At 42.5% G+C, this 61,476-nt stretch overlaps 1 protein-coding gene across 3 annotated transcripts; it reads right to left on the bottom strand.

The window, feature by feature from the left end:
* Positions 1–814: 814 nt before the first annotated feature.
* pde9aa (phosphodiesterase 9aa) lies at positions 815–51,520 on the bottom strand. Of its 3 annotated transcripts, none has more exons than XM_079170798.1 (18): positions 51,504–51,520; positions 43,938–44,015; positions 41,141–41,184; positions 39,129–39,183; positions 38,005–38,075; positions 28,650–28,734; positions 26,232–26,292; positions 24,962–25,036; positions 20,127–20,213; positions 19,890–19,994; positions 18,189–18,271; positions 17,916–18,072; positions 5,307–5,420; positions 2,992–3,096; positions 2,431–2,559; positions 1,461–1,556; positions 1,312–1,375; positions 815–1,224 (listed from the first exon to the last, which is right to left on the bottom strand). In XM_079170798.1, exons 2-17 carry the CDS (start codon positions 43,976–43,978, stop codon positions 1,325–1,327), a joined length of 1,359 nt encoding a protein of 452 aa, XP_079026924.1. In that variant the 5' UTR covers positions 43,979–44,015; positions 51,504–51,520; the 3' UTR covers positions 815–1,224; positions 1,312–1,324. The 3 variants fall into 3 exon arrangements, with proteins under 3 accessions (XP_079026924.1, XP_079026925.1, XP_079026926.1); XM_079170799.1 differs by lacking the exon at positions 24,962–25,036 and adding an exon at positions 24,752–24,826; XM_079170800.1 differs by lacking the exons at positions 41,141–41,184; positions 43,938–44,015; positions 51,504–51,520 and adding an exon at positions 39,756–39,774.
* Between the last annotated feature and the right edge of the window lie 9,956 nt (positions 51,521–61,476).

The following is a 61,476-nucleotide window of genomic DNA, read 5'->3' as shown; positions in this document are numbered from 1 at the left end:
CTGGTTTTTTAGAACAGTTTGACCCTCTTCCCCTGTCCCTCATCCGTGTGATACAGAGGTGAAGACCAACTCTACCAAAGGAACTTAAAGGTGAGTACCCTGGGTGAAGACTTGGCAGTGTTAGTCATAAACAGTGAGAATGTTCACAATAGGCAATAGTAAAGTACAGACGTTCTACATAACTATTCATACTGAGTGTTAGGGTTACATCCTACTGAGAACGCCTAGGACGTAGCCATACAAGACTCTCAGGAAGACAATTAATCCGAAATCCTAACGATTCAGCTACAGGGTGAGATAAAAGGCCTACGGTATTGTTCTGATACCTCCGTGAGGAGACTAACTCACACGGGAAGGACAGCCGTCAGGAGTAACCACCGTGTTAGGTGTGTAAGCCTGTCCCCCTTTCCCCGGGGCGGGATCCGTTCACGCTACAGTAGTAAAGATAATTCTCTATGGATTCATCACTATGAATGATTCTTTCACACTAAATATAGCCCATTGACCCATTAGTCAGTATTGATTGTTGCAGCCAATATTGTGCTTAGGGGAGCATATTTCTGAACAAATGTGCAGTTTATCAAATCACCAAAAACTAAGGGGAAAAGTAGGGCTCTAGGGCAGTTGCTGACTTTGCTGGTTCGGTAATCCATCCTTGTGAAGTAGCAGACCATTATACATAAGCATTGCATGTTCATACAGTGTGTAGAACGAAGTATAGAAAAGGTTTAGATAACTGAAACCATTTTCAAGAGGCTGTGTTGCAGATAAGAAATTAAGCAGACATTAATTAACAGTCCAGACAGGATTTTGTAATGAGAGTAATCCTTTTATTTTTTGTACGAAAGAACAAAGGTCACTAAAAATCTGTACAATCTGTAAAAAACAACACATTTAAATAAAAAACATTGCAAGATATGTATCTAAATATTGTTCACTGAAGTAGTCAAAGTTGACATTTGCTGAAAAAGGCTTTGGATTGTCCGTCTGGTCCTTGAGTCCATCAGTAGTTTGTAACGCTGTCTCAGAGCTGCTGTCTTAAATCCACTTCATCACATTTCTGTGACTGACTGGAAATCCAGCTGATTTTCCCAGATCACACATCCTGCTGGTCCTCTGCTCTTCAACAAGAAGAAGTGAGTGATGGAAAGGACCGATGTGGCTGACAACTCCAGTTTACTTTACGTCTCAGTGCTTCACTCTCGTGCTCTACGCTCACTGGTGCTGAAACAGACAGATTTGATTTGTCTAAGTTAGAAACCAGGCCATACACTGACACAAAACACTTCAGCAAGTTCTGTTCTTTCCTACCTTTCAAAACGTCTTACTTCTTCTTCCCTCCCATGGGCAAGTTCTCACTTTTATTTTTCTGCACCTGAAGGGACCATTACTTGTTGTCAGTCACAATCTGCACCAAGGACAAAGTACCTGCATCCACACACTTATAGAAAACCTCCAACCTCATTCATGGCATCATCAATCTGTTTGAGTTCTTCGTATCGGTCTCTTGACTCTCTGAGTGGCTGCACCATCGCCTCCTCAATCTGTGGGAACAGCTTGTACACACACACAGATACACTCAGTGCAAACGCCTCATTACTTTGTATCATAGAACTGTATAACTGTAACAGGCACTTTAAAGCAGCAGTGTGTTTGTTTAAAGGTGCACTGTGTAAGATCTGGCCACATGCTCCAAAGAAATGGAGGGCAGCATTTTACCTCTACTACTGGGTCCATTCAATCTGAATCTACAGTCTTCAGTTATCATTAAAAAAAGAACTAACATTTGACCAAACTGCTGAGCCAGTAAACACAACACTTTTATAGTCTCCAGTTTGTGTTAGCCATGTGTGTTTACTGTGACACTATGCGGGGCTGTACGTTTGTTTATTGGCTTAAATCCTAAGTGGCACAAACGAGGGAACGACTCATCTTCAGGTTTCTCATCTCCGGACACAATCCAAATCAACACCCCCCACTTTATTACAAGTGAAGAATATCTATCCAAATGTACTCATCATTTCAATGACAATGTGAGGTGACAGAGAATCTGAGCTTTTCCAAGGTGGACATGAAACTCAATCATCCGTACGAAAGGTGAATGACTGTGCGAAAGGAGCATTGTGGTTTTACATAACATTAATTTAGTGTGGCAACCGTCAATCAGCCCCACTTAGCATATTTGTGCAACTTGATGTCATAGCCAAAGGCTTTGGGTATGCTCATTGTCGCTTACTTGAAATACTTGATCCCAAAAAGCCAAACCCTATCAAAAGAGTAGGGTTAAAAGATCCACAAGACACACATGCTGCAAAGCTGATTAACAGTTATTCAAATGCTACTTCACATCAATACCTCCATAACCAGTGGCACCTCCCACTTTGCAACTATATTACTTTGATCTTCATAATCAGTGTGCTGCATATTCACCTTCATCACAGTCTCAAACATGGGGATGAGGACAAACTTGATGAAGCCAATCTGAGCTGTCGGCTTGGTAACCTTTTCTCTGTCCATGAACGGAGCCACGGGAAGCCCTTCAGTCTTCTCCCTGTCGCTCTGAGCAGCACGCACGCGCGCACACGCGCACACACACACACACACACACACACACACACACACACACACACACACACACACACACACACACACACACACACACACACACACACACACACACACACACACACACACACACCATCAACATGCTTTTCAAGAATAGGAGGGAGAAATTTATTCTTTGCTCATTCATATACAGCTTTAAGGGGAAGTTCATGGCTTGAAAATTATTCTTGATTATGATTCCTTAATCCCATTGATTTCCTTCTCTCTTTTTACATTGATCTTTTATCATATATTTAACAGAAAGTTAGTCTCATCATTGCTAACATGATGATGATGTCTGACCATTGTTGCAAAAAAAGATGACACTGTCTAAAAGAACTGCGAACTCCAAAAATCATTTGAATGTGTTGTGAGTTCTGGTCCCACCTGCATGAAGTACTCCTCCAGCAGGCAGTCGACCCAGGGCTCAGCCACCTCCATGGGCCGCACCTCGTTGGAGATGTCGCAGCACTTGATGAGCACCATCTTCAGCTGCACAGAGCAGAGGGTCAGAGGGCAAAGGTCACCATGAATAGAGGGTTATTAATAGAGGGTTATCACTTGCAGCGGTGGGCCGTCAGGGCCAGCAAAGCCTTCTCTGCTGGCCTTGACAGAATCACAAAATTATAGCTATTTTATCATTTATTCAAAATATTTTTCCCATTAGCTTATTATCTCATTGCACAGCTACTGTCTTCCTCTGTTGCTCTGCTTCTAGCACAGCTTGTTTTAAGTAGAGCTTTTATCCAATCAGATTTCACCCCTATTCTGTCTCTAAGTAAAAGAAATCTGCCCGAGGACTGCAGAATTACAAGTGAATCCATGTGCAGTTTAAGTAAATGGGGACAATATTGTTGATTGTCATAGTCTCCAACCAATCAGATTTTTTGTTTCACATGTTGGATGTATTCTTTGACGTGCCAGACCTTCTGGATGGCCTAGCCGTGTACGTCATCATTAACGTGCGGCTTGATTGGTCAGTAGGCTAGCGTGACTGTTGTGAAACTAGCTTGTAGAACTTTGTAGTAGTAAGAGTTTTTTTTACCTAGCTTTGTTTTTTTAACACTCAATGGCTGAAGGAGGAGGAGAAACGGATTTCTCGAGAAGGACATTTACAGAAAATCTTGACATCAGCCCTGACCCAGCCAGGAAAAGGATTTGTGCGCCACTTCTAGTCCAGTCACTACGAACGGTATTCCTGGCTGAGAGCGTCGGAGAAGTGTTGCAAATTTTACTGCTGGGAATGCGTTTTATTTGCGACTTTGCGTCTTGGTGTTTGGAGCTACGCTAGATTTGCTAACCAAGGCAGCAACACGACACCATAGCACGACAGGACACTTACAAGCTATGGTGCTTTTGAAAACGTTTTCAACCCGAGTGGATCTACAACTCAACGAACACGTTCGCAGGAGGACCTCTGGCTGGAACTGAACTGCACCGATGTTCTGTACAACTGTTTTAAACTCTTCATTAACAAAGAAAGGAGGATGGACTTTGTCTTTTAAGTGAACAGCAGCTTTGGTAAGTGAACTGCGTTTGTTTTACATCTGCAGTAGCGTTACTACTGTGTTAATTTGTCTCTGGTGTCATTTTTATGATATGGTTAATATTGTTCCCTCTGATGTGAATAATATTTTAATGGACCGTGTTCTTCAGTGTGTGGTGGAATGCGTGTTTTAGTGCTGCAGGTTTGATGGATTGTTTTGTCATGCTTTGTTGTCATATAAATATATGTGATTGGTTCTTGTGAGTTTGTTGTTTTCATTGTGTTAATTACGTTGATTTTGACTATATGCATTGTCCGTTAATGACGAAGCATCCCGTCAGGCCCGTATTCATGTATCTGCACTCTGCAGTTAGTGTATTTGTAGGTGTTGAGCTTCATGTAACATTTCATTTCACTTGTCAAATGTTGCAGTGTTATGTGAATATGAGGTGTTTACACGAAACAAATAATAACCTGTAGTTGTGGCGTCATAATGAGGCTAATAATTAGGAGGTGGTTCAACTGTAGTAAGACAGCACTGAAGGTCCAGGTATAAAACAAAGAAAAGAGGTGATATAAAAAGAGGCAACACAGGATTAAACATTGGATGTTTTGAATTAACTGATGACTATAAATTTAGATTGTATGAACCCAGCAATAGTGAAAGGCTGCTCCTTATTTCTTACACAGTGCACCTTTAAAGTAACAAAATTAAAAGTACTCATGTAGAATGTCAGCTTTCAGAGTTTTATATTACTAAATACCTCAACAGTAAGCAGCTCTACTAGCATAGAGTATAAAGGAACATAAAATGGAAACAAGTACCTTTAAAATGTACTTCAATACAGAACCGGGTAAATGTTACTTTCCACCACCTGCACACAGTGCATCAAACCTTCACACACTGAAATACAGCCTCATCTCCAACTCTTGCGACATTAAAGGAGGAAAAACAAACAGGATCAGGATCAGGACACATTCACATCTGTAGTTCGGTTCATTTGGTCCGGATAACATCACCAAAACTGTCCAATGAATGAGTTTCCTGGTAGTGTGAATAACTTCATGCTAAATCTTCTTGGTTCAATTCGAATAGGACAAATGAACATGAAATAGAACAGAACTAAAAGGATATGTATCTTTTTTTTGTTGGTCCAGACCAGCTGAACCGAACGGCAGGTGTGAGAGACGACCAAAGGCTTGTTTGTGTTCTTACACAGGTGATGTGCTCCTCATCTGCGTAGTCAAATTTGTCGACTTGCTGCTTGAAGGAGTCCAGGATCTCACCGTGTCGTGCCATGTCTGTAGCCAGGATCAGTGTGATGGTTCCCTGAAAAAAAGCACAAAGCGAAATAACTCATCAATAGATATAGCCCAATTCATGCTGGACTTTTGAGGCCAATACTTATATTAATATTTGGGAGCTTAAAAATACTGATAGCTATAATCAACAGAAACACACCACATAAACAAACAATCTTGATTAAGATTTAAAGAATTGTGACCAAGATACATACTGAGCAGAACATTTTACAGTTGAAAACTCAATTAGAATCAGCTTTATTTGGCCAAATAGAGGTAAAGAGTAATCAAAAATAGCAGTAAATATAAGCATTACATGAATATATATATATATATATATATATATATAAAAAGCTCCAATGACCAACAATATAATAAGAACTAAAACATCTTAATACAAATCAAGTTGTAAACAAAACACACGCAAAGAAATAAATCCTGAATGGATACACACTGTTGGGACTTCACCATGTGGTTGGAATATACATGGTTCAACAGCCTGATTTGGGTTAAAATCACACCAAGCCCCATGAGACGTTAAATCTCACATTCATGTGATTTTTAGTCCAAACTCAACACTGCGGTCTTATTGGACGAGGGCCACTGGCACCACAGGGGGTTCCCTGTGCTACGGCCCTGCTGTCACTGAGACTATAAAAATCTGCATCACCTCCAGCCATCCCACGCAATTCGATTTGCATGAAAGAGGGTGCGCATAACGTTGTTGCTTTTAAGAAAACCTAGTAATAGTTCTACATTCGTTGGTCAAACAATAGATTGTTTTGGATCCCGAAGGAGAAGCGGACAACTTGCCTGCAGAAGGAAGAAGAACATTCTTTAGAGGAAGAGAAGGACAAATTCACTTCCCATTTGTAGCAAGGTATTCCTTTGTCCATCTATGCCAGAAAAGGTTTCCAGCGACGCCTGGCATTAAGGTCAGATTCCTGAAAGGTTCCAGGGTGTAGGATTGGTTGTGTTTTTAGCAGGAGGATGGGATTTAGAGTCAGCGGCTCTAGATCATGTGGATCAGAGGACACAGTAGAGAGGGGACGGTTATTGAGGATTGCATCTACCTCGCAGAAGATGGTTTGTAGGCCTTCATCGTCGATGGTTTGCAGACGGAGAGTGGAGTTCAGCACCTGACGGACAGATCTTATGAGTCTTTACCAGAGCCGCCGTGGAGTGATGCTGCTGGTGGATTGAAACTCCACTGAATACCATCAGGAAGCAGAGAGGATTCTTTCCTGTGGCAAATCTGCCATCTTCTGCTCACCCGTTTTGCCTCTCACACGCCGACACACAACACACTTTGAGATTACCTTCCTTGTGACTGAATTTGCCTTTACAACCCAGTATTTCTTACGGAGGTCTGAAAGCATATGGTTTCAACTACTGTGTCCAGAGCATTTGTGGGAGTGTCTTAGTATGAGAACTGAAATGTGAGCATCTTTGGGCAAGATACAAGGGTGCTTGGTCTCATCAGGCATTGCAGATCTACTTAGTTGGCCACCTACTCTTATGATTCCCTCATCTAGGATATGATTGAGCCTACAGATCTTACTGTTCTTTTGCACTCTAGATGGGGTCGTTTCCAGTCTTGCCATTTCAGCTGGGAATAATTGTCTCTGGACGTAGGTGATGACTGACCTTTCTGCCTGTGAGAGATCTTCCACTGTGAGGAACTGTCCACCAACTTTGGTTCTGAAAGTTCTGAACTACAGAATTCAGTGCTCACCTTTTGGTTGCATGAGCAGGTCGCCATGTGACCTAAGCAAAGCTCCTTTTTTCCTTTTTGTGACCAACATCAAAGCATTCTTGAGTTTCAGATACCATGCCACTGCTTTAAGTAGCCTCATCCAATCTAAAAAGAATGAAATAAGCTGGTCTGTGGGAGTTCCAACGCTCTTCACCACTGTATACAGCAGTGTTTTTCCTGACCTCTGGATCATCTTGTAACACTGACTTGGAGCCCATTGCTTCCTCCACAGGTCAACTTTCCTCAGGCTTCCATACAAACTCAGGGGCATGTATCCATCTCCTTTGCTGCATGAATTTAACTGCACTCAGTCCTCTTGAGGCATCATCAGCCTGATTGTCTTTACTGCTTACATATCTCCATTGAGACCGGTCTGTGTTGTCCCGAATCAATGACACCCTGTTGGCTACATAGGTCTTGAATCTAGTTTTGTCATTTCCAATGTACTTTAGCACTGTCTGGCAATCAGTCCAGAAGACAGAAGGTGTAATTCTTTCCTCAGCATTTTGTTTGTCTTCACCAATAGTGCTGCAGCCGCCAGCTCCAATCGATACTGCGGTGTGGTTTCAAGGAAGGACTTTGGACTTTTATTGGACAAAAGTAACATGCACCACATCCTGAACATCAACCTGCCGAGTGTAGCTCACTGAGCCATAGCCACTTTCACTAGTATCAGCAAAGTGATGCAGTTGTGCACAATTTGGTGTTCCGTAGGGTATAGGCTTCATACAACGTGCAACAGTGAAGCTGTTTTTTGTAATGCAAAGCTTGCACAGCTTGTGGAGGACACAGCGCCAAATATGTGGCGGTATTCTAGGGGATTGACTGCTATCACCTTGTGGCCACCACAAGAAGTGCAGGTAGTTCACATCACACTTTTTCACTCTAACCTGATGGAACATTGACTTAATTTCAGCCATAATTCCAATGGGCTCTTTGTGAAATCTTAAAATAACTTCTACAAAAGAGTTAGCTAGATCAGGACCCTGCAGTAGCTTGTTGTTGAGGTATACGCCTTGGTAAGAGGCTGCACAGTCAAAAAACACTCAAAGTTTTCTCTTCTTGGGGTGGTACACCCCATGGTGTGGTATGTACCAAACCTTTTCTGGTGGCTGTGTTAGTTCTTCCTGCGGGACCTCTTCTGCATAATTGTTCTCAAAGATATCATGCAGGAATGCAACATATTCCTGCTTGTACTTCTGGTCTTTGATTATTTAGCTTTTTAGGCTCTGCAGGCTCTGCAATTTGCCGATTATTAGGCAAGCTAACATTGGCTTCCCTGAAAGGTATCTTTAGACTGTAATGTCCATCTTGTTGGAGAGCCTAACCGGCTATTTCCAAAAACCTTTTGTCTTCGATAGACATTTCAGTCTTTTCCTCAGATGCTACTTCATTAAAATCTTGATTGTACTTTGGGATTAGATGCTCCTCCAGCCTTGCGACTGATATCCTATTCACAGTCACACTCACTGCCATCACTATCTCTTCTCACTGGCCCACCCCAATAAGGTTCTTACTGCATAGGGGGCCTTCATTTTGGCTATTTATAACCTCCCATGGTTTCAATAATTTTGGAGCATTTGTTCCAATCAACAATTCCACCTTAGCACTGATACTGGGAAGTTTGACGGTTCTTAGATATGCTCATTGCGCCAAGTCATTTTACTTGAGGTTGGTTGTAACTGGCATTTCTCTCAGAGAAAAGACTTCAGGAAGAGGTAAGAAGTTGTCGCTGTCCAGTGCTAAAACTTCTATTCCAGATACAACACGAGTCGGAACAAGTTCTCTCTGATTCATTGTGCTTAGTAGAATGTGTATTTTTCTACCTTTCAGATTGAGCGGAGAAATGAGCGTCTCGGAGCGGAAGGAAGCTGTGGACTCAGGATCCAGGAGAGCATACACTTAAGATCTGGCTGCCTTGTGCTGCCTTAACTTGAACTGGGACAATGGACAGCACAGTCTCCTAGTCTCCAGCCCCTATATGACCACATAACTGTGCTGATGCACCACCTATTACACCAGAGAGCTGTCTCTCCCGTGGAGAGAGACAGCCAAAGCATATGCCAAGCTGAGCTTGTTTCTATGTGTTTTCTTTAAGAATTGTTTACATGACTCCAATGCGTGTTTACAGCTGCAAAGGGGGCAAAGGGGTTCAGGCTCCTTTTCTTTTTGGGCAACAGCAACACTTGTGGCTAAACTACTGCCAGACAACCTTGAGACCTTTGACTTGACAGGGGATCTAGGCTTCCCTCTACTGGCTCATTGATCTTGAAGGTCACCAAAAAGTGGGTCTGCTGCTATGCAAGCTTGTTTTACAATAGAACATATAAGGTCTACAATTCTAACTGCACTTTTCTCACAGCTCATAAGCCTTGTTGCACCACTTTTCTCTGAGCTTGTATGGTAACTTAAGTACAATGCTTCTCATGTTGGATATTGTGTCCAGTTCCTCCATATATTCCATTTCCTCAATAGCATAATCCTGTAGGGATCTTGAATCCTCCGATTTAATGTACACTTATGAACCATCTGGACCATATGGAACATCCATATAAGGATAAAGCAAACTCTCCGGCTCTTCATCCATTTGTGCACCTGTAGCTGCTGATCCACCAGTTATGACTTCAGCTGCCTCTGCAACAAATACAGGTTTCTGAACTGGGGCTGCATCAGACTGTACATGGTTAAGCATTGACATTTCAGCCTTTTTTAGATTTTTGCCAGTAGTAGCTGCTATTTCTGTAAGTAATCCAGAAAGTTTCAGTAGAGTTTCTCTTCTACGTCTTAGCATTTGTTGCTGCTCTTCAATGGCATGCTTTTCTTGCAACTTTACAGCTTTGGTCATTAAAGCTGCTCGCTCTGCCAAGGATGAGGAGGATGAGGCGGACTTGACAGATTGCCTATCAACATCATTCAAACCACCGTTTGCGTATGGGATCTCACCCTCCTCAAGAGGTAATTCTCTGACTTGAGTGACAGAAGAGGAGACCTCAGCTAAGCTGAATGAACTGGGGTTTACTGTGGCTGAAATCCATTTTGTTACGTTGACAGGAAAGTTACGATTTGTTCATATCTAGGCAGTGGTGGGCTGTCAGGGCCTTCAAGGCCTTCTCTCCTGGCCTAAACAGAATCACAAAGTTATAGCTATTTTATAATTTAATAATTTTTCTTAAATACACTACATGTATTATAATTTATACAAATATTTTTCCCATTATCTTATTTTCTCATTGCACAGCTACTGCCTTCCTCAGTTGCTCTGCTTCCAGTGCAGCTTGTTTTAAGTAGAGCTTTTATCCAATCAGATTTCACCTCTGTGTCTCTAGGTAAGAAGAGAGGCCCCAGGCCTGCAGACTCACAAGTGAATCCCTTTGCAGTTTAAGTGAATGGGGACGATATTGTTGATTGTCATAGTGTTCAACCAATCAGATCTTTAGTTTGACATGTTGGGCGTCCTCTTTGACGTGCCAGAGCTGCTAGCTGGCCTACAAGTATGTCAGCATTAACACACAGCTCCGTTTTTAGGAGCAGCGCTGCAGTTTGGTGCAGGGTGCGCTGTGATTGGTCAGTGGGCGAGCACGTGACTATTGTGAAACGAAACTTAACTTGCCAGCAGAGCTTAGTTGGAGGAGTAAGAGTTCAAATTGAAAGATATGGAAGAAATTATGATATTTTTAGGGTTTTGCTTGGTGTAGTTTATTTTAATTTTTTTACCTAGCTTTGTTTTTTCAACACTCAACGGCGGAATAAGGAGGAGAAACGGATTTAGTGGCGGAGTGACTGACAACGCCTTTTCAGGAAAAGCTGGACATCGTAAGAAATGGTCAGTCAATGCCACAACTGGCAGCCCTGACTCAGCAGGAAAAGGATTTGTATGAACGGTATTTCTTGCTGCCAGCGTCGGAGAAGCGTTGCACATTTTATGGCTGGGTTTGGAGCTATGCTACGCTAACCTGAGGACACCATAGTATTTCAAAACTTTTGGAGAGACTCGAGTGGATCTACAACTCAACCAACACGTTCGCAGGGAAACAGCTCCACAACCGTTGCACGGCGTGCAGTCTGCCCTGACGTGCGGTCTGCGCCGGCCGGCGGGCGTCCCGGCGGAGGTGGGATCACGGCCCCGCTGCGAACCTGCCACAGCAGACCGGCGAAATACAACTGGGGAGGCTCGACTGTCATCACTGGCGTCGATGAATTGAGAAGGACTACTTACTGGAACTGAAACGATGTACTGGGATTAAACTCTTTAAGTTTCGGTAAGTGACAAACTGCATTAGTTTTTTTACATAGTAACGTTACGACTGTTCATTTGTCTATCGTGTCATTTTTATGAATGGTATTTGAATGGCTCTGCTCTTATGTGGTGGAATGCGTGGATCCTTTGCTGGATTGATGAGTCATAATGAAGTCATTAGGAGGTAATTCAACTGTAGTAGGACAGCACAGAAGGCCCAGGTATAAAATGCACGGCCCGCCACTGTATCTAGACTGATACCATTTTCCAGTGTCTTCCTTTCTTGTATCCTCATCCAATAGTTCGCTGTAGGATACCAGCAAACCTTTAAAATCCTCAAGAAGTTCATTAAACTTAATCATGTTTCCTTGAACTTTATCAAGATAGTCTTTATCTAGATTGTTCACAATGTTCATTCTCCGTGTTAAATGTGACATTTATCTGCTCATGATGAGCATAGTTATTTCTGCTTCGTCAGAACTTGCCATTTTACTCAAAGATAAACTTTCCAAAACATTCAAGATATTGTTATTTCTTCAATCAAGCCAAACAGTCTTCATGGTACAGAAACAAATCTTATTTTTCCAATTCCTTTTAAATTCCTGATTTTTTTTAATTCACCGCTTTCATTATTTGGCCATGTCGCAGTAAAGTTACAAAATAAAAGATCACAGTCCATGAACACAAAAATCTGCGGTGAAATTCATTTCTGCCGATTTCAATTAATATGTTCAAACCAATAATCCTTGAAAAATGTTTGTGTTGAGAGCACATACCTGCTCTGAAGTGTTTCTTTATTCAATCCACCACGAGACAGGCCGGCATTTAATTTGTCTTTTCTCTGCGTACTGCTCCAAAAAATCCTTCAATATCAATCCACAGCACATCTTTGACAAAATGTGGGGTCAAAAACTCCTAAAGTTGGGTTTTTCCTTTCACCCCTATTTCGATGTCCTATTGTTTTTACCACGTAGAGAGTTTGGGTGCAGTATGTCTGACTCGGATCCTTGTTTCTCGAAAAGAAATGGAGCTCAAGCGCAAGTTCAGTCAGGAAGACACTAACGGGTAATCTCTGTCTCTCCTCTCCTTGTAATTACTCTATCAGCTGATTGGGGGCGTGCACTTTTAACTATCCAACCAGATGCGGCACAGTTTCCTTAAGCCAATCATATCTGTGCGGTCAACTTTAAAAGTGTTCTCTCTGCTGCTGTCAGTTGTCATTTCACCTAAGCAAACGCGAGGCGAAACAATTCCCCTTACCCTTTTAAACATCTAGTTGTGGGTAAATGAGACAATGACGGATCCCGACTTTGATCGTTTCTGGAAGAGTCGGGTCTCAACATCGATGTTTAGCCGGAGCCGGCATTCAGCCCGCCAGGTGGCCGGCGCAGGAGCACTCGCCCAGCGCGGCGCAGCAGCTCCCCACAGACAAGCAAGAGGCCCTCTTGGCTCAGCTAGAAGTTCGCGGTGGTATCCGAGTAAGGCTAACAGTTACTCGCGATCAGTCGATCCATCGCCGGTGGGCGCACCGGAAGAATCAGGCTCATCCCGAGCTCCGCGGGCGGACTCGCGTCCCGTACTCTTTCCCCACCAGCAACACCTGGCCTCCATTGCAGACAACACCGTAATTTCCACTGGGTAGCTTCATCCACTCCATCGATGCTGGTCTTTAATCTCTGGTAAACGATGCTGCTTCTATTATATTAACATCGGCGCCACCAGGACTCCATGCGGCAACCAGTAGCCATGTTAAATCAGCTCCACAGGACAGTTCAGGCTCCTCGCGGTTTAACAGAGACTTTGTTTCCGCGCCTCGTCATTTACCGACAAATGAGGAAATCATGGGTCTGACACACGTCTGGAGCTCCGGAGCATCACTCATTTAATCAGTATGATAGCGCCTGTTCCAGTAGTGGAAGTGGAGCGTATTCACGAGACTACAATCATTATGAGCGGGAATAAACACAACTAAGCAGCAGTTAAACTTAGTTTATCATCTCCGTAGTGAAGGGCGCGATGTGTACTCGAGGCAGGTAATCACGGCAGGCGCGTGATGCGGGTAGGCCCGCAAGTGGTCACGGTTTGGTCATGCACCTCCGAATTCAATCTGGCACGGGCTGTGCTCATGATCAATGGTATATCACAAATAGTGCACTGATAAAACACTGACATGTCTGGGGATTATAGGAGATGGGCCAATTCGTTTGAGATGCTTCAGAACAGGGTTTAATTTGAGTAAATGTTTGGCAGCCAAATCCAATAGTTTACAGGATATTTAACCTTTGTTTCTTTATGATACATGTAATACTTTACTTCTTTCCTAACAGGGCTTGGCTAAGGCGATAAGTAGTTGGACTCACACCATTGTGGTCTAATTGGTACGTGACTTGGCTGGTAACTCATGGCTTAAACACTCCAAATGCGGCGGTGCTGCACAGCAGATGTGGCGTAGATAGACTGGGTTTTGCCCTTTCAAATCCATGCTTAAGTACCTCTGGGTAAGACCTATTAGTTGCTCCACTATTCTTACCCCAGGTAACATTCCTTTATCCAAAACGTGGTAGCAGTTGGAGGTTATCCTCACTAGACTCAACTTCTCACCTCAGCTACACTCTGGGCACTCTTTTTGGAATAGGGCCGCTACTTCAGCAGCTAACCAAGGCATCTCCTCTACTACCCTACAAAATTGGGTCGTTGGTCATCCTCTGCCTTCACGTCTTACGTCCACTCTGATCTCAACACCATCCTTGAGAAGCAAGATCATTGAAGCCTTAAAATCCGGTAAGGAATGCATATAACTGGTGGTGGTGACATGTTCACGTCGATTGTTATATTATTGATAGGTCATATTATTAGTATCAGCTCATAGCAGGGGATAGCATTATATCCTTCTGAAAATGTTCCTTCTAATAACACTAAAGATATTTCTCTAGCGTGCTAATGGGTAGTCTCTCATCACGGTATAATACCGTGCCCTCCCTGCTGTGTTTACCTTACTCTATTTTCCTCTGGTGTGACTCGACCGTTTTCCCCATCTGATTGGTCTAACACTGTTTCTCAATCTCCTGGTCGCACGTGACCTGGCTTATCGTGACTGTGTTTCCTAGGTGAACGTGACCTGGATTAACGTAACTGTGTTTCCTAGGTGACCGTGACCTGGCTTAACGTGTCTGTTTCCTGGTCCGACGGGACCGCTTTCCATTCCCAAAAGAAAGATGGGTCTGAGGTGCCCTATTTCTCATTTCTTGGTCCAAGTGAAAAGAGGACACATTGTGTCCTTGTGTCCAAGGACACAATTTCTAGTTTCGCAGTCAGAATGACAACATTTCTAGTTTTGCGGTCCGAATGTTGTGAGACCTGTCAAAAGCTTGACATACGTTCTAGTTTCCCGGGCGGCCCGGTCTGGTTGTGCTGAGGCAGCAAGACCCCCAACCGTGCTGTTCTGCGTTCTCCCTTGAACCCCCCTATTCTGTGCTGCGGTCTAAACGTGACCCCCGACTATCCTAAGCTGCGGTCTAACCTGACCCAACCTATCCTTGTCTGCGGTCTAGCTTGACCCTCACCTATCCCGTCCTGCGCTCGGGCCCTCTGCAGGGCCGACCCACCATATATTTCGGGATCTGTTGAAATCCTACCATACTTCACTATGGGCTATCTAGACCCGCACTATCCTGTATCTGCGGTCTAACCTGACCCAACCTGTCCTAGTCTGCAGTCCTTCGTGACATTCTTCTATCCTTGGCTTTGACTAACCTTGACCTCTTACCTCTGGTCTAACATCTACTCTCACGTTCTAGCCTTGAATTCCCTCGTGACTAATTTTCTATGTTCTTAGGAAATTCACCACAGCAGTAAGGTATTTATTTATTTATATAAATAAATTTCTTTTGGGGGATTAGGCCTATTGGACCGCAGTATCCGGTGATAGTACTTCATGATGGAGTCCAATCGCCAAAGACTTTGCACTTTTCATATTTGCATGTGTAATAAATCATTGTTAAACTATAAAACAAGTCTCTCCAGATTGAAATACAGAAGGAGCTTAATGTTCACTGTTGCTTAGAATTTATTGACCAAAAAATATAATGGGAAATTAAGAATCAGTTGTTTCATTGTCCTTAGGTTTTCACTGCAGCGTTGCCGATGCCATTCACCAGCAGACGCTTTCACAGGGCTGAGGCCGAGGTCAAAGACGGTATCTGCTGTAACCCACTTTCTCCCCCTCACCATGCCCATGTCATCATGCCCACCAACTTATAGGAGTGCTCTCCTCACGGTGCACACTTTGCTTTTAAACACAAATAAAGATAAAAGATCAGTAATTTAGATACATAGACATGAACTTAAATACGACTCCTACATCGTTAAAGTCGACATTTGCCGGTCGTAAGGAAGAAAATTTCCTTAACTTCCAAGGAATTCCCGCTGCCATACAGAGGATTTATCGCTGCGCAGCTTGAAGCTCCGGATCCCGAATTTAATGAAGGAATTCGAAGAAATGCATCGACCGCTACAAAGTCATCTCAGAGTAAGAGGCTTGTGTCTGGGCAGAGATAGGTCATCATATATTTGTTACCTTGTTTGTTTTGTTGAAGTTTACTGTAATGTTAATGTGTTATTGTGTAATTTTACGGACCGCCAAGTTCTGTTAGTGTTGTGTAGAAACTACTGTCGTATTCCATGCTGCTGTAATAGTGTTGTGTAATCAGTCACCGCGAGTGGGGTTAGTAACTGTAACTTTATCAGTTGAAAGACCAGTGTTTTGCTGAATCTGAGTTCGCCAGTCGGGTTTCTGTGTGATAAAGTAACAGTTTCTGTATTTTACTGTGGTGGTGAGGATCTGCCTTGTTTTGAGTGTTCCTTTTTTCTCTTCTTTTTCTCTGCCTACTAACCCACTCACACACAAATAGGTTTTGCAACTCATTTCAGACACACATGGTGTGTAAACGTGGCCTCCATCGTGGTTTTAGATATTATTTGACTTGATCAGTATTATATATATCAGTGGTGGGCCGTCAGGGCCAGCAAAGCCTTCTCTGCTGGCCTAAACAGAATCACAAAGTTATAGCTATTTTATAATTTAATAATTTTTCATAAATACACTACATGTATGTATGGGGCGACTTTGCAGTTCAAGTAAATGGGGATGATATTGTTGATTGTCATGGTCTTCAACCAATCAGATCTTTAGTTTCACATGTTGGACGTATTCTTTGATGTGCCAGAGCTTCTGGGTGGCCTAGCCGAGTACGTCAGCATTAACGTGCGGTGTGATTGGTCAGTGGGCTAGCACGACTGTTGTGAAGCTGAAGCAGCTAGCAGAACTTAGTAGTAGTAAGAGTTCAAGTTCAAAGATATGTAAGAAGTTATGACATTGACATGACATTTTTAGCGTTTTGCTTGGTGTAGATTCTTTTTTTTTTTACCTAGCTTTGTTTTTTTAACATTTTTTATTTGGTGCGGAGTTACTGACAACGCCTTTCTCGAGGACATTTCCAGAAAAGCTGGACATCGTAAGAAAGGGTCGGCCAACCCCACAGCTAGCAGCCCTGACTCATCCAGGAAAAGGATTTGTACGAACGGTATTCCTGGCTAACAGAAGCATTGCACATTTTATGGCTAAGAATGCGTTTCATTTGTCTTGGTGTTTTTCAACCCGAGTGGATCTACAACTCAACGAACACGTTCGCAGGACCTCTGGCTGGAGCTGAACCGCACCGATGTTCTGTACAACAGCGGTATTAAACTCTTTGTTAACAAAGAAAGGAGGATGGACTTTGTCTTTTAAGTGAACAGCAGCAGCTTTGGTAAGTGAACTGCGTTTGTTTTACATTTGCAGTAGCGTTACTACTGTGTTAATTTGTCGTTTTTATGATATGGTTAATATTGTTCCCTCTGATGTGAATAATATTTTAATGGACCGTGTTCTTCAGTGTGTGGTGGAATGCGTGTTTTAGTGCTGCAGGTTTGATGGATTGTTTTGTCATGCTTTGTTGTCATATAAATATATGTGACTGGTTCTTGTGAGTTTGTTCTTGTCTGTGTTAATTACGTTGATTTTGACTATATGCATTGTCCGTTAATGACGAAGCATCCCGTCAGGCCCGTATTCATGTATCTGCACTCTGCAGTTAGTGTATTTGTAGGTGTTGAGCTTCATGTAACATTTTATTTCACTTGTCAAATGTTGCAGTGTTATGTGAATATGAGGTGTTTACACAAAACAAATAATAACCTGTAGTTGTGGCGTCATAATGAGGTTATTAGGAGGTGGTTCAACGGTAGTAGGAGTAACCTCATTAGCCTGACGGCCCAGGTATAAAACACATATCCCAACAACATGGACTGGATCATGGTGTATAGTATGTACATGTAAAGATACTATACTATATACTGTATATACAGTGTGTAGCGATGGTACCACCTCCGCCTCATTGTGAGCCAGGAAAAACCCTGCACACGTACAATTGTAATTGTAACACGTAATTGTTATATTGGAGACTATTATCATGTCACACACACAGGCCCACCTGTCGTATCTGTTTGAAGGCCTCAGGGTCAAAGGTGGAGAAGATGTTGCAGTCGGGCTGTGAGAAGATCTGGAAGGCCACAGCGCAGTGGTGGTTCTCCAGAGGGGAGATGTCGTTGTAGCGAACTGCCAGTTCTGTTCTGGCGTTAATCTGGTACCTGGAAGAGAGAGAGAAGGACAGAGAGAGAGAGAACGGGTAGAACAAGAAAGATGCAAATAAATCGTAAGAAGAGATGGCAGAGAGGAGAATACAGAGTGTGTGTGTGTGTCTTACGTGTTGTTGAATCCGGGGTGATCGAGATCATGACACACAGCAGCTGTCATGAGAATCAATACGTCGACCTGAGTGAACTTCTCCTAAAAAATGACACACAGAAGTCCAGACATCCACGCATTTATATTAATGAAAGCATCAATTGAGTCCTTAACCAAAATAATTTTTCCGTTTGTGTGCTAATGTGTGTGTGATCCCATCTTCCACCCTCATAATTGCCATGATGCGTTATGAGTGTGTGTGTGACCTTGCTAGCACATCACTGGTGCAAATGCTTAATAATCAGTCATTAGGCATGTGATGAGTAAACCTCCAGTGAATATTCATCTCTAACAACAGAGGGAGACTCTGAGAAGAAGATCCTCTATTCCTTTTTTATTTCTCTTTTTTATTCACACATGCATCTCCTCTTCATCACACCCCAGCCTCATCCTCTCATTCTTTCCCCTGAGCTTTCCCAATCCAATGATGTCTCCATTTTTTCAACCACCACCTTTCCCATGACAACTACAGCATGACTCTATGTTTGCAATACAGTGGCGTATCTCATAAAAAGACCATTCTGCAGGTTTATGTATGTAGTCAAGGCTTCAGGGATATCTTTGTGGATAAACAAAGTTTGGAGCGTGACCTGAAACATTAAGTTCAGAGATGCAGTGAGAGTCCAATCCCAAATTACACTTTAACTGGTCTAGCAGCCTCCATACACATTCTGGTCAGCAGAAATGAAAGTAGCGTGAAAATATTAAGTATTGCCCCAGCAGGGTATACCATTGTCTAAATGTATTTCCGCAGTACATAAGCACAGGTCAAATTAAGAACCAAATATCTAGTTTGAATTCAATTAATGGATCTTATTAAATGTATGTATTTTTCCAAAGAGGATAGTGTTGGTTGTGAATATTGTTTCGAAGACCACAAGGAGTATCCTAATAAAAAGCTATGACACAGATGTGGGGCAGTGTTTTATTTCTATTTAAATATATTGGAATCTTACAGGATATAATGGGTTATTTATTTGTTGTTGTTTGTTTTTTGTTTTTACTGCAGCCCAGTCCAATTAAGGGTTAATTCAAACTAACAGGTAGAGCTGCTAAAAGAATACTTACATTTTTGGAAAATTGCTTTTCGACATTGTGGTTTTATGGAGGTATTTTCCCTGTTTCCAAGCTTTATGCTATGCAAAGCTAAACTAAACTAAGCTAAGCTTTGCAAACTAGTTAATATTGATGAATCTTCTTATCTAACTTTTGGCAACAAAGTGAATAAGTGTATTTTTCAAATGTTTAACTCCTCTTTTCAAGGGCTGCTCCGGTGGTTAAGTATAACTTTTTCATGACACTTTATTCAACTATGATGACACCATGATGAGTACATTGACTTTGCCATGAAAAAGTGGTGTAGTCTGAGGTCTCCGTTCTTCATCTGCAATTTACAAGTCAAGATGCTGACAATTAAATGCCATGACATTTAAACATTTAAACATTTTGACATTTTAATGCTTTTTACATAACTAGGACCAACGTATGGGCCGGAAAGAAAATAGGCCTGTCTGGTGGTCATGCAAGGCCTCTCATTGTTATTTGTAATTTTTCCCAGATTTGACATACTAGGTAAAAACCTGAAACTTTGATTTCAAGTCTCAAGTCATCAAGTCTATATTAGGTCTCACAACTGTCAAATCTGTAAGAAGTTGGTTACCTGCAGGCTGCAGAGGCAGATCATGCTGTACATCATCTGGGTGACGCAGAAACAGTGGCGAAAGTTATGGAAAGGGTTATTCTTGTAGTTGTCATGAATACAAAGCTACACAGAGAGAGACAGGGAGAGAGAGAGACAGGAGGTTTGAGATATTTGAGCTTGAAAGTTCCATTCAATGGAGAGGTCGTATCTTGGTTTCTATTCAGATTTGCAGATGGTACTGGGTCCAGGTCTCACCAGCCATCTCTTGAGTGTGATGGGGTTGATGTTAAACTCTTTGACCAAGCCCAGGTCATGGTACATATGTTCCAGACAGCTCAGCATCTGGGAGAACAAAGGAACAAATAATTGATATGTCTGTATACATTGACAGATGGCGATATGCTGAGATAAGGGTTTTAGTTTTGAGGACAACATTTTTTGATGTGAAATGTTATTGAATGTCAAAATAAAATATCCATTTATCTAATCTTAAATAGCAGTATTTTTTGTGAGTTTTATTTATTTCTATTTTGTGGGTTAGGGTAAGAGTGGGCTTAGCCAAACAACTGAATCTGAGTGGCCTGGCTTAACTATGGTTGAATCCGTATGTCCACCTGACCTAAATCAACCCTATAAACCAGCCTCTACCTTCTGCAGCTAAGTAGCACAGAATCTGGGGCAACTGTGCTACTCTTTAGAAGGTAGAGCGGGTCGGTCCTCAGAAGATCGGCGGTTCGATCCCCTGCTCCTCTTGTCCATGTCGATGTGTCCTTGGACAAGACACTTCACCCCAAATTGATGAATAGGTGGGAATGATTAGATAGTACTGATGGGCAGATGACACCTTGCATGGTAGCCCTGTCATCAGTGTATGAATGGGTGTGAATGAGTGAATGATGACATGTAGTGTTAAAGAGCTTTGAGTGGTCGGAAGACTAGAAAAGAACTATACAAGTACCGTCCATTACCATTTTCTGAACCACCCGTATTCTTGCTACTTAGCTGCAGCAGGTCGAGGGTGGTTCTAGGGTTGATTTAGGTCAAGTGGACATACGGATTCAACCACTCAGATTCAGCCATTCACACCCATTCATACACTGATGACAGGGGCTACCATGCAATATGCCACCTGCTCATCTGGACTAATCAACCATACACACCCATTCACACACCGCAGGATCAGTATATGGGAGCAATTTGGGGATCTAACCGCCGATCCTCTGATTGAAGGACGACCCTGCTCTACCACTGAGCCAGTCATCATTTATAATGTCTGCATTCCAGTTCCAGAGCACTTGTATTGTGCATGTTGACATACTGGTAAGGATTAATAAATGAATGTCAATGAAGACATCATTAATGACATGTTCATTATAACATTATTAGTTATAACAAATACATTACACACTAATTCCCTTAAATCTATCCATGTTTCACACTGGAGATGTATTTGCACATGTAATACAATGTACTGTTCAACCATTACTACGTACAGATAAGATACATATCACAATTAAAAATGTATTTTATTAACATCCATCGATGAGCATCTGTGGCCCTAGTTTATGCGGTGTGTCCCTCACTCTGATTCGCTGTTCAGCTTTAAGAAATTACTGCACGAGAAGTGAAACGGAAGTGAGGAAAGGCAAAGCAAGGAAAAGCAAACAAAGGACTTAAGTCAAGTGGGCACACATAGAATGCTCTTCTCATGTATCATTTTTATATCATCTGATCATTCCAATACACAAGTATTTCCACAATAACATGGCCATCTGGAAAGAAGCTAAGAAGTGGTGAGCGAAAGTGATGTGAAAATAGTTGGCAAACCCTGAAAACCCAGACGGCCTACATCGGCTAGTTCTTTGATGTCGTGTTGGTGGGCCTGGGCTTTTGGTAGCAAAAATGTTATCGTTGTCTTATAATTCAGATCTATTTCCTGTTCACACTAGCTTATTAGAAATCAACTTAGAGTTGTAAACATGAAGTAATATGAACTGACAGATAACTCATTGGACAGTTTTGGTGATGTCATCAGCACTACATGGAACGACATCTCAATCAAAATCCAAATGTATTTGTATAGCACATGTTAACACACAACAAAGGTTGCCCAAAGTGCTGCACATAGATAAGCAGTCATACATTCGAAAAGAGAACTAAGTAACGTTAAAATCAAGACAAACTAACACAAATCACACTAAAGTGCCAATAGAAAATAAATAGGTTTTTAAACAGCTTTCAAACATTGGTAAGGTGGATGACAACCTAATATGAAGGGGAAGGTTGTTCCAGAGCTTAGGGGCAGCAACAGAGAAGGACTGGTCAGCAACTAAAAGATGTTGGTCAAGAGACCTTAGTGAGCAAGGTGGGGTATAGGGCTGCAGCAGGTTGGACAGATAGGCTGGGGCGGCTCCATTTAGACACTTAAAAACAAAATACTACATTTTTTAAATAAATTCTGTACTCGACTGGTAGCCAATGAAGGGATTTTAAGATCGGTGAAATGTGTTCTCGCCTGCGTGTACCAGTTAAAAGTCTCGGTGCAGTGTTCTGCACCAACTGAAGGTGTGATAAAAGATTTTTGCAGATTCCAGCATACAAAGAATTACAATAGTCCAGTCTAGAGGTGATAAAAACATGAATAACTTTCTCCAGGTCTTTTGAGGAGAGAAAGCTGAAAGTAGCTGACTTTGACAACGGACGCAACTTGGAGATCCAATATAAAAGATGAGTCCAAAATCACACCCAGATTTACATGGAAATTGCAGTGGGTTGCCATTTGGCCAAGACAAAATGAGGGACTGTCCGGTATAGCAGATGAAAGGCGAGAGGGATTGACTAGCATGATCTCTGTTTTACCTTCGTTGAGGCATAGAACATTTAGCGAGAGCCAGCTTTTGACATCAGCCAGGCAGCACATTCATTTATTTATAGAGGCAGTTCCAGATTTGAGGGGAAGGTGTATTTGAATGTCATCGGCATAGAGGTGATAAGAAAAGTTATGTTTTTGGAAAATGGATCCAAGAGGAAGCATGTAGAGTGAGAACAGTAGTGGACCCAAAATAGACCCCTGCGGTACCCCACAGGTCAGAGGGGCCTGTTGAGAGGAGCAGTTGCCCATGTTGACAGTGAATGATCTGTCATTCAAGTAGGACTTAAAACATTCTAGGGCAGTACCTCGGATGCCGACAGAGTGCTCAAGGCGGGAGTTTAAAATCTCATGGTCCACAGTGTCAAAAGCAGCAGAGAGATCAAGTAAAAGCAAAATGGCGGAATCTCCAGCATCAGCAATGAGTAAAAAGTTGTTAAAGACTTTTAAAAAGGCAGATTCAGTCCTGTCATACGTTCTAAACCCAGATTGAAAAACATCACAGATGCCATTAAAGCTGTTGAAATAAAAACAGAAAAGGCAAGGTGGATATTAGTCTGTAATTTAATGGGTCAGAGGGCTCCAGATTAGGTTTGTTGATGAGAGGAATTACTGTTGCATGTTTAAAATAGACTGGGACTGAACCAGAAAACAGACAGGTGTTGATAATTGACAGTATACATGGTCCAATTTCAACAAAAAACTTTTTAAAGAGACCTGAAAATGATTGTGACTGACAGCAAGTCATGTAGATCTGAATCTGTTGTGCTTATTTATGTTGTCTGGTGTCACAAAGAGCTCACTATAAAAAAACTGATTATCACAACTTAATTTTATACCGAAAGTCTTGATATATTTTTGACAACGCCAACGAAACAGCAGTTTAGCTTTCAAATTGATGTCAAAATCACACATCTATCATCAAAAAAACGTGTGAATGATCTCATTTGCTTTCACCCTGTAATCAAACCAGAGTCGAGTTGGAAGCAGGCCGACACCCATCTTTCCGAATGGTCTCGATTAACAGCTTAAACACCAACCTAAATGAACTGGACCAAGGGCGAAAATAAGATGCAATTTTATTTTCCATCTTGGTCCAGTTCTGTCTTAGAGAGAGGGTAAGGAGCACAGGCATCCGGAGGAAGTTGGAGTAGAGCCTGTTTGTTTCCAAAGGAGCCAGTTGAGGTCATTCAGGCATCTGAAGGTGGAGGTGTTTGAGCCACGTTCAAATGGTAGGAGACCCAAGCGTAGGCTTGGGAATGCCTTGGGATCCTCCAGGAGTAGCTATAAGATGTTGCTGAGGAGAAGCACGTGTAGACTACAGGCTAAGGCCCCAGATAAGTGGTAGAAAATGGATGGATGGATAGATGGAACTCCACTGATTTTTCACATCGAAGTGTGTTTCCAGTTCTTCACTGCATATGTGAAAAAAACTTTAATGTCTCCAGAGGGAGCAGAGTGAAGTCTGATAAATGTCCTCAAGTGATGTCACTTGAGTCAGCGTCGGTTGGGTCTGAAGACTACAATTTTGAATAGTCAAAAAATCTAGAGGTGTGGAGTTAGAAAGAAGTGATCTTAGCAGGCCTCTGTAGCCTGCTGCTCATCTCTGCTGCAGGCTTGAGGCTCAAGGCTACATTAGCCGCTACTGGCATAACACACCTGACTCTCCAACCCAACTGTCAATGGTGACATTGAATTGTGTGCACTATTTTCACATTATTATGTGCACCTGTGTTTGACGAGTCAAAATGTCTGCCATTAGAAAGGTCAGTCTCCATCTCCAACATTTGCTGTGTCAGTTTATGGGTAGGTAATGTCAGACACTTTTTTCTCCCCTTCTTAAAGCAAAGAGATTTGACCATTAATGACATAATATTGAACAATTAAGAAATTATAAATAGCATGTATTCATCACTGATTGATCATGTTGATAATCAGTAATAATTATTAGATATTAACTTGTCCTTGACAAAAAAATGAATCAGTGGATTAATCAGGGCACAAGTCTCACCTCATTAGGCTCCCACTGCCAAGCATCGAATGTAGGCAATCTAAGAGCTTCTACTGTCTCCTTAGACAGATGGTACTACATGCACACACGCACACACACGCACACACACACAAAGGGCAGCAGAAGAGACAGGGAAACAGGGGGCACAAGGAGAGGAGAGAAGAGAGGGGAATTGTAGGTGAAACGGGTTCATGAGCTGCTCAGTCTTACCTCGTTGGCCTCCCATAGCCAGACGTCGAAGGCGGGTTTTTTGAGGGCATCTATGGTCTGTTCTGACAGCATGTACTGCAGGCAACAGAGCTCGCAGTTAACCCTGTCTGCCTCCGACTGGCTCGGGGTCACACCTCTTCACACACCTACTGTAATATTCATGTATATAACCTAATACCATCACCATTTTACTTTATTTTCATTAATTCTTCTATTGTATCCCACCAAAGGCAGGGACTGTTAAAAATGGACATTAATTACAAATATCACCAGCAGCCACATTGAAGGGAGCATAGCTGTCAAAAGCTGAATGTGTTTCTAAAATACAACTTGTCCCTTTGTGCAAACTTTTATGGATTCACTGGTGTATTCTCTAAGAGTGTTCCAGAGTAGAGATGAGATGACAATTATCTCACAGTGACCTATTGAGTGATGAAATGAGACAGCTTTTTTGCACTTCCAGTTTCCTTGTCCCAAAGTCAATGTTTTTTTGAATGGGTTTTAGGTTAAAATTCTGAAATAAGGTTTGGGGTTAACACAAGCTTAAGGGATTTTAACAATTTCTTCTAAGGCATAAAATGCGTCAGTAAATGACCCTTTAGTGAATTTTGAAGCTTTACCTTGTCTTAAAAAAGGTGATTGCTAACAAATGGCTAAATGAGATTACTTAACGTCATCCTGCCGATTAGTCCGCCTTATAGCCTTGTGTATACTCGCGCTCATGCAGTCATGGTGTAGTTCCTTTATAGCCTAACGTTAGCTTTTTACTTCTGGTGATGGCATTCATGCTTCAAAAACATGTTCATTTGTGAAGATTATCATGCTGAACAAAAAGTGTAAGTATCTTATTTTCTGCAGTAATCCAAAATCATCAAAAGGCTTGATCATCTACTTTGGCTACAGGGTTCGTAATAGTGTCCAAATGGCAAATCCTATTGGCTTTTTGTCGAGAGAAGCCGTGCAATACTAACTTCAGGTTTGGCCTACGAAAATACATCATCCCTGCAGCTCTATTGACCTGTACTGTCTGATTTCTGGGAATTGGCATGGACTAAACCTGATCAACATCTATAAAACTGGCCAACTACATTTTCACAACTGTTACATCTAAAGTACATCTGAACCCATATGTTTGTAAACAAACATTTGTTCTATCTTGTTCCTGGAATCACAATGGAGGCGTGGTATTTCTTAGTATGCCTGACATCAGCAGACTCACCTGGCTAACAGAAACACAGTGCAGTGAATAGTGTGGGGTAGAATGCCTTACCTTTGGGTAAGAGGGGACGTCTCTGCGAGGGGTAAGCTTCTTATTGTCTTCGAGGAAGTTACTGAAAAAAACAAAACACCTTGAAGCTACGAAGAAATAACAATACAAGTATTAATTCTACTACTTCTAAAATAATAATATTACATTTATATATTTAATGGTAAATGGACCTGTACTTGTATAGTTCTTTTCTAGTCTTCCGACTACTCAAAGCACATGTAACACATGTCATTCACCCATTCATACACTGATGACAGTGACAGTATCATGCAAGGTGCCACCTGCCCATCAGAACTAACTAATCATTCCCACCCATTCATACACTGTAGGCACAGCTAGCAGGAACAATTTTGGGTTAAGTGTCTTGCCCACACACATACACATTGACATGAACTAGAGGAGCCGGGGATCGAAATGCCGATCTTCTGAGGGTCGACCCACTCTACCTTCTGAACCACTGTTGACCCTGATTCTGTGCTACTTAGCTGCAGCAGGTAGAGGCTTGTTCATAGGGTTGATTTAGGTCAAGTGGACACACAGATTCAACCATAGTTAAGCCAGGCCACTCAGATTCAGTTGTTTGGCTAAGATTATATGATATATAGAAGATCGTAAGTCAGAAAAACAACCTCCACCTCCATTGTTAAACTTTTATCAGTGAATCTCATCCAATGAAATGCCACCTTAATGTGGTGGAGGGGTTTGTGTGCCCAAGTGACCCTGGGAGCAGTGTTGTCTGGGGCAATAGCCCCTGCTAGGGTTTCCCAAGGCAAAGTAGTCCCAGGGTAGGGGCCTGGCCAAGAGCGATTATGTCCCTATGTGAATAGGTTGTCCCACCTTGCCCAGAAAAGGGAAACCGGGGCACCCTTCTGGAGCCAGACCTGAAAGGGGAGGTCACCAGCAAGCATTTAGTTGCCAGGACTTGACACATGGGGCTCGGCTAGGCACAGAACCAGAAATCTACATTGAACCGCTGCCCTGTGGGTCCACTACTCGCAGGGTTAGACATTGAGGTAGGGTGCATGGTGGCAGGTAAAGGCGGAGACCTAAATGTGCTGACCCCTGGAGTTGCAGACCGGCTCTTGGGATGTGAAATGTCAACTCTCTGGCTTGGAGGGAGCCGAAGCCGGTGCGAGAGATGGAGCATTACAAACTAGATATAGTTCCGCTCACCTCCATGTATAGAGGAATGATTTTTGTACTTATGCACCCAACAGCACTTCGTACTGTAGGAATATGGGATCCCAACATCATTGCTACAAGCAATTCGGTACTTGTATAACCAAAGTGAGAGATGTGTCCATATACTCGTCACAAAGTCATACATGTTACCAGTGGGCGCCCAGGTGTGGCCCTTGTCACCAATACCGTTTTTGATTTTCATGGATAGGATTTCAAGGCGCAGCTAGGGGGAGGAGGGTGTCTGGTTTTGGAACCGAAGAATTGTGATGATTGCTCCCTCCGGGTTGGGAGTGAGTCGCTGTCCCAAGCGAGGGAGTTCAAATATCTTGGGGTTTTGTTCACTAGTGAGGGTAAAATGGATGTGGATGATTGCCAGAAGTTCTAGGTAATTGTACACTCAGAAGTCCACATCTTTTTGCTTCATGCACCACTGAACAACTTTCATTGGAATGGTTAGGAAGCCGCCTCCAACGCTGCATCCAGTTCTCTTTATACATCCATATTTGGTAGCAATTGTTGAGCTTGCTAGTTAAAGAGGGGGTTCAAATGGCATGTGATTGTCTTAAAGTTGAGAGGGTGGTTACCGTTTACAACATCACTGTATGTGTATCTGTATGTCTTTATGAAAAGTCACTCTGTAAAATTAAACTTGAAATGAAATAAGTGTCATTGGGGAAATAAATACAAATGTCTATAATGAAATAAAATGTATGTAATGTAATTTTGAAAATGTATGAGAAAATAACATATCACAATCATTTCTACACATAATTTCTCAAATTAAATGTCATTAATATTTTTCACAGTTTATTCACACGATTAGGTAGATTCATAATATATTTATTTATTTAATATCAAACACTTTGGGTCACCAAAGTTTAGAATAACCTTTGCTAACAATTGACTTATCAGAATAGTGGTTGATTAATCTTCTGAAGAGGGACTAGTTTATTGACCAACTTATTGTCTCAGCATAAAAACTAGTAGTCTGTATATCACTGCACTAATACTAATGAAGTACTAACTGCTCTGTATATTTGCATATAAAGTAAGGTAACAGTAAAGCAGATCTCCAGACACCACTTAGGTCTTAAATACCACTAATCAGGATTAGTTGTCTCTGACTGTCTATCACTCTGTTCATAAGACAGAAGCAAGACACTATCTGTACTAATAAGAAGACCAGGGAGATTCAGAGATTATTGAACAGAGAATTGCCTCTGTTGTTGCTGTTACCTGTTGTTTCTGGATGCCATCTCCTCACGGAGCTTCTTGATGTCTTTGCGACATTTCTCAATCTCCACCACCTTCATCCCCTCCACTGTAGACAGAGAGAGTCATTTATTAAAACCCCACTAGTCCTATTAAAGTTAACATTTTTCAACCATTACCTCTTGATACCATTTGTATCTGCAAACATATTAAGTTGGCCAAAGCATCTATGGGTCATTGAACTCCAAATAACCAAAAATGATTGTATTTGTTTAATTGATCTCTTTTAGTGACTGAGGGGTTGGAGCAACATGGTCAGGTCTCTACTGTGGCTTACACTGGCCTACAACTGATTCATTATTTCAGTCATTTTTTCTTTGTTTTTGGCATTCAATGTTCATTCGTTCTGTATGTCAATCAAGCAAAAAAGCAACAGCTACACTTTTCCTCCAAGCGGTAACACTTTGAGCTTCACAGCAGCACTTCAGAAACCTATGGGTGACCTCACAGAGACTTTTTATACAGACTATGTTTTCCTTTCATCTCTGCATACCCTCCCGTGCATAGGATTTTCTTTTAAGTTATGCAAAAAAAGTAGAATAGATAACAAATAAAAAGCAGGTCCTTAATAGTTCTTTTATGTCTGAATTCAGTGATTTTTTATCGTCTATCATAGCGTCATCCACTCGTCTGCTCCTTTCCTGTTTGCCTGCAAGACCCCGTTGATCTATTCTGCAGTATAATACCGCCATCAAGCCTTGTGGATATTATACCCACTTCCATGCTTAACAAGGTGTTGGGTCTATTGGTCCATGTATGGTCTCTAATATAAATAACTCACTGAGATCTTGTTGTGCCCCATCATATTTTAAACATGCAGTGAATTAGTTAGTAGTTTTTTCTGTGTTACTTAGTCCCCCTACATATCTGAAACTGCGTCATTTTCCTGTGGTGCCCCAGGGTTCTGTCTTGGGTCCAACATTATTTGCTTCGCATATGTTTCCCTTAGGTCATATTATTAGCAAATTTAAAGTTATCTCATGTCACTGTTACGCTGATGATATCCAGCTATATGTCTCTTTTAAGCCTGAGGAGACTGACAAACTCACAGTTTGTACAACTGTCTGACTGCCATTAAGGACTGGATGGCTAATAACTCTTTACAGCAAAACACATAAAAAGACTTTGGTCCTTATTGTGTAATGCTCTTGCTGTTGAAATCGATGATCTATGATCTCTGTTGAAGCCTTTAGAAAGCAGTTGAAGACTCACTTATTTAAAAAGGTCTTTGTGTTGACTGCTGCAACAGCATCCTGAACGGCACATACACCAAAATCATCAACAAACTACAATACATCCAGAACTCAGCTGCCCGTCTGCTCTCCCACTCCACCAGAGACCACATCACCCCAGTCCTTCAGAACCTCCACTGGCTCCCATAGAGCAAAGAATCCAGTTCAAGATTCTCCTAATCACATACAAAGCCCTTCACAAACTCGCCCCTTCATACCTTTCTGACCTCCTGCATCGACACGCTCCCAACCGCAACCTCAGATCCGCCGATGCCAACCTCCTTACCCCCCTACTCTGTCCAAGCATCGGACCTGGGGGGACAGGCCCTTCTCCATTGCTGCCCCCTCCCTCTGGAACTCCCTCCCTCAGCACCTCACACATTCTGTCACTCGCCACTTTCAAAACTTCACTTAAAACTCACCTATTTAAATCTACTTTTTAACCTGTAAAGTCAGTTATGTATGTTTTTGTGCTGTTCCTTACTGTTATGTCATCTATTTTGTTTAGATTGTAACCGCTTCTATTGTTTCTGTTTTTACCATGTAAGGTGCCTTTGAGAACCATTTAAAACGCTATACAAATCAAATGTATTATTATTATTATGAAAGGTTGGATCCTCAAGGTTCATCTTCCAAAAGGAATGTATTTTTGGGTAGTCCCATATGTGTATGAAAGTCCCACATGAACCCTAATCTATGTGAGGCCCAAACTGTACAGTAGCTAATCAGAGAAAAGATCAAAGTCAACCATCTTGTCATTTACAGTAGGCTACTGTAATGACATATTAGATAATGATAATGCTGTCAGTCACTTGTGGCTTTGCTGCACTTTGAGGACTGGAAAATGGCAGGCGCCCCAAAACCTACAGTTGTATGTTTCAGCCTATCAGAGCCCATGCAGATATATGATGACAACTTTATGCAGTAACCATACTGAGTGCCCCATGAAGTTCATTCAAATATGTTGAGACTGAAAGAAAACAGCAGGGGGTGGGAGAGAGACGGGTTAGTGGTGTAAGAGGTGTATACTGAGGGAAACAGATCCTGCAGTACACTATGAAATCAACAAAGCCCACTCACTGAGCCTGCAGCAGTCTGTATGAACAGGACTCAACATTAACGCTTGTCCGCTAGCCTGGGGCAAGTAAACTGTATGTTCAGGCAAGTGCCTCATGCAGTTGTCCAATCAGGCAAGTAAAAGATAAATGTGATCTTTATTTGGGGCCAATATTCAGTAAAATCAGTTTTTGTGCTACTGATATAAATAGTTAGTAGTTTTGTTTATGCCTGCTCTGCCTTGTTTTGAACTGAGCCTCAGTAAAACTTTGATTTTTTCCAAACTCCATTCTCTGTTCTGTTCTCTACACTTGAGTCGTACTCTGATCATCACAAGGACAAGTAAGTTTGGCCATCGGGCAAGTTAAACATCTCAGCTACTTGCCCGAATGTTAAGCCGTGATAATATTAACAGTTGTCTGCCATCTGCTTGTATCTGCAGCTGCTGTCAGAACTCTTTGGACTCTCACATATCTTTATCTGACTCTGGATCCTCTGTCTGTCTCCTTCATCAATCCACCTCTTTGTGCTGAATCAGAAAAGGTTGCCTCCGACAACACTCCAGCTCCTATTAGAATAGGTGACCATGGCGACCAAAGTCATGAGAAGATGGAGCGTGGGCGCCACACTGTTGCCATAGCAACCAGGTATCCAGGCAATTGTCATGCTTGTGTGAAGTGGCTGTGCGTCAGATCTGAAACTGCTACTACAGTATAATCAGTGAGGCAGAGTGGCTGCTGAAAGAAATCATTTTCATGATTAAAGATCATTTTTTCAAGTGGACTCATGAAACAAGTCAGAATTTTGGAAGATCACAGCTTAATGGTCACACGCACAGGAAGTAATATTTTTTATTTTATATGAGAAACCTAATCATAATCTGTTTTTTGTTTTTCAATTCAAATTCACTCTTTCTTGTTTTCTGTTAACTATTTAATACAAATTCAGTTCAAAGGTACAAATCAAACAGCATTTTAGTTTAAGGTTCACAACCCAATTCTGTGCTAAGACCACACCTGTTGATCACTTCAAAATCACATTGCTTTAGAAGAAGAGCAGAGTTGGAAATATCACCATGGTGACCAAAGTAAACTCAGGTTAGGTTGTCATGGTGACTGAAGGGGTCAGCACGTGGGGGGGCTGTTATGAAATTGTAGCTGCATCACCTGGCAAAACACATGCAGTTAAGAGTAAGAGACAGAAGGAGACGTCGGTCAAAAAGGCTGCCAGCCTGTAAGTGTAGTCTTGTGTTTGTAAATTGATGGGAAATGAAGTCTGGGGGGACGCATGATGCGTTACACACAGAAACACCAACAAGCAGGTGTGTAGGTGCTTCTTTCACACCATAATACACACCTACACACACTGTAACACGTGTTACAGTGTGTCATGTGTCAGTGTGATTTTGGCAGTGTGGCTAAGTGGGGAGCAGGGCCGTTCTTCAATCAGAGGATCGGAGGTTCGATCCCCGGCTCTGACTCCACTAGTTGCATGTCGATGTCTACTTGAGCAAAACACTTAACCTCAAAAATTGCTCCCGTAACTGTGCCTACGGTGTAGAACTGTGATAGAATCTGAATTGTAAGTAGCTTTGGATAAAGCCTCTGCTAAATGGCTGTAATGTAGGTGTTGATTATGATTATGTGAATACACCATGGTTATCTGACTTGACACTTTATTCCTCTGCCAGCCTCTATTAGTAATTGTAACTAGATCCATCCTAAGATGCTGTCAGTGTTTTACATCTTTTAAGACTCACCTTAAAAATGTAGTTTAGATTTGCTAAGAATTGTGATTTGAGCAAAATCCTAAAGGGATAGTATTTTTTGAAGTGGGTTTCTATGAGATTCTTATCCATTGTCAGTGTTTTACAGTAGATGGAGTTAGTAGAAACAGGAATGCCAGCATGAGAGCAATGCAATGTACTGCTGTGGACTGGAGAAGCAGCAAAACGTATTTTACAACAGTTTAAGAGTACGCTATATTTAGAATATTATCCCTTTCTGATGGGGAACTGAAGCCGTTATCTATGCTCTCATAGATAACCTATAAACAATATTTTTACCTCGCAGTACATGAGAGCTACTGGTCACCGTTGGCTCAATCGGTTAGTTAGTTTGTGTTATTGTTACACTGACTATGGATAAGTACCTCATACAACCCCATTTAAAACAAATCAGAAATATCCCTTTACAGAATTCAAGTGGGTGTCTTAAGTAGTTAAGTTACACTCTCTTAGTACACCATTTTTTCTTCATGTTTCCACACAGTTTTTGCATGCAGAGACAAAACACTGGCAATACACGTACATGACAGCCAGGACTAAGATACCAACTGACCGCTAAAGCCTTGGATTCGCCTCGGCTCAACATTAGAACACATATTTGCACAGAACTAGGACTTTGTGGATTTGTTCCCCATTTTTTCACAGGGCACAGGAAGGGATGTCTTGGCATGTGAGTTTTATCATATCAAATGGACACCTTGGATCAGCTTTTTATCATAACAATGTAGGTGGTACTTGCAAGTGAACAATGTTTTACTTCCTTTCTAATTGCCAGCACCGAGGCGGTGAGGATAATGGTGCAAAGAGCCCAGGGCATTCTGGTTGTTGAAGGTTTTCTACCTTTTGAGGAAAGGAATACCACAGCCCTTCTCTTGTTTTCTCTGGTCATGTAGCACCAATTTCAATTTGTGCCTTTTTATTGCATAAACAGCCTAGGTTTATGAAAAGCCTACGCTTTCCAGCGGTGAAATACTTCTTTAAACTTACTACAAGGAATTTTCATTTTAAGTTGATTCAGGCGGTACCTGTGGTAAAAAGTGGTAGTGTTTCAGAAAATCTGACTTCCTTTAGAAAACCTCTCATTTTACTGCAACAGGGTTTGACAGTCTGCCCCGCTCAGTCCTGGTTCTCCTGTGCCTCCCTTCCCTCCAGCCATACGGCTTGGGTTTCCAATAAGATGGTGTTGGTGTTGGCTCCCAGCGGGGACCGGAGGAGCAAAGAGGAAAAGCTCTGCTCCTGGCCAGAGAAGGAGACGCTGCTGCCGGGCGCTGATCTCTTCTACTCCAGCCTGGTCTTCTGACTGCGGCAGGTCGAAGGTTGCAGTGAAGCCAGATGTGGGTCTGTCTGCGGCAGGCTGGTCGCTGCCGGAGGCCCCGCTGGAGTCTGAGCTGAAGTAGTTTTTGGTTGACCTGCATGACTTTGTCTGATTTTGTGTGCAATCCGAACTGGTGGCACTGGTGACAAGCATTAACTTTAAGATAGACATAAATCTGAGCCTATTCGTTAATATTTCTCAGTGTTTACAGCCATTGTGGACAGTGCTGCAAAATACTACAAGGACTGCTCCAACTTATGGCAATATTGGATTTCTATTGATCCAAAAATCAATATTTATCAACTTAGATGTATTGGATCATTGTGATGAGTCAGGCACTTGATCTGCAGGATTAGACAAAAACAGACCTTCCTGTCTGATTATGTTATCCACAAAATCCAGGCTACCATATCCCAATGTATTTCATACATTGTTTGTTGGTTTAACAGCACAACAGAAGTAATCCTGGCCAGTCATAAGCCTCAGAACAGCACATGGCCCATTTTAAATAAATAGAACATATTCCAACGATGTAATCCATCACCCAGTCCCCCCTCAGGTAAACACTGTTAGCTCTCTCAGCACTTAAGCTGTTAGCACCTTCGCCATGTTAAGATGCAATCAAAATGCTCGCAATATCGTATCTTGCCCCATTGAGCTATGTTGTTAAGGTCATTTTGAATATTGTTTTACTCTTAACAGTCACTGTATTGTCAGGGTTGATGAACAAAAGTCTTTAAGTGTTACTACACCACCAGGTCTTAGCATAAGTACACTGCATCATTTTGAAAAATGCAAAAAAAGTGGGCATGGGGCTAAGAGATGAAACCACGCCCACTTCTGTATGACAAAAGCTTGAACGCAGTGTCAACAAATGACAGCCACAGTAGTTTGTAAAATTAAAATAGCGACATGGCAAGGGGCATTGATTTTGATGAATTTACAGTATATCATACGGGGTTAGGGTTTGACAATAATGACACACCACACTGCCTCATCTACACACACACGTGTAGGAAAGCACATTGCTCTTTCCAGATAATCAGTCATTCACTTTGATTCACCAGAGGTTGTAATGTGTTGATAGCTTGATTTCCAGTCCACAGAAAGGACAGAACAGACAGTGTGGTGCTGTGATTGTAATGCTACACTGTGGTTAACGACAAAGTGAAAAGCGATAGACACTGTGGGGAGGAGGGGTCTGATTACAGGGCGTTAGCATTCTTTCACTTCATGAAGTAGATTGGTTCAAAACAGTCGACTCTATCTCAGAATTGGTCTTCAAGATTAGGGCTCATTTAAACTGTAGATGTGTTCTCAGCCATTTTCAACCATGCAATGCCAATTTTATGAATTTGGTAAAAATAATTGATATTAACACCAGCATTGATGTGTTTCATCAAATCACAGTTATATCATTTAGTTTAAAGCTTACAGTTACTCTTTAAGCTTTTTAAACTCTACACAACATATATGCAAGTCTAGCCTCGGTTCTCAGATGCTGCTCCTCACAACATCACTGAACTTCATCATTTGATGGTGTTGTATATAGTATCATTGTAATCCTTGCAGAGTTGTTCCGATAACGGTATTGGAAATGCCTCCGATGCAGCCTAAAATGCTGGATTGGGTATTGGTGAGTATGCAAGTCTATGCACCAATCAGATGTCTCGTTATCTTATAATGAATCAGCTCATTGATGCTACACAGGAACAACTACAACATGTATCATGCACTACCTGATCTGTACATCGCTACTGAGCATGTGCAAACTAGTATTATGGGATAATATCCTGAATCGCAATTATTTTGGCCAGGATAATCGTGGCATGAAATTGACCATGTCTAGTGCAAACATGGAATAATTACACAAATCTGAGAGTTTCGTTGCTGATCTCTGCCCGATTTTCGTTGCTTGTAAAAAACTCTGACTCGATGTACAACTCACATATTCAAATTGACCTTTAATCACAGCCTTACTAGGAAGGATGTAATGATTGCAAAACCATCACTGATTAAATGTTCCTGTGGGTAATTACTATAGCAGCTGACCTGTGGAGAACACTGAGATCTATATTATAAAAAAACATGATGGCAGGACAGCGTAGCGAGCCTGGCTATCACAACACCTTTATTGATCATATTTTATAGCTGGCTATTATCTTGAGAGAACTGACACATCTATATTGAGTGCCAAGATGCCATCAGACATGCAGGTACAAACCAGGCAAACTGGTGCAGCATAGTGAGCAGTTGAAATGCCAAAAACATGGAATCTGATAATGGACAGCTGAGGAGAAAAGGGCATCGGTGCATGACCCCCGGGTGGATGTAAGTGTGAAGATGACATGTTCCTTTCTGGTCTCAACAGGTTAAAATGTGGTCAATGTTCAGTAGATGCTAATAACAGCATGAGGTCAACAGCCTCTGGAGGAGGGTTAGCAGACCACATAACCCGCGCTGTAACTTATCTAATAGCTAGAGTGAACTCTGTGAAATCAAGAAACAGAACCGTTGCTGCTGTTGTAAAGACAAAAGCAACCTATTGAACCTTCTCTTGGAAGCACGGCTTCCTGTACAGACAGAAGTTGGCGCGACTGACGGTCAGTGTTTACCATGCATTGTGGGTGTGACTTTTTACTGTTACTGCACTGTTCGTGCCACTGAGTTAATGAGTTAAAAGACTAAGCTAAGCAAGTCTCCAATTCGATGTAATGAATGACTTGGTTATCTGCATCTTACTGCACTGCCTATGCTCATGCATTTACCTGCATCCAGAACATTGGTGCTGTCAGAAAGCCCCTACATTATGTCTAAAACACTGTGGGAAGCATACCATAGAACCAGTTCCATGTCATAACCCTCTCTCTCCCCATATCCTCTGTCTCTCTCTGCATTTTAAACTGTCAGATAAAGGTAGGAATATGCATTTGATTTTCTGTGTGATATGAGAAAATAAAAAACAGTACAACCTACCTATTCTTCTTAACCCCCCTCATACCCAGGTATCCCATGACCAGTATGGTAAATGGACTGTACTTGTATAGTCTTTTCTAGTCTACCGACTTTAACACTACATGTTCACCCATTCACACCCATTCATACACTGATGACAGGACCTACCATGTAAGGTGCCACCTGCCCATCAGGACTATCTAACATTCACACCTATACATACACCACAGGAACAGCTTGCCCAGTGTCTTGCCCATCAACATGGACTAGAGGAGTCGGGGATCGAACCACCAATCCTCTGATTGAAGGACGACCCTGCTCTTCCACTGAGTCACGCCCAATATATAGACATAAACCAACAGCATTCAGACTCAAAGGAATAAGATAATTATACAAATTACCTCCGTCATCAATGATGATATCCACAGAAACAATTTTCACAGGAAAATGTACTTGCTTAAATGATTTTAACCAACCCCTACATAATTGTGAATGCAAATATTTTTAGAATCCAATTTTTACCCAACAATTTAATATGAATTATTTTGATATTATTATTCTTTGCTAAAACAACAAGAAGTACCTTATTTGGATAAACATGAAACACTTATTTTGGGGCAATGCGGAACACGTAAATGATGATGAGTTTCCCTAACAAAAAGCATGTGTTCGTCAGTATATCTGTAACTGAGCAGAGTCACTGAATTACCTTGGACATTATTATATCAGAGGACTTTTGATTGACTGAACATTAGGAAGTTAGGAAATGCATATTTCACATGAAAGTGATAATGAATCAAACCCATCCATTAATCTCAATTAATAAACACCCCTTCTGAGATTAGAAGTCTTTAGTAGTTGATACAAAAAAAACTGTATTTATTTTCTCCAGTAAATATTTCTGATGTTTGTAAGCATATAAATATGATATATGAATATGTATATTTGACAGTGAGGTGGTGGGAACAGACTTACGCTCTACTCTCTTCTCCAACATGGCTAGACGGTTTGTGACCTCTGTCTTCAGCTCGTTGATCTTGAACGCCCTGCGGACAGATGGCCACAGATGAGACAGAGAATGAGAAATCAGTAAAGAGAGAGTATGGATCTGAATCTGTCTCCATGACACAACAATACCCGGAATACGTGGTACAGCTTGTTGTTGGCATTTGATATTTAAATGTTTTAGGTCATGAAATACAAATTAAAAACATTTGTAGGTTCTAGGATCTCAAACTGAATTCTTATTTTTATTGTTAAAAAATAAGAAATTAGAATCACAGATTAGTCAAAAGCGGAAATAATGATTGCAGCCTTACAAACAATTCTCATAAGTTTTTGTAATTACTCTAATAGTGCCATCACAGTAGCTGTAACTACTGACAAAGGATTCTATCAGACGAAATGATATAACTTTATATCATATCTGCCAATTCATTCTCCACAATACTGCAGACAAATCTGTGGCTGCACTGTATGTGACACACAACTAGCAACAATGGTCTAATGTCCAGCTGCATTGCTCCCTTTGAACCGTCCTGTGTAAGTATGTATCACAGAAAAAACATGATACGAGAGCTGAAGAAGAGAAGGAGCTCTAAATCCTGAGTGTCGAAGGTTAGTGAAAAGAGCAAACAATCTGCACACACTACAGACAGCAACACCACAAGACACAGTAATATTCACATGTTGCAGCTGCTGGGTGAAAACCTTGCAACTCTTAAGAAGATATAACTTGAGGCAGTCCTCCTGCCTCTTGGGATTATGAAATAGTTTTAAAAAGCAGTTGCATGAATCAAAAGGTATATCATCATCAAGCTACAGGTTGTTTTTATCATGTATTGGAGATGCAAGGTTTTGTCCTGACACCCAAAATTGACAGTATACTAGAAAAAACTCACAAGAATTAGCAACCTGATGAAAAGAAAAGGAAGAAACACAAAAGAGAGTAATAGAAGCTAAATAAATGACTATGACTTAATGAGTAGTTAATATATAAACATGAGAAAATATGCTCAAGTAATATCTCCACAATAATTGCAGCAGATGAATGAGTAAACAGTGAAGCTCTACCGCTGTGTGAGCAGCCAGCTGCTTACCTTGAAAACTGCTCTGCTACTTGCGTCAGTACATTCTGAAAGAGTTCCTCTTTATCTGAGGAGAAAGCAAGCGTGGAGCTTTGTTATACACACACACAGACACACACACACACACTGTCAACAGACTGTTGGTCCACACCAGTGACAGGCTGTCTGAGGGGCAGGGGCAAGCACATTAAATAAAAACTGCACCAGCACGCAGAAAGTTTTCTAGCATGTAGCGCAGCCTGTATGGAACCACATCTCAGTTTTTCCCTGGAACGGCCCATCAGGGCACGTTGTCACGTCTTAGCTAAGTTTCTTTTGAACATGATGGCACCAAGTGGGGTGTTCGCCTCCCCTGCCTCTATAGTCCAAAAATGGTCCACACACACACACACACACAGGAGTCTAGGGTAAACAGATGGATCCACTGAGGTAGAATATGTCAATCAAAATACAATAGAAACTAGTGGAGCTGTGTATCAACAGTCCTGTGAAACACACTGGCTCACAGATACATGAACACATGCAGAGGTTATGTAAGTCAGTCGGAGAGCATCAGATGGCCAAAGCAACAGATGGCAGAGTCAGAAGAGTGAGAAGAGAAAAGAGAAATCAAATGTGCCTCTTTCCCTCTGGTCTCACCCTCGGTGATCAACAGAGCGACTGCAGTGGATAGGAACCGGCTGACAGCTTGATGTGTTAACAAGCCACTTCTGATTCCTCTTCCCACACAATAACAACAGGCTGGACACACTATCAAAGCCCTGCCATTGGCCAACAGCTCCACTATCGTGGACAAAGTTCAACACCATGGGCCAATAAACTAACAGCTACAAGAAATTGTAAAAAAAGCAGATATTGTCGGTCAGTAGTAGTTTGTACATTGTGTCACTCACATTCCATGTTCTGTGAGAGGGTCACAGGTCACTGCAGACGGTTGTTAAAAAATCCTCTCTGTGATTAATTAAGCCAGTTAAACTGGAGTGACTAAGAGGACTGGATTGTCACTCTCAGACAACACATAAAACATGATGAATTATTTTAGTTAGTTTATTCGAAATTTCCCCCAAAATATTATGTTTACTGAGTATTACTGGTAAAAAATAGGATGTTTCATCTTCAGATGTGGTGTATTTGGTATGAAGCCTACATGTCAAATCATCCACATTTTTCCAGCCTTCCAAAGTGACCATGGAGTTTCTTTAAAGTGGAAACAGATCCTCAATGGTTGCTCAATGGTTGACGCAGTTCATTTATGTCATAAATGGAGCCTTCAATTCCATGGGAGATTGTAAAAAGGGAGGCTTATAGGGAAAAAATCAAAACGCAAATGGTGTCACTCTTTTATAGTCATTACATTGTGCACTCAACATTTACTTCATAATGTTAAAGCAAAATACATTCAAGTTATGAATGGGTTGATGTTAAGCTGATTCAGTGTAATATGTGAGGCTGCAGGATGTTAAATGTGGAACTGAAATCAACAAACAATAGTGTGGCACAGGCCTTGGGATGTTCAGTACCAAGTACACTATACTATTGATTGCATCATAAGTGCCTCTGTGGTGTCTGTATGCAGTTGGTGTGGGTCTAACTGTGGGCCTGCGCCCCATAATTCTTTCCATACATTTCATCATCAATGGGGTCAATGCAACCAGTCTGAAATCATTATATTCTTTAGGACAGGGGTGATGACTGTTGTTTTCCACATTTAACACTGTTAAATTGCTTGTGTAACTGCTAATCATAACAATTACAATTTTGTTTGGGGGAGTTTTTCCTGTTCCGATGTGAGGGTCCCGGGACAGAGGATGTCGTATGTGTACAAATTGTAAAAACCTCTGAGGAAAATTTCTGATTTTGGGCTACACAAAATAAATTGAATTGAACTGAATTGAATTGAACTTCTTATGTAAATAATTTCTACACACTACACTCAAATTTTATGTCATCTTTTGACTCTCTCTGAGTGAATTTGTGTGTGTGTGTGTGTGTGTGTGTGTGTGTGTGTAGTCCCTGGAACTCACCAGCTAGCTGTCCTCCAGTCATAGGCACCACTCGATACGGTGACCTTCAACACAACCGGACACACAGGTTAGTTTGAGAGCAGAGGTGGTGTGAAGCTGAAATAAATTCCCCATCTGTCCTCTAAGCTGACACGCTGTACTCTTCCTCCCACTTACTAATTCAAGTGGGAACACAGACACACATGCTCACACACACAAACGCACATTCCACGCACTTCCACTGTTTACGAGGAAGATTACCAACACTCAAATAAAGGGTTTCAGATTTCACCCTTAGATAAAATAGCAAACATACAGACAAGCGTGCAGAAACACACACACACACACACACACACACACACACACACACACACACACACACACCTATTAAAGTGTCCTCCCTTATCAGTGTGTGCTTGTGTGTATGTGTTTGACTGTGAATGTGTGTGTCTATAACTTTGGGAACGGAGTGTATCAAGTGTTTTGTCTAATGAGACCAGATCATCATTTACATTAAAGGACCATTCTATTTAGGCTCCATGGACAGGTTCTAGGTTGCATGTGTGTTGAGTAACTGGGAGAATTTGGTCAGTCCACATTTTTTTTTCTTGTCAAAGTGGAAAATTTGGATAGGACTAGACGGCTGTAGTATCTCTGAAGGTCATTCTAAATTACCAAACAGTAACTTGGGAAAATTCCACTCCAAAAATGAAACTGGATGTGTCATCTTTGGTCTTCAGGAAAAAAAGGTGCAGTATTGACTTAAAGCTCTAATCTAACCTAATCTCAATAATATACACAATGACTAAAAGTGACTTGTTGTCTTCTCTTCTGAAAAACATGATCATGTCATGTGCTGTTTATGGAGATGATTGCCAAGAGATGATTCATGATCTCTTGTGAAGGCTGTGGCTCAGGAGGTGGAGCAGGTTGTCCACTAGTTGGAAGATCCGTGGTCCGATCCCCGGCTCCAGACCATTAGCAAGAACCTTGTCTATTTCTAGTTATTCTTCATGCTTGTCATCAGTGCAACTGGGTCTGATTCTTTGTCAAATCAGACGAAATCATGCAGGTTCACCATAAACTCCTTCAGCTCAACTCCAGTGGGGCATCCGACAGCGACCAGCCCGCTGCAGGCAGATCATTGCCAGTTTGGTCCCATCCCAGAGGCAGTCCTCCAATAGGGTACCATCAATGTGTCCGTCCTCCAGTGTGGTCCTGTCTCCGTGGCAGGCCTCCAATGTGGTCCCGTCTCCATGGCCGTCTTCCAGTGTGGTAACTCCAGTTGCCAGAGTCCAATCCTGAACTCCAGTTGTCTGAATCTGGTCCAGATCTCCAGCAAACTGGTCCAGCAGCCTGCCCCATGCCAGAGCCAAGTTTTCTGGTGCCAGCTGTTTTTTCTGATCTTAAGTCTCCATGCCGGCCTCCAGAGGGGTTCCGGATTTGCTGCCAGCCGTCAGAGGGGTCAAGCTTTTTGGTCTTGCCTCCTGGTCGTCCTCCAGACCTGCTTCACTCATCTCTCCAGCCTCCTGGTCACCCTCCAGAGACGGCCCTCTGGATTCCTGCCTGGGGAATTCTGCTCCACCACGGTCCAGCAAATAGCTTTCTTTTTCTTGGGCACGTATCTCTGAATCCCCACTTTAGTGCAAGATGTGATGTTAATTAATTTGCTTTAAAAGTTGAATCATGGAGGGCACTTTGGCCTCTAACTACAGACATAAGCTCTGTAGAGAATGAAACCCAACTGCTCTTATGTCATCATTATACTTCTGCCTGCATCATATTTCTTCTGTCTTAACAGAGTTCAGAGAGACTTCTTGGGTTACTTGTTGCAAATTCTATTCTATTAAATATTGTTAATTCAAAGTAATATAATATATTTCTTACTTTCCAGTGTGGGTCTACACTAGTGCCTCTGCTGCTTTGGAGGTAAATCAATAGCTCAACTGCGATAAGCTTTACATCTTAAAGTAAAGCCCATTGTAAATATTTAGTGTGCTTCTTAGTGAAAGAACTAAAAACAAAGAAGATATTGGTCGACATGCATAATTGTCCCCAGATAACATGCAGGAGAATCAAAAGTACAAAAACAATTTATATATTTATATTGCTGGTTCTCTGCTCAATCTTGTTTTAGACACTGTTATCAGATAACCTTTAGAATAGTTAAAAGCAGAAAATCAAAAATGAGCACATTGTAAGAAATCCTCTATGTGAGGAAATACTGGCTGCCGTTACATGAGCCAAATCTTTTTGAGGTTTGTTATCGCTGATTTTGAGATAAACATTTGCATGAGCAGCAATAAATGGTGGAATAAACTGTCCTTGATAATTAGTAATTAGAAACACAAATATATACTTAAAAACACAATATGTAGAATCCAGATCTTCACCATAGGAAGACTACTGTAAGGCCAATCAAATGTTGGCAGTGTTAGTGGTTTACTGACAAGCTCTCTGCAGGAGAACATTTTGCCAAAGAAAGTCAATAGTGGTACATTATGTTGTGAATGATAAAAAGCGTTAACAAATGATTAGGCTTATTTACTGTGAGCTGTATTTCTAAATACTTATGAATTAAAAGGCTCCAGGTAAACTCAGGGTGGCTTCTAATGCAAACATAAAGATCACATTTCATGGCAGCTCATTGTAGCAATATGTTAACAGCTAAGGAGGAAGGAGTAGGGGACACCGGAATTTACAGCCAATCAGCGAATGTGTCTTTCAATCAAACAGCCAGCAGGTGAACTGAACAAATGTTCTATCAAATAATCAATTTATCAATTAAGACATCAGTGGGATGCAGACTTTCCAATACCTCTCTGTGTTGTGTGGCATGGTGGGGTCGATGGACACCATGGCTCCAGAAGAATCCAGCAGGGACAGATTAGTGTTCCTGCATGAAGACAAAATACATGTTTCAATTTGACTAGAAGCCATGTGTAAGGCTGCATGAATGCAAAATAAGTTTCTCTTAAGTAATATCCCTATATAATGCATATGGCCCAGTTCCAATCTTCCATCAGGGCAAAACATCCATCCTCATGTGTTGTTGAGCACAACACTGAAAATCAATGTTGTCTGGGCACAAAGGGATCATTAGCAATGTCTGTAGATCAATAACAAAACAAATGCTACATTGATGCTGCTTCGATGACAACATGGAGACAACTTTTTTGTCAGTTTAATAATTCTTGAGAAGTGAATGACACAAGGTACAACATATAAAGGAATGTTTTTTGGGGGTTTCACTTCCCTGTTTAACAAGTTTTTAAGAAAAAAAGCAGTGCTTTGAGCCTAATTCTAGTGTCAGCATGCTAACATGCTCACAATGACAATGCTAACATGCATACAGCTCTACGAATGCAACATTAGTCTGCCACAAAAAAATCCACTCAAATGTTGTAACATCTGACCAGAACAAGTCATTTTAGGGTTGGTAAACTTCTTCCAAAAACATTTTTGTGAACACAACAATAAGTAGGCTACAGTATATGCCTACTTAGACTAAGAAAACAGCTGCTTTGATGACAGTGTTCTGTCTTCTTTTTCTGTTTTCCTGTAGAGGGGTCATCTGCATCTGTTGCCCCTCTTTTCCCCACATCTCTGTAAATCTCCAGACAGGAAGGAGGCAACTCCTGGTCTATTTACTGAGATGAACAACAGACTGTTCAGCATGAAGACGTTAGTGGCAATATCCTCTCTCTTGTCACATAAGTGCGACTGCTGACTTTGAAAGTCCAGTGATTTTATTGTTGTTTGCATTGTAGACTGTTCTCACATTGTTGTTAAACAAATTCTAATTGTAGGTATGGTCGATTGGTGAAATAGCATTAATCACTATGAAGGGGGGGATATATAGACGAGAGGGGGCACATATCCCTCATGCCCTCCATTAACTCAAACCCTGTTCACAATGATAATTTGGGGGGGGGGGCGTCTTTGGAGGGAGGTTTGAAGAGATTGGCAGTCAGTGTTGCTGACTTGGCGACCTTCTCGCTATAGATTTAGAAACTTTTGGAGCTACTGCTGCTAGCTACTTTCATTGGAAAAGAGTTGGCAATACTGGGCTGGGTGTTTTCGATTTAGAACTTTTTAAAATTTAGTGAACTCTTTCTAATTTCTCAAGATTACCAACCCTAGCTTTAAAAGTTAATATATTAAACAATAAAACAGAAAACTAGACTGACCGAAATCTAATAAAAACAAAGTGAGACTATTAACTCCACCTGTCTTCACAACAGTGGCGGGCCGTGCATTTTATATCTGGGCCTTCAGTGCTGTCCTACTACAGTTGAACCACCTCCTAATAACCTCATTATGACGCCACAGCTACGGTTATTATTTGTTTCTAGGGGTGTAACAATACACATATTCATATTAAACCATTCGGTATGAGGCTTACAAACCGAACAATACGTTTGAATAATATTAGCGCTAAAACACGTATTCCACCACACACTGAAGAGCATGAGCCATTCAAATATTATTCACATCAGAGGGAACAATATTAACCATATCATAAAAATGACACAAAAGAAAAATGAATGTTTTTCTCCAGAAAGGCATTGCCAGTAACCCCGCCACCAAATCAGTTTCTCCTCCTTCAGCCATTGAGTGTTAAAAAAACAAAGCTAGGTAAAAAAAAAGAATCTCCACCAAGCAAAGCGTTAAAGATGTCATGTCAATGTCATAACTTCTTACATATCTTTCAACTTGGAACTCTTACTACTCCTACTAAGTTATGCTAGCTGCTTCAGCTTCACAACAGTCACACTAGCCCACTGACCAATGACGGCGCACGTTAATGCTGAGCTGCACGTTAATGCTGACGTACTTGTAGTCTACAGAGAATGCTCTGACACGTCAAAGAATACGCCCAACATGTCAAACTAAAGATCTGATTGGTTGAAGACTATGACAATCAACAATATCGTCGCCATATACTTTAATCTGCAAAGTCTACCTAGAGGGCATCGGGCCTCTCTTCTTACCTAGAGACACAGAGGTGAAATCTGATTGGATAAAAGCTCTACTTAAAACAAGCTGCACTGGAAGCAGAGCAACTGAGGAAGACAGTAGCTGTGCAATGAGAAAATGAGCTAATGGTGAAAATAATTAGAATACATGTAGTGTATTTATGAAAAATTATTCAATCATAAAATAGCTATAACTTTGTGATTCTGTTTCGGCCAGCAGAGAAGGCCTTGCTGGCCCTGACAGCCCACCACTGTCTGACATTTGATCCTTTTATTGAGTTACAGGGATGACATGTGTATGATAATGGGTTTCAAGTCAGAGGTCTTGGGGCAAAACAAAAATAAAATTAAAAAGTCGTCAAAATTATGAAATGAAACAGTCTGAATCTAATCATGCAGGCCTGAATACAATGCATAAACATTTCCTAAATGGAAGTCAGGCCCCATCATCCCACCCGGATGTCTAATCCTCAATCCCAGAACAGCAGGACAACAACCACTATGTGAAGCTAATGGGGACACAAGTGTATTAAGATTATGTTCCTATTAGTATTGCACAAATAATGAATACAAGAGTGAGCAACCATAGCAGCTCATAAACTGTAAAGGGTAACTGGAAAATTCCACAGGAAATTTTGACAGTGTGGCTGCTACTGCCCGAAGACGTCGCAATATATATACACACGCCAATGTTACCGGTAGTGTCATTCAGGTTCAATTGAGATATCGCTTCTCTCGTTTCTGAATTTTAGATTCATACTCTTGGATTGAATCTTGTATTTGTGAGGCTTTTATATTGAAAGGGGGGGACTGGGTGGGTGAGAGAGGGGAGAGGAGACAGAATCATAATGTTTGACACATACACAGGTTATTAAATGACAGGTGTGTGTGTGTGTGTGTGTGTGTGTGTGTGTGTGTGTGTGTGTGTGTGTGTGTGTGTGTGTGTGTGTGTGTGTGTGTGTTTGTGTGTGTGTGTGTGTGTGTGAGAGAGAGAGAGAGGGAGAGAGAGAACGAGACAGACAGACAGAGACAAACAGATAGACAGACAGACAGACAGACAGACAGACAGACAGACCGCTGCCTCCTTTTAACAAAAGGAAGGAGTCTTAGTGCCAAAATATGGATACCATGAGAAAGATAAGACTCTGCCGAACGCGGTGATGTGGTTTGTATGTTTGTGGTGTTAAAAATGTGAGCTCCAGAGCAATATACAAAACTGGTACCATCTGCTTTCTTTGAGAAATGAGTGGTGATATTTAACATGGAGTCTAATGGAGCAGTTGGTTGGAGTTCATATCGCTCTGCGGCTCTTTGAGCCAAATGTGTAAGTCTGTTGGATTCCAATGATATCTGTGTGCGACAGCAAAACATTTCCAAGCTTTTTGGCCAAAAATGGTGTATAAAGAGTAAACATTGTGGGACCTGGAGCAATTTGTTTGGAAAAATCACAGAATATTTCCCTGCTCTGCTCCACTCTGACAGTTATGACCTCACTCTAGTTCTGAACATTCCGTGCAATACACACCCATTATAAAATCTGAAACGGACCGAAAATGTTCCTGAAACTTAAACGTTGACTTAATGGAAACTGTGCTAGCTATCAAAATGCCCATTTGGCTCAATAAAGTGCAGCGTTTTCTCTACGTTTTAAACTTTGAATCATGTTTCTACGTTAAAGTATGGCTAGTCAATATGGGCCCAAACCTAAGTCATTTTTTTTGCTCTCTTCACACCGAAATCCCATTCAAGTGAATGGAGAAATGTTGCTCTGTTTTTGGGGATTTTCGGGAAAACCGCTGGGCGAATCTCTCTGAAATACTTAGCACACTATTCCCGATCGGGCCGCACGTGTTGATGTATTTTTTGCGCAGGTGTTGGCAACACTGTGTGAGGAGAAGCGTGCCAAACTTTCTGGATAAATAAATATTATTATTATTATTAAGCCCGATGGATTATGTAGGAGCCAGGTATGGCCTGTGTCATTTATACCTTTTTTGGTCACTTCCGGTACACTTCTGGTAATTGAGTCACGTGGTGTTGGGGAAAGCAATATCAGCTGTTCAGTGGTTTAGTTGCAGGATTAGAAGGAGAGGGGGTGAGAGAGGGAGCCTTATTTTTTGTTGACCGCTACTTCACGATGTTAAGCACTATTGTCATTGTTTGACCTATGAATGTATTCCAGAGTCAACGTTTGTTGTTTACAAATAAACACGCAAAGCTCAACCACTGGATCAGGAAATCATTTATAGCCAGCGCGTCCGCAAGTCTAAATCTCCCCTACTTAGCCTCTCTGTGACTATCTGAAAGTTGCTGTTAGTCACGTACAGATTATATACAGTGTGCTTTGGCAGTTTTAAAAAGCCACACTGAACTAGATTTAATGTTTATTATGAAAGTTAACATTTTTGTCATCATGCATTCCTAAAGCTATAACTATAATAATATGGTGTTTCCAGGTGTGGAAAGAAACCTTGCTGCTTGTTACAGTGATAAAGAATTATCTGTATACAAAATAACACAGCAGAGGAGAAGCTGGGTGTAACTGCACTGAAGTTATGATTCAGGTTATGGGCCTGCTTGTAATAGGTTCCACTAAATAAACATTTAAATGCTGCTTTTTGCATGTCTATTTATTCTGTATAAAACCGGCATCTCTGCACATTTACAGGTAGAGATCAGGCTACACTAGTTAGTATTTGCTCTGTATTCATTCTGCAGCATTAATATCCTCTTCGCTCCTGTTTCACCGTGTGCAGCGCTAACAGGCCGGCCCATTGAACATGGAGCAGCAGAGCAGAGACAAGTGAAGTGAAGATAAGGCCGTCAGAACCAGTGACAAACAGGCTCCGTAGTGAATAGTATGATACTTAAAGATCTAGATTCCAATGGTGGCTGCGTACGATTGTTTCTGTGTGATTCCAACATTTCCAATAACTCCAAAGCCTTGTCAAAAGTTATTGAAAAAAGATAGACATAATCATTTCCAAAATTCAAAACATGTTTTTTATCCAACAAGAAATCCTGCCCAAACCCTAAGCCTATTTTGAGACCTCTGCTCGAAAATGTCATACCCATACTCAAGAGAGTGTAAATCTCTAACTACATGGTCTATTTGAATAATTTAAATGGCATAATAACACAAATAAATGTGATCTTTGTTAAGTTGTGTACATATCATTGTATATGTTACTGGTAAATGCTGGATGAATGTTACACACAACTCAAATTGAAAATATTCAGGTTCCCCTTTTTTCTTTTCACCTAAAAAGCACTTTTATTGATTTTAAATGATGCAGACGAAGGCCTAAACTCTCCCAAATCATATCACAACACGTCAGCAGTCCTTTTAAAAAAGAAATTGGCTTTGATAGAGTGAAGTATGCCTGAGAAATCAAGGCTGGTGTACAGGTCAGCTGAGATCAGCCAAAGTCAATTCTGATTTTGGAAGCAGCACATATAGCTGTTTTACTGTACTTTTATATACTATATAACAGTGGCGGGCCGTGCATTTTATACCTGGGCCTTCTGTGCTGTCCTACTACAGTTGAATTACCTCCTAATAACCTCATTATGACTCATCAATCCAGCAAAGGATCCACACATTCCACCACATAAGAGCAGAGCCATTCAAATACTATTCATAAAAATGACACGATAGACAAATGAACAGTAGTAACGTTACTATGTAAAAAAACTAACGCAGTTTGTCACTTACCGAAACTTAAAGAGTTTAATCCCAGTACATCGTTTCAGTTCCAGTAAGTAGTCCTTCTCGATTCATGGACGCCAGTGATGACAGTCGAGCCTCCCCAGTTGTATTTCGCCGGTCTGCTGTGGCAGGTTCGCAGCGGGGCCGTGATCCCACCTCCGCCGGGACGCCCGCCGGCCGGCGCAGACCGCACGTCAGGGCAGACTGCACGCCGTGCCACGGTTGTGGAGCTGTTTCCCTGCGAACGTGTTGGTTGAGTTGTAGATCCACTCGAGTCTCTCCAAAAGTTTTCAAATGCTATGGTGTCCTCAGGTTAGCGTAGCATAGCTCCAAACCCAGCCATAAAATGTGCAACGCTTCTCCGACGCTGTCAGCAAGAAATACCGTTCATACAAATCCTTTTCCTGGCTGAGTCAGGGCTGCCAGCTGTGGCATTGACTGACCATTTCTTACGATGTCCAGCTTTTCCTGAAAAGGCGCTGTCAGTCACTCCGCCACTAAATCCGTTTCTCCTCCTTATTCCGCCGTTGAGTGTTGAAAAAACAAAGCTAGGTAAAAAAATAAAAATAAACTACACCAAGCAAAACCCTAAAAATATCATAATTTCTTCCATATCTTTCAATTTGAACTCTTACTCCTCCAACTAAGCTCTGCTGGCAAGTTAAGTTTCGTTTCACAATAGTCACACGCTCGCCCACTGACCAATCACAGCGCACCCTGCACCCAACTGCAGTGCTGCTCCTAAAAACGGAGCTGTGTGTTAATGCTGACGTACTTGTAGGCCAGCTAGCAGCTCTGGCACGTCAAAGAGGATGCCCAACATGTCAAACTAAAGATCTGATTGGTTGAACACTATGACAATCAACAATATCGTCCCCATTCACTTAAAATGCAAAGGGATTCACTTGTGAGTCTGCAGGCCTGGGGCCTCTCTTCTTACCTAGAGACACAGAGGTGAAATCTGATTGGATAAAAGCTCTACTTAAAACAAGCTGCACTGGAAGCAGAGCAACTGAGGAAGGCAGTAGCTGTGCAATGAGAAAATAAGCTAATGGGAAAAATATTTTGAATAAATGATAAAATAGCTATAATTTTGTGATTCTGTCAAGGCCAGCAGAGAAGGCTTTGCTGGCCCTGACGGCCCACCACTGTGGTTAGGGTTAGGTTATGTGGTTATGCTTTGCATACAGTAGGTGGATAACCCTCTATTAATAACCCTCTATTCATGGTGACCTTTGCCCTCTGACCCTCTGCTCTGTGCAGCTGAAGATGGTGCTCATCAAGTGCTGCGACATCTCCAACGAGGTGCGGCCCATGGAGGTGGCTGAGCCCTGGGTCGACTGCCTGCTGGAGGAGTACTTCATGCAGGTGGGACCAGAACTCACAACACATTCAAATGATTTTTGGAGTTTGCAGTTCTTTTAGACAGTGTCATCTTTTTGTTAATATTTTTATAAATTATAATACATGTAGTGTATTTAAGAAAAATTATTAAATTATAAAATAGCTATAACTTTGTGATTCTGTTTAGGCCAGGAGAGAAGGCCTTGAAGGCCCTGACAGCCCACCACTGCCTAGATATGAACAAATCGTAACTTTCCTGTCAACGTAACAAAATGGATTTCAGCCACAGTAAACCCCAGTTCATTCAGCTTAGCTGAGGTCTCCTCTTCTGTCACTCAAGTCAGAGAATTACCTCTTGAGGAGGGTGAGATCCCATACGCAAACGGTGGTTTGAATGATGTTGATAGGCAATCTGTCAAGTCCGCCTCATCCTCCTCATCCTTGGCAGAGCGAGCAGCTTTAATGACCAAAGCTGTAAAGTTGCAAGAAAAGCATGCCATTGAAGAGCAGCAACAAATGCTAAGACGTAGAAGAGAAACTCTACTGAAACTTTCTGGATTACTTACAGAAATAGCAGCTACTACTGGCAAAAATCTAAAAAAGGCTGAAATGTCAATGCTTAACCATGTACAGTCTGATGCAGCCCCAGTTCAGAAACCTGTATTTGTTGCAGAGGCAGCTGAAGTCATAACTGGTGGATCAGCAGCTACAGGTGCACAAATGGATGAAGAGCCGGAGAGTTTGCTTTATCCTTATATGGATGTTCCAGTATTTAGGAGCAAGGCAGGTGCTCACTGTCAATTTTCCATTTTTTATTTAAAAGCAGATAATCAGCAAAGTCAGCCATAAATCAGCCCAGCAGTAATGCCCAGTCACAAATGCAGCAAATTCCTTTTACACCCAGCTCTGCACAGGAAAACCACATGATCAAAATTCTGGAGAATCAAAACAACTTGACAAAGATTCTTGTGAAACAGCAACTTTTGTCTACATTACCACAAGTAAGCATTCTGCTCTTTGACGGACACATTCTGGAGTATAAGTCTTTTATTCATTCAAAATAAATTGAAAATAAAACAGACAACGACAGAGAGAGGCTGTAGTTCTGCATGCAGTTTACAAAAGCTAGTCAAAAGCTGTGAGTACATGTCCCCAGATAGAGGCTACCAGAGAGCTAAAGAGCTACTAAAGGAAAACTTTGGAAATGAATACAAGATCTTCTGTGCTTCCATGGAAAAGGCCCTATCCTGGCCCCACATTAAATCGGAGGATTCAAGATCCCTACAGGATTATGCTATTGAGGAAATGGAATATATGGAGGAACTGGACACAGTATCCAACATGAGAAGCATTGTACTTAAGTTACCATACAAGCTCAGAGAAAAGTGGTGCAACAAGGCTTATGAGCTGTGAGAAAAGTGCAGTTAGAATTGTAGACCTTATTGTCACGAATTCCCCTTCATATTAGTTTGTTTTCATCCTGTCTGCTTGTTTTATTAACTCTCCTGTCATTTCAGATCCTACCATTCACCTCTGATTCCCCTCACCTGGTCCTCCACACCCATCTCACCTGCAGCCCATTCCCTCGTTAGCCCTCTCTATTTAGGTCCCCTCACTTGCACTTGTTCCCTGCCAGATTGTCTTGTGTGTTAGTGCCAAGTTCTCCAGCGTATCTTTATATTGTTCTTGTTCTGCCTGTTCCGACCCTGTCTGCCTGTTTTTGACCTTGGATTTTTGCCTGCCCCTTATTGGATTTGTTTGCCTGTTCGGACTGACCTCCTGGTTTTGACCCTGCCTGAAAACAAGTAAAAAGCTAACTTGTATTTCTTGTCTCTGAGTTGTGCTTTTGGGTTCAAGTATCTGTAATCCTTACAGTACAATCTGGCCAACATGAACCCAGCCGACTCTGCACGTTCCGAGACGGAACCTCTGACTCTGACCAACATGTTGCAGAGCCACGAGCAGCAGCTTACCTTCTTAGCAGAAGCTATGCAGGCTATGAGCGTCCGTCACGAGCACAGCATGGAGTCTCTCCGGGATCATCTGATGAGTGTCTCCGCTGCAACCCGAGGTCCAGATGACGCCAGTGCTCCCAGTCCTCCTCTTCGCACTTCTCCCGTGTCGGATGCACGCTTGCCCCCTCCAGAGCGTTATTCTGGTGCCCCTGGTTCCTGCCGGCCATTCCTGATTCAGTGCTCCCTCGCCTTCCGCCTTCCCCTCCGAGAGGTCTCGAGTAGCGTATATCGTATCTCTCCTCACGGACAGAGCCAAGCACTGGGGAACCGCCGAGTGGGAGCGACAGTCGGCAACCTGCTCTTCAGTCCAGCTGTTTTCCGAGGAACTGCTGAAGGTCTTCAATCATGCCACACCTGGAAGAGAGGTTGCTCGAGGTTTGTTTGGCCTGAAGCAGAGAGAGAGATCCGTGGCTGATTACGCCATCGAGTTCCGCACCATAGCAGCCGAGAGCAACTGGAACGCCGCCTCGCTCCTCGATGCCTTCCATAACGGTCTCTCGGACCGCCTCAAGGACGAGTTGGCGGCTCGAGATCTACCTGCTGGCTTGGACGAGTTGGTCGCTCTCTCCATCCGTATCGACGGCCGTCTGCGGGAACTGAGAAGAGAGAGGGACTTGTCGGCTGCTCCACAAAGGCCACATCGCCGGTCAGACGATCCTCGGGGGTCTCCTTCGGAACGGGTCTCTGACGGTCCGGCCGACTCTCCTGAGCCTATGCAGCTGGGGCGGACCCGGCTCTCCACAGCAGAACGACAGCGCCGCCTGCAGGAGGATCGATGCTTGTACTGCGGCCAGAGCGGCCATTTTGTAACCTCTTGTCCGGTAAAAGAGATGGCTCACCAGTCATCCGGAGGGCGCTGGTGAGTCGAAATGTGAACTTAAAAATGCCCTCTCGCCCTTTGATTCATGCTCAGCTGTTTTGTTCAGGGAATAATCGCACTCTCAGTCCTCATTGACTCTGGAGCCGATGCTAATCTTATGGACAGAACGCTGGCCTCCCAGCTGGGGATCGGGCAGGTGGCCCTGGAAGAACCCATCCACGCCACAGCTTTAGATGGTCGTCTCCTCTGCAGGGTTACCCATCAATCCAGTCCTCTGCCAATGACAATGTCAGGTAATCACAATGAAATGCTCACCTTCCATCTCATCCATGCACCACAGCAACCGGTCATTTTGGGCTATCCATGGCTTAGGAGACACAACCCGCACATCGACTGGGCGTCAGGAACTGTATTACAGTGGAGTGTTCATTGTCATGCTGTCTGTCTAAAATCTGCCTCATCATCTGCCCCTAGTCTGCCCGTCTCTTCTGAGTTTCCAGATCTCTCCGGGGTTCCAAAGGAGTATCTTGACCTTAAGGCGGTGTTTAACAAATCCCGGGCCACCTCGTTGCCGCCTCATCGCCCGTATGACTGTGCCATTGACCTCCTCCCGGGTACATCTCCTCCCAGAGGTAGACTTTTTTTCCCTATCTGCTCCTGAGACAAAAACTATGGAGAGATATATTAACGACTCATTGGCTACAGGAATCATTCGACCTTCTTCATCTCCAGCGGGAGCGGGGTTTTTCTTTGTCGGAAAGAAGGACAAATCCCTGCGCCCTTGCATTGACTACAGAGGACTCCATAACATTACGGTAAAGAATAGGTACCCTCTTCCACTTATTGCCTCTGCCTTTGAGCTGCTACAAGGTGCGACCATTTTTTCCAAGCTCGATCTCCGCAATGCTTACCATTTGGTGAGAATCCGAGAGGGGGACGAGTGGAAGACTGCCTTTAACACTCCTAGTGGACATTATGAGTGTTTAGTTATGCCATTTGGTCTCACCAATGCCCCTGCAGTCTTTCAGGGGTTGGTCAACGATGTTCTCCGGGATATGCTCAATGTTTGTGTTTTCGTGTATTTGGATGACATTCTTATCTTCTCGAAGTCTCAACAGGAACATGTGGTCCATGTACGCCAAGTCCTCCAAAGGCTTTTGGAGAATCGCCTCTTCATAAAGGCGGAGAAGTGCGAGTTACACACCACAGAGGTATCGTTCCTGGGGTTTGTTCTCAATGCTGGTAATATCCAGATGGACTCTGCCAAGACAAAAGCAGTTGCTGACTGGACCTCCCCGTCCACACGCAAGGAACTTCAACGCTTTTTGGGCTTTGCAAACTTCTATCGGCGGTTCATCCGGAACTACAGTTCCATGGCTGCTCCCCTCACCGCTCTCACCTCCCAGCATGTGCCCTTCCGGTGGTCCTCTGCGGCAGCAGGGGCTTTTGGTGAGTTAAGGTCACGTTTTACCTCTGCTCCCATCCTCATATTCCCAGATCCTGCCCGGCAGTTTATTGTGGAGGTGGACGCCTCGGACACTGGTGTAGGAGCGGTCCTTTCTCAGCGGTCGGCTGAGGACCAAAAGGTTCACCCATGTGCCTCCTTCTCCCGGAAGCTGTCCCCCGCGGAGAGGAATTATGACATTGGCAACCGGGAGCTGTTGGTGGTCAAACTGGCATTGGAGGAGTGGAGACACTGGTTAGAGGGGGCGGAGCAGCCGTTCGTGGTCTGGACAGATCACAAAAATCTGGAGTACATCCGTTCGGCCAAGCAACTGAACTCTCATCAAGCTAGGTGGGCTCTTTTTTTTAACCGTTTTGCGTTTTCACTCTCATACAGACCAGGTTCAAAGAATGTCAAGCCCGACGCCTTGTCTCGGCAGTTCCAGCGAGAGCGCTCTCCTTCCCATCCTGAAAGTATCTTCCGTCCTGAGTGCGTTATTGGTGTGGTAACCTGGGAGGTGGAGGACAGGGTAAAGCGCTTCCATGCCGAACACCCTGCCCCCAGTGCTTGTCCTGATAACCGGTTGTTTGTTCCTGTCAATCTCCGTCCTCAGGTCCTCCAGTGGGGCCACTCTTCCCGCCTAGCTTGCCATCCTGGGATCAGACGCACACTAGCACTGCTCAGACAGCGTTTCTGGTGGTCTTCCATGGAGGAAGACACCAAGGAGTTCATTGGTGCTTGCCAGGTTTTTTCTCAGCATAAGAGCACTCGCCAACCTCCCTCTGGGCTTCTTCATCCTCTGCCAGTTCCTAGTCGTCCCTAGTCGTCCCACATCGCTTTGGACTTTGTAACCGGCCTACCTCCTTCTGAAGGTAACGCAGTTATTCTCACGGTCATTGATCGATTTTCCATATCTGCTCTGCTCATTCCACTACCAAAGTTACCTACTGCCAAAGAAACTGCTAAGATATTACTGCAGAATGTCTTCCGGCTGCATGGTCTGCCCATGGATGTGGTCTCCGACCGGGGACCACAATTCACCTCTCGCTTCTGGTCAGAGTTTTGCAGGCTGCTGGGAGCCACGGTCAGTCTTTCGTCAGGGTTCCATCCACAGTCTAATGGGCAGGCTGAGCGGATGAATCAGGAGATGGAGACATCCTTACGCTGTGTCTGCTCCCGCAACCCCTCCTCCTGGTCTGAGCAGCTCTTGTGGGTCGAGTATGCCCACAACACCCTTCCCAGTTCAGCCACCGGGTTCTCACCGTTCCAGTGTGCCCATGGATATCAGCCACCACTCTTCCCGGAGCAGGAACAAGAGGCCAGTGTCCCCTCAGTCCAGGCATTCATCCAGCGGTGCCGACGCACTTGGAGGCAGGCCCGCACCACACTCTTGCGCTCGTCCGACCGTTACCAAAGGTCTGCCAACAGACGCCGCGTTCCTGCACCCCGTTATGCCCCAGGACAACGTGTCTGGCTGTCTACGCGGGACCTTCCCCTCAGAGTGGAATCCAGGAAATTGGCTCCTCGCTTCGTGGGTCCTTTCCCTGTGTCTCGAATAATCAATCCTGCTGCTGTCCGTCTTCACCTGCCATCATCCACGAGGATTCATCCCACCTTCCATGTCTCCAGGATTAAACCCATCAAGGAGAGCCCCCTTCAGCCCTCCCCCAGGGCCCCTCCGCCCCCCCGGCTCATTGATGGGGCACCTGCCTATACGGTCCGTTGCCTTCTCAAGTCTCGGCGATGGGGTAGGGGATTGCAATACCTGGTGGACTGGGAGGGGTATGGTCCCGAAGAGCGTGAATGGGTTCCCGCTTGCAGAATATTTGATCCCTCCCTGATCACGGACTTCCACCAGGCTCATCCTGACCAGCCCGGTGGGACGTCGAGAGCCGTCCCTAGAGGGGGAGGTTCTGTCACGAATTCCCCTTCATATTAGTTTGTTTTCATCCTGTCTGCTTGTTTTATTAACTCTCCTGTCATTTCAGATCCTACCATTCACCTCTGATTCCCCTCACCTGGTCCTCCACACCCATCTCACCTGCAGCCCATTCCCTCGTTAGCCCTCTCTATTTAGGTCCCCTCACTTGCACTTGTTCCCTGCCAGATTGTCTTGTGTGTTAGTGCCAAGTTCTCCAGCGTATCTTTATATTGTTCTTGTTCTGCCTGTTCCTACCCTGTCTGCCTGTTTTTGACCTTGGATTTTTGCCTGCCCCTTATTGGATTTGTTTGCCTGTTCGGACTGACCTCCTGGTTTTGACCCTGCCTGAAAACAAGTAAAAAGCTAACTTGTATTTCTTGTCTCCGAGTTGTGCTTTTGGGTTCAAGTATCTGTAATCCTTACACTTATATGTTCTATTGTAAAACAAGCTTGCATAGCAGCAGACCCACTTTTTGGTGACCTTCAAGATCAATGAGCCAGTAGAGGGAAGCCTAGATCCCCTGTCAAGACAAAGGTCTCAAGGTTGTCTGGCAGTAGTTTAGCCACAAGTGTTGCTGTTGCCCAAAAAGAAAAGGAGCCTGAACCCCTTTGCCCCCTTTGCAGCTGTAAACACGCATTGGAGTCATGTAAACAATTCTTAAAGAAAACACATAGAAACAAGCTCAGCTTGGCATATGCTTTGGCTGTCTCTCTCCACGGGAGAGACAGCTCTCTGGTGTAATAGGTGGTGCATCAGCACAGTTATGTGGTCTTATAGGGGCTGGAGACTAGGAGACTGTGCTGTCCATTGTCCCAGTTCAAGTTAAGGCAGCCAGATCTTAAGTGTATGCTCTCCTGGATCCTGAGTCCACAGCTTCCTTCCGCTCCGAGACGCTCATTTCTCCGCTCAATCTGAAAGGTAGAAAAATACACATTCTACTAAGCACAATGAATCAGAGAGAACTTGTTCCGACTCGTGTTGTATCTGGAATAGAAGTTTTAGCACTGGACAGCGACAACTTCTTACCTCTTCCTGAAGTCTTTTCTCTGAGAGAAATGCCAGTTACAACCAACCTCAAGCAAAATGACTTGGCGCAATGAGCATATCTAAGAACCGTCAAACTTCCCAGTATCAGTGCTAAGGTGGAATTGTTGATTGGAACAAATGCTCCAAAATTATTGAAACCATGGGAGGTTATAAATAGCCAAAATGAAGGCCCCCTATGCAGTAAGAACCTTATTGGGGTGGGCCAGTGAGAAGAGATAGTGATGGCAGTGAGTGTGACTGTGAATAGGATATCAGTCGCAAGGCTGGAGGAGCATCTAATCCCAAAGTACAATCAAGATTTTAATGAAGTAGCATCTGAGGAAAAGACTGAAATGTCTATCGAAGACAAAAGGTTTTTGGAAATAGCCGGTTAGGCTCTCCAACAAGATGGACATTAGTCTAAAGATACCTTTCAGGGAAGCCAATGTTAGCTTGCCTAATAATCGGCAAATTGCAGAGCTAAATAATCAAAGACCAGAAGTACAAGCAGGAATATGTTGCATTCCTGCATGATATCTTTGAGAACAATTATGCAGAAGAGGTCCCGCAGGAAGAACTAACACAGCCACCAGAAAAGGTTTGGTACATACCACACCATGGGGTGTACCACCCCAAGAAGAGAAAACTAAGATCTGTCCGTCAGGTGCTGAACTCCACTCTCCGTCTGCAAACCATCGACGATGAAGGCCTACAAACCATCTTCTGCGAGGTAGATGCAATCCTCAATAACCGTCCCCTCTCTACTGTGTCCTCTGATCCACATGATCTAGAGCCGCTGACTCTAAATCCCATCCTCCTGCTAAAAACACAACCAATCCTACACCCTGGAACCTTTCAGGAATCTGACCTTAATGCCAGGCGTCGCTGGAAACCTTTTCTGGCATAGATGGACAAAGGAATACCTTGCTACAAATGGGAAGTGAATTTGTCCTTCTCTTCCTCTAAAGAATGTTCTTCTTCCTTCTGCAGGCAAGTTGTCCGCTTCTCCTTCGGGATCCAAAACAATCTATTGTTTGACCAACGAATGTAGAACTATTACTAGGTTTTCTTAAAAGCAACAACGTTATGCGCACCCTCTTTCATGCAAATCGAATTGCGTGGGATGGCTGGAGGTGATGCAGATTTTTATAGTCTCAGTGACAGCAGGGCCGTAGCACAGGGAACCCCCTGTGGTGCCAGTGGCCCTCGTCCAATAAGACCGCAGTGTTGAGTTTGGACTAAAAATCACACGAATGTGAGATTTAACGTCTCATGGGGCTTGGTGTGATTTTAACCCAAATCAGGCTGTTGAACCATGTATATTCCAACCACATGGTGAAGTCCCAACAGTGTGTATCCATTCAGGATTTATTTCTTTGCGTGTGTTTTGTTTACAACTTGATTTGTATTAAGATGTTTTAGTTCTTATTATATTGTTGGTCATTGGAGCTTTTTATATATATATATATATATATATATATATATATTCATGTAATGCTTATATTTACTGCTATTTTTGATTACTCTTTACCTCTATTTGGACAAATAAAGCTGATTCTAATTGAGTTTTCAACTGTAAAATGTTCTGCTCAGTATGTATCTTGGTCACAATTCTTTAAATCTTAATCAAGATTGTTTGTTTATGTGGTGTGTTTCTGTTTATTATAGCGATCAGTATTTTTAAGCTCCCAAATATTAATATAAGTATTGGCCTCAAAAGTCCAGCATGAATTGGGCTATATCTATTGAGTTCTTTCACTTTGTGCTGTTTTTCAGGGAACCATCACACTGATCCTGGCTACAGACATGGCACAACACGGTGAGATCCTGGACTCCTTCAAGCAGCAAGTCGACAAATTTGACTACGCAGATGAGGAGCACATCACCTGTGTAAGAACACAAACAAGCCTTTGGTCGTCTCTCACACCTGCCGTTCGGTTCAGCTGGTCTGGACCAACAAAAAAAAGATACATATCCTTTTAGTTCTGTTCTATTTCATGTTCATTTGTCCTATTCGAATTGAACCAAGAAGATTTAGCATGAAGTTATTCACACTAACAGGAAACTCATTCATTGGACAGTTTTGGTGATGTTATCCGGACCAAATGAACCGAACTACAGATGTGAATGTGTCCTGATCCTGATCCTGTTTGTTTTTCCTCCTTTAATGTCGCAAGAGTTGGAGATGAGGCTGTATTTCAGTGTGTGAAGGTTTGATGCACTGTGTGCAGGTGGTGGAAAGTAACATTTACCCGGTTCTGTATTGAAGTACATTTTAAAGGTACTTGTTTCCATTTTATGTTCCTTTATACTCTATGCTAGTAGAGCTGCTTACTGTTGAGGTATTTAGTAATATAAAACTCTGAAAGCTGACATTCTACATGAGTACTTTTAATTTTGTTACTTTAAAGGTGCACTGTGTAAGAAATAAGGAGCAGCCTTTCACTATTGCTAGGTTCATACAATCTAAATTTACAGTCATCAGTTAATTCAAAACATCCAATGTTTAATCCTGTGTTGCCTCTTTTTATATCACCTCTTTTCTTTGTTTTATACCTGGACCTTCAGTGCTGTCCTACTACAGTTGAACCACCTCCTAATTATTAACCTCATTATGACGCCACAACTACAGGTTATTATTTGTTTCGTGTAAACACCTCATATTCACATAACACTGCAATATTTGACAAGTGAAATGAAATGTTACATGAAGCTCAACACCTACAAATACACTAACTGCAGAGTGCAGATACATGAATACGGGCCTGACGGGATGCTTCGTCATTAACGGACAATGCATATAGTCAAAATCAACGTAATTAACACAATGAAAACAACAAACTCACAAGAACCAATCACATATATTTATATGACAACAAAGCATGACAAAACAATCCATCAAACCTGCAGCACTAAAACACGCATTCCACCACACACTGAAGAACACGGTCCATTAAAATATTATTCACATCAGAGGGAACAATATTAACCATATCATAAAAATGACACCAGAGACAAATTAACACAGTAGTAACGCTACTGCAGATGTAAAACAAACGCAGTTCACTTACCAAAGCTGCTGTTCACTTAAAAGACAA

Source organism: Pholis gunnellus (assembly GCF_910591455.1).
Source record: "Pholis gunnellus genome assembly, chromosome: 12".
NCBI lineage: Eukaryota > Metazoa > Chordata > Actinopteri > Perciformes > Pholidae > Pholis > Pholis gunnellus.
The sequence above is the reverse complement of the archived record's forward strand: the minus strand, read 5'-3'. Positions and strand labels throughout refer to the sequence as shown.

What these genes read in the sequence shown, in the direction of transcription:
- pde9aa (XM_079170798.1), bottom strand. Translation starts at nt 43,978, where the DNA reads ATGGTGTCCATCGACCCCACCATGCCACACAACACAGAGAG. An exon ending in ATGCCACACAACACAGAGAG is followed by an intron (nt 41,185 to 43,937) that starts GTATTGGAAAGT and finishes GTTGTGTTGAAG; the next exon opens with GTCACCGTATCGAGTGGTGC. An exon ending in CCTTCAAACAGATACGACAG is followed by an intron (nt 5,421 to 17,915) that starts GTGGGCCTGTGT and finishes GCTTTTTTTCAG; the next exon opens with GGAACCATCACACTGATCCT.